Here is a 72,089-nt window from a genome sequence, read left to right as displayed (position 1 = left end):
TTACACAGTCAAGTTGTGCTGTGACATATGCATTTGTTATGCACTATCTCATATTTGTTACTCGTTACCTCAGGGCAGAGAAGTAAAATTATTTTTAATAATGAGAGATAAGCAAGTGACACCTAACAGCAAACTTCTTGAGAGTGTGACCTACCTTAAAAAACCAAAACCAAAATAGACTACAAAAAATACACATTTCAGGTTTAAATCAGTGGTTCAAAACCTCTTTCCTATGCCCTCAGGAAGTTTTTACATGCTCAGTTCTTACTAACCACAGAGTCATTTCTGTATCAGCTACATCCCAGGGACCAACACATTGGCTCCCCTTTACCACCACCACTCAGCCTATAGCTGTGTAAAGGGTTAACTGTGCTACAGGCTGGGCTATCCTGATAAACAAGTTCACAGTCAGCTTCTAGAAGATGCAACAAATATCCTACCTCCACATTACATCAAGATAACATATTGATTGGTATTTTGTTTTATGTTTTACTTATTTTCCCATCTTTGAGTTGACAAGCACCTCTGTCACTGCGACAGGACACAGCGGCTGAGAACCCCACAAACATTAGTGGATTTATTCTCGAGAAACAACTCTACAATGCAGGAATTTGCTACTGTTCCATGTGTCTCAAACAGCTCTCATTTGTGGTGATTTTTAGAGAGAAAAAGGAGAGGCAAATCTGTTATTTGATTGTTAACAGTCATGGTGAGTTGATGAATTGCAGGTAGATACTCCAGCTAAGCACTTACTTGCATCTCCTGGCACAAGTACCTTATAAGCCCAGCCCGAACTGACATGTTGAAGGACAGGAGATACTGGGAGGAAAGGTAGAGTGAAACTCTGACCTCTGGGCCAGTGACTTCGCCCTGAAGCATCCAACCTCCATGCATGTCTTGCACTAGCACCCTGGGCTGGCACACTGCCTGCCCAGCAATAGAACCTTGAAGCCCAAGGTAGCGCTGGGGTTGATGACTCTAAAGCATCAACCGCCTCCGTGGTCTGCAGCACTGGAAAGAAGTTAGGTGGTGGGATCTTCATGGAGATCTCCGTGCCTCCACCCTTCCGTCCTTTCAGAAGGGAGGAGAGCAGCAGTGCCTCCACTGCAGCTGCAGAGACTGGAGGTGCAGTAGAAATGTTAGCTCAGACTCTGAAGTCAGCCTCCCTAGAGTCAAGAGCGTGTTTGGTGCAAGTTCATTTATTTTCTGTTGCAGCCTGTAAAGGTGAGATGGCATTTGGCTGTGTTTCAGGAGAAAGCAGGTGATGAAAAGCATTGAAATATATGTGCAGCAAGAATGAACAGAGAATCAGGTGAATAAACATCGAGTGTGGAGTACAGGGAACAGAAACCCTTTCTCCTATCAGTTACATCACAGCCAAGGGGCCTGAACTAATTTTGTGTAGGAAACCCAGGATACTTGAGGTGCACAGGAAAAATCTGAAACTTTGCAGGAAATCTGTTCACAGTGAAGCTGTTGAATGAGTCGGTGAGAGAAATTACCTGAAGGCATGGAGCAGAGCCAGGGAAAACAGTCAACAATCAACTAGACATTACAGAAGTTTCTGGGGATAAATTGCTCTAGACAAGTGTACTGCTTCTTAAGATTTGATTCAAGAGTGCTTAAGTATTATTTCTTATGTAAAGCCTCCAGAGCCAGCTGCTTTTGATTTTTTTTTTTTAAAGTGACTTTATAAAGACAGAGAAATACCAATTAATCAAAGTAAATCTTACAGTTTAAAAAGTATCTGTTTTGAAAAATATCCATAGGAACATAAAAATGGCACTGAACTAGTGATTTTTTCTTTTTTTTTGCCAAGTTACCTATTGGGCTAGATGTCTAGGATCTTTTGTTCTGTAGCTGCTTAGCAAAAGGGGTGGTCCTGCAGCTGCCAAAATTTTCATACCTAAAAGCAGCCCTAATTTGTGAGCTGCCTCAAAGCGTATGATCCTACAGTTTCCAGGCTGCTTTGCGAAACCAGTAATATAGAAGCCCTAATGCAACTGCTGATTCTCAGAGAGCCGAATCATCATTTGGAAATTGGAGGCTTTGAGCAAAAGGGGGCTCAGAGATGCAGAACTCCCGGTAACATCTAGGATTCCTCTTTTCCTGTGAATGATGCTCACTATGCTGCATAAAGCAAACTCTCAATTTTAGTGTCAATCTTTATAGCATTTGCAAATATGGGCATGCTCTCTATTAATAGAGAGTTTAATGGCTTTGAAGTATTTTTTAATAAACATTATCTTCACATTTTTCAGTACTGAGATCAAAGCATAAATAATTCTTATAAACATTTTATTTGAACCAGCATTAGAAAGCAATTTGGCATTTGTTGTACCATTTGGCCCATTCTTATGTAAAAGCCTCCTATTTTGTTTGGTATATAATTTTATTTCGATTACTGTAATTTCAGTTGCAACTAAACACACACATTAAAAATCAGCTAGTCTTGAATGAGTCTTTACAAAAAGCTCAACAGTCTGTGCTGTTTATTCTTGATAATTGATACATTAATGCACACCTGATTTAAAATGCATGGTACAAATTCAAAGTGCAAATTACAGCAAACCAAACTGCAATCAAGGTTTTCATGCCTCTGCAGTGCGTGGTATTCACCAGCTGTAGCCCAGAGGCCAGTAGGCTACATTTAAGCCTTTGTTCTTTAATTTATTCCCAGCAACTGGCTTCCGTGGGAACAGGGCAGAAGGCTTAGTATGTTTACTAGGAGCAAACTGCATCACAAGATTATATGACCTCAGAAAGACCTGAATCCTGAGGTCTCGTTTCTCACCTATCTGATTCACAAACAGTCCCTCATCAAAAGTACATCTTCCCATCCAAAAGCTCATGAGGCCATTAGATATGAATATTCATATTAGGCTATTTTTTCCTAAAATTGCTGCAGTAACAGGTTTTCTTACAGTTACAATTAGATACAGTCCATATTTGCAGATTCAGGACCTTTTTATTTCTCTGAGATGCTCGATGACCAGTATACTAGGAAAGCACTCTGCAGGCTTTGAATCAAGCCTGCAATTCCCCACCACAGCCGGCACAGATCTATGAACCTACATTCAGATGCAATTGCTGGATCAGATCTTTAATTTGCACTTGAAAATGTTCAATTTATATGCTCAGTAGGTGAGGGAGGGAATTTGATGGCTTTCAGATTATGTAGGGAAAAGGAAAAAATAGACTTTGTTCTCTATTTGGTGTGAAAATGATTAAGCTCTTAAATTCTTTTAAGCTACAACATAGATACAGAAGGAGAGAGACTTAGACTTTAATCTTTTCACTGAAGTAAAATAATTAAAAGGGTTCCACAAACTCATTTATTTCCACCTGAAATATTCTATTTCAGGCCTTTTTGAAAAAGTATTTCAGAAGTTAGCATTTTAAAGCAAACAGCTGCATACTGATAACAAGGGAAATAGCTCACTACGGCTTTAGATCACAGGAATCCACTAAGCAAACAAACTATTTTTCTTTCCGATTTTGAAAAAAACCACTGTTGGTTAGAGTGCTAGCCTGAAATCAAAACCCACGTCTGCTGATTTTGCAAGAGAAACATGATAAAAATGGGTTGAAAGAGTTGCAGCTTTTTGAATATCTCACAGACAATAATTTACTGTGAAGAAGAAAGCTACTGAATTCTTCCTCCTCTAATTGCTACTCATTAGTTACGTATGGGCAGAAGATGTTCCAGTGTTCATATGGGTACTTAAATACTGACTAAATGCAAACTCTATGCTTGCTATCAAAGTTATCATCACAGAGGGGTGATTGCAGTGGGTTACGTGTGCTCCCAGCAGTGCATCCCGAGCAGTCCCAAGTGGTGTCTGTCTGCTGGGCTCAGTGTGCAGACTCTATCACTGCAAACATCTCACGCAATAAGTGCTTGTGATGGTTTGTTTCTCATGCAACAGCTTAAGGTACAGCTTTTTCCTGTACCTTAAACCTGACAGTTCAATTTAATCAAATGATAAAATGTTTTATCATGTGCATCAATACTTAGATGGAAAACGTGGCTTTGGTGAGCTGGTGATGACTTAGAGGTCAGTTTGCTCGATCTTTTTCTCTGTCCTTGGACTTGTCAAGCATGTAGACATTCAAATTCTGGTACCATTTACAATTGATGTCCATCTAGAATAACTGACTGAAGCAAGGGATTATTTCAGCCTGATACTTGGGGTCACCAAGGGATTATCTGGGACAAAGAGTACCAGTGGCTCTCTAGAGGGTCTCCTTGATGGATGCCCAGGATAAGACCAACTTCCCTCTGCAGTGAGAAGTTTTCACCCACAGATATCTCCTGTGACATGTGGGCCCATGATTTTGTTGGCAACTTTTCAAAACTGGGCTTTTTCAAAATTATTTCCATATTTACTCAATAGTTGGATGTTAGGACTTTGGCAGACTTGGAGAAAAAGGTCTGCAAGGAAATTCAGGGTTCAGAAAGTCACACTCGCATTATCAGTATTTTAATTTGCCGTAAACTCAGACTAAACCCCAGAAGGAATCATTAAATATTGTAATATTCTATAGATCATAGGCCATTGACTTTCATACAATTATCCTTTGTTGAGGCCCCAAAAATGTTGTTTGATTACTTCGTTTTTCTATGTGAGATTTGATTGTTGATTTGAAGACATGCAGACATGGAAAGCCTTCCACTTCTCTTCATAGTTCATTCCAATAGCTAATCACTCTCACTTGTTTCTCAATTAAATCTGTTTGATGCTGGCTTCCAGCCATCTATTCTTACAATGCCTTTCTCATGAAGTAAGACAGCTTTGGGTAAGTCAGGGTCAGGCACTGGTAAGCTACATCCGCTCCAGCAAAAATACTCCGCAAGAAAGGCGGTTAGTATTTTCAATTATAAACTCCTTATATATTTATTTAAATGAACTGAAATAAAGAAACCACAGTGATTTAGTGTTTTATACAGCATTTTAAAAAGCTTTGAGCACTATCTGAGCATATGGTTTCATTTTAATATTTCTCCAGGCAGGTAAGAATTAGCAAAATACAAAAACCTATATATTTGTTCTTCCCCTTTGTGTAATGGCCATCTGCATTCTTGTCGACCTCAAGTGTATGTTTATGAAGTCAGAGAAATCCACTGTCTAGGGAGTAGGTCAGAACAGCACTGGAAACTCAAAAGAAATACCAGCCACCAGTCTGCCTGACTAAAAAGAATGAAATAAAACTTAAAGCTTCATCTGTCACTAATGAAACTCTTAGGGAAAAAAATCTCGAACAGACAACTGTGGCATTCAATAGCTGCATTTTCATTAGAAAGCTGTTTCTTCTCTGCCAACTCTACCCTGAAATCAAGATGGGCAGAGAAATTGAGGCATTAGATGCCTGGAAGAAAAACGGATTATTCAAAAATGCAGAAAAGACAGCAAAGAGAAGAATAAAAGTATCTGGGTCTGCATCCATTGAAACCAATGGAAGCTTTGCTCTCAATGCCTATGTATGCTTTACTGATTTGACTGAAATATTTCTTCTACACAGACCCCTCATGTTCAAGAACTGTTAAGGTCACTCCTCACATTAATGTCTCTGTGCTGGGGCAGATGCATCTGCTGCGTGTTTATAGGTTGGGTTTGGAAGGGTGACACTGTAAGGACATACTGAAAATCTGAGACAAGCACAAGAATGTTTTGTACATACACCAACCTCAAAGCCCACAGAGATGTAAAATCAGGCAGCGAGCCCAGGGGCCAGGGCAGGTAAAGCTAAAATATATATATTAAAAGCATGGTATGACCTGCAAAGTACTACTCTAGAAAGTTACTGTCATCTTTCTAATATGAGTTTCAAAGTAGACCCCTACAAAATAAACCAGCTAAGATTTATTTTGATATTGAGATAACTGTCTAACTTCATGTCGTCGTTCTCCACCACAAAGAACAACTCTGCACTTAACTAATCATTGTGAATGATTCGATTACACAATTACCATTAGTGCAGTTATCTGATTATGCCCTTTCACACAGCTAAAGGAAATCAAAGACAGTCCGCATACATTAATGTGCTGCACCTTTTCTGTAGGATAGTTTGGCACCGCATTAAATGTTATTTCTAGCGACTGCCTGCAGCAGATTTAGATTTTGCTTGGATTGAATAAAGGAAAGATAATGTTACTTCTCCCTCTTTGAGTCATCTATGCTTTGTTTTTATCATATTTCAGGAATATTCACATGCTTCCCATACATACAGTAAAAGTATTTTTGTAACATACAGTTCTCCCTTCCAAGGTCATTTATTTTATTAATAGTTTCAACACAGCCGTGCTGATAAGTAGGAGATGGAGGGGCATGAGAACTTACTTCCTCATCTAATCACAAACTCTAAGCAATGAAATGTATCTCCAAGTACTAAAAAGAGCATTGGGCCAAATCTTACATAGGATTACAGAGGATACTTACACAGGATACTCTTGTGACTTTTAATTAGCAGAGCCAAGAACTAAAGGATTAATCTCTGAGGCCACTTATGTATCCCTTTATTAGCTTAATCCTGAGGGTAGCTGGGGCTGAAGCACTCTTATATCCATACGGCATCCCTTCAGGGCACCCTGGCAGACCCTGAGTATGGGGTCTACCCCCAAGCTCTCACAGCTCTCTCCCAGCTTGTTTACATTGCACGTACCCAAGTCTCTAACTATCTGGCCCCGCACAAATGATTCTGCTTGGCTTACATTACCGTTTATCCCTGCTACTTAACACAAAAAGGGAAGTGGGGTAACCCAGACCTGAGCTTCTAGCACCAGAAGATGGCACTGAATGGAGCAGTGTTTGCACCCTTAGGTTTCCTTGAGCACCTGCATGGATATAGACTTTATTCCACTGCAAACGTTGAAATCCATTGGTAGTGCTATCTCTGTATTTATAAAAAGGCAGAAGAAACCATGTTGAACCCAAGGAAATCCACTGGAGGTCATTGTGTAATAGGGAAGTGTCACAAAGCGTGAGTCTGAAGCATGGCCCCTTTAAGAAAGCAAGGAGGAAAGGAGTAAAATCCTGAAAACAGAGAAATTATCTGCTTGTAGAGCTGTGCAGGGCTAATTGATTAGTGTCAGTCATGGATCCACCTTCTCTGTGTTTTCTTAACCTTCGTGCTCACCATACACTTACTCGTTGTGTAGTTCTGGGAGTGCCTAATAGGAGCCATGCTGTGCAGTAGGCACAGCTACCACAAACTTTGCTGTTGGATGGCTTCTTTGTTAACACTAGCTCTAGTAGGGATGTGTGGTTTTGCTGGTATATCCATCACCCCATCTTGGGATGCTACAGAATCACATTCCAGATACCCTTATACACAACTGTAGGGATACACTTCTTGGCAGAGATGACTGACCATTGGGCATAAAAGGATGTAGCAGCTAAGAAAGATGATGGTGCAGTCAAGTGAAGAGCATCATCCACCTGAAATCAGCAGCACGTTCTCTCACACTCAGACCCTGGAAAGACACTGCTTTAGATGACAAGTCTCAAGGTTGTCCTCTCAAATGTCCTTTCAAAGCAAATATTGCAAGAGTAGACAACAGGGAAACATTTTAGTTTCCTCTGGATCATTGGTAAGGCTTATACAATTGTGAGAGCCAAGGCAAGGGTAAGAAAACATTGACCAGTGACAGAGATTTCTGGCTGGAAAACATTACACAGAATCACAGAATCACCAGGTTGGAAAGGACCCACTGGATCATCAAGTCCAACCATTCCTAACACTCCCTAAACCATGTCCCTCAGCACTTCATCCACCCGTTCCTTAAACACCTCCAGGGAAGGCGACTTGACCACCTCCCTGGGCAGCCTGTTCCAGTGCCCGATGACTCTTTCTGTGAAGAATTTTTTTCTGATATCCAATCTGAACCTCCCCTGGCGGAGCTTCAGGCCATTCCCTCTTGTCCTGTCCCCTGTCACTTGGGAGAAGAGGCCAGCTCCCTCCTCTCCACAACCTCCTTTTAGGTAGTTGTAGAGAGTAATAAGGTCTCCCCTCAGCCTCCTCTTCTCCAGGCTAAACAACCCCAGCTCTCTCAGCCGCTCCTCATAAGAGTAAACCAGAGTAAAACTATGAGAGAGAGAACAAGCCATGTGGGAGAGGCCAATGCCGTCTTACTTTCTGTGGCACACCAGGTTGCTCAGAAGTAGGTTTCTGCCATGCATTCATGGACAGAATTAGCTGGTTCTGGGCCCAGGAAAGAATCAGCTCCATGTGGCTCACACAAGACTGTAACCAACTGGGATAAACATTACAAGCCTGGGACAGGGAATGGAGTGGCAGGGCCATCAGGCAGCCAGGGCATGGGTACTGAGCAGGGTCGCCTTGCAGCAAATAAAACAAAATGGTCCAAACAAAGACCATTCCTGTCAAGGTTTTTTCTGACTTTGTGTAAAGTGGCCGTTGGAAGTTCGGCTTCCGCAAAAATCCCTTAGGGGTTGAGCCTGAGGATGGGAGTGTAGCAGGCACCTTCTGCAGCTGCAGGCATGGGGGCTCTGGGCACACACAAGCTGCATCACCCTGCCATCTGCTTCTCCTGCTGCTTGGCAGGGGAGAGCTGAGTTTTCTGGTCACCTGCAGGATGGTGCAGGAAAGGGGAAATCACATTCCAGTGCATGGGGGTAGGCTGAAGGATGGGAAAGAGGGTCTTGCTGTCCAGGCATGACACTAACCAGGGCTGCAGCCTTATCATCCTACGTGGAGGCCCTGTCACCATGGGAGTACTTGCCCATTGGCAAATCTACTCCTAGCACCACTCAGCTAGGCTGGAACTCCTGGCCAGGGAGATGCTGACAGGGACAGAGACAGCCTGGGGCAGGGACACCTTGGGGCAGGGACACCCCAAGTAACTTTAGCCATGGACTACCTAGTCAGGAACAGAGCAGGAGGAAAAGCAGTAAGTAGGAAAGAGCAGCAAAACATCACCACAAACATGAGTGTGTGGCTTTGCAAGATAACACACTATAAGCACAAGCAAGAAGCAATGGAAGCTGATGCAGAAAGGACAAGGATAAAATGACACGAACAAGTATATGACCAGAATACCTATGCTTACAGTTTTACTTTAAGTCAAAATATTTTTTTTCCCCAAGAACAAAAGTTAGAAAGAAAAAGTAAAACAAATTAATATGCATGACTGTGAATAAAATACTTCAATCTCAAAAGACCAAAATGGGAAAAAAATAAAGCTGCTTTCAATTCTCAGTATATTCTCTTTTCAAAAGACACCTGGCCCTGACATTATGAATACATTTAATCACATCTGTCCTATTAAGCAAGAGTGAATGACCAAAACTGTATGAAAATTGTTGCTGGCCCAAACATGACTCACCAGGAATGAAAGCTAGCCCCATTAATCACTTTCTGTAGAGCACTCCCCAAAGTGCATTATTCATACTGAAGTTCTAAGCACATTGTAGTTCATGAAGCAGAGGTGTGAAGACCCTCATTCAGATGCAGACAGAGAGCTAAGCCTTTGGACTGAGTGTGCATAAACTTGCTGGAGAGGGGAGTGACATAAAAGGCGCAGAATTCAATATGATTAATTAACTAGTTTTAATATAAGTGCCACCATAACCATAAAGGGAGACATGATGAAATGTACAAAGAACTCCATAGGAGTCAGGTAAGCTATAATAAGTTCTAAATTTTGATACTTAACAGCTTTCTGTTCCTATACATAGCTGGTGCCTCCAACCATCTCTCCTGTCTTGTCAAGTATAAGGTCATCAGAACATCAAATGTCATACCCAGTGATGCTATGCGACTTCCAAATTTTTACAGACCTTCTGAGCTTATGTGTTTATTGTATCTAAAAGTTAAAATAAAACATGTTATATCTTAATGCAATAGTGAGCTACTGCATAAATATTTTATCTTACGTTCACAAACATATTAAAAAAACCCACTTGGTGCATTCTATGCTTGACTTTTGTGAAAAACATGCTAAAAGGCTGCTGTAGGATTCATCCGAATTATTCTGAAAATACTCACCCTGATTACACAGTAGTAGGCATGTGAAGTTGATTTGAAGGAGCTAAACTTTGCATCAAATTTCCCCTAGGTATCGTGTGAAACTGCAGAATAAAATAGTATTGCTGTAACTTAAACAGATACTGACTCTTTGGAGACATGAAAATAAAAATGTTGTGGTGTTAAAATGTAGCCCTGACAGGTCTATTACGTTCTTCACAAAATCTGATAGTTTCTTCAAACAATAGCTGTGTTAAAAATTAATGATGCATAGTTTCAATGTTATCTTATTACTAATGCACAATTCAGTAGTTTCAGATGAGATTTTGTCTGGATGGGTGTGTTCTTGACATAAAGGGGAATGGGCTCAGCTCACCAAAAAGCTTTCCTTTTCTGCACCTTTATTTCTCTACTTAATCTGCAGAGATTTTCTGTGAGATCTTCCACTCTGTGTTCTCCTTCCCAGTTGTCAATAAGACAGTAAGGTCCTAAATTCCGTGTGATAGCAAAAAAATAAAGTTTTTTTTTAACTGAAGTTTGGGGAAGAAAAAAAGCATTTTAAGTGGCAAGGTAGAAAAACCCCTTCTTCTTTAGCAGCTTTTGAACTTTACAGTAATATTTGAAATGATCCAAGCAGATGAGAACTTTCCTCCACAGAGATGCAAAGGCATAGAGCATTCGCAGTATTGAAACTCCCAGCATAATTGTTATGATAAATTCCTGCTGGCTTATTATCACCAACTAACAATGCAGAAACTAAGTAGCCATTAGGCTTTTAATTTGAGATCGTTTAAAATTAATTCATCTCTGCAGTCATATGTCAAACATGCAAACTTGCTTTCTAAAGGAGTATCTCTGTGATTTAACGCAACTTCTCGCCCGCACTCCCACCTAGTCAGCTCCTTCCAGCCCAGAAAAAAGCCTGGGAAAGTCAGTAAAAGCCGTATTCTGGCCCAAAGGCCGGCACATTTGGCTCTGCTGGTGGAGTGCAGGACATGAGGGAGTATGGTTCAGCATCCCTTACCCAGCCAGGGCCGCAGATTTAGCAGACACCCACATGCCAGTAGTAGATAGATATACACATTTCCAGTGTTCCCAGCATGGGCAAAGTCCCAAAATTGATATTGTTTTTCCCTTTACATCTGAATGGTGGCTTATGCTATTTGAGCTTACACTGCTAACATCAATCGATTCATCTCTAAATGAGAATTAATGAAGATGTATTCTTAATACCAAGCTGGGCTGGCCAGGTGCCCAGGTATCGAGAGCTATACATTTTCCATTACTGCGATGCATTTACTCTCACTGATGTGCAGAATTTGGATTTTATTGTTACTTTCTAAATTAAGAAACCTGCTGAGGCAGAATAACAAATTAGCACTGTAAGACTGAAAAACAATAACCCAAGTTTGGCCAGTAGCACAAGGTACTCACTTTGTTTGGGTGGCATTTTAGTGACACCATTCCTAAAGGAGCTGTGAGATCTGATATAAAATCAAATGCTTTAGCCAGATTTCAAAGCATGTGATCTCCCAGAAAATAAAATCTGTAGAACTGAGTCTTACTTAAGTCTTTCTTTCAATAGGAAGAATGCTACAGAAACTTCCTGTTTAACAAATGCTTGAATTTATGGAAATTGCAGTTCTTAACAATGCTGGTCACAGATGTCAAAAGACGCATAGTAAGCTGCAGAATGATATGTGCTTTAGAGAGGTACTGTTTTTCTTTTTTTCCACATTATTTTCCATTATATGGATGGTAGAAAAAGAAATGAAGTTGATTTTCTGATAAATTTTTCTTTTAAAGACTGAAACACTACACATTATCATTTTTTAATGATATGACTTATTTCATTTTTTCCCTCTTCCATGGAGATTAAATTTTACTTCATTTAACCTCATCCACTTTGAAATATCCCAGAACCATGCAGATCTAGTTGCAACAAAAATATTTCTACTGCATAACATGGTTAAAAAATGCAACATAAAAAGTTAAACAGGTGTCTGCATCTATTTCAGACGTGTAGGCATAGGTATCTTTTGGTAGCACCTCCCAGTGGAATAACCCTTTTAATTTTTATTCTGGAAAGCACTTCAGCACTGAGCAGTCTTAGCTGATTTCCTTGGTACCATTCACTGGCTGAACTGAGACAGGTGGCTGGCTGCTGTGTAAGACAAATGTTTACCCTTGCTAAAATCTGTGCTGTGATATGGTGCATAATTAAGGGAATGCATTTTACTTGAAGCAAATTACTCCTACTGGGAAGCTGAAAATCACATAATCACATGCTTTATGTTTATTTATATTAAGATTCAACTTTGGATCACCTACACAGGTGACCTTCTTGACTCTCAGCTATGCCTGCAGTGTACCTGTTGGAACAGGTAGGTTCCGTCGCATAGAAAAGAGTGAAAATTTTACTTTCAGATGATCAGAGGGCCGGAGCACCTCCCATACAAGGACAGGCTGAGAGAGTTGGGGTTGTTCAGCCTGGAGAAGAGAAGGCTCAGAGGAGACCTTATAGCGACCTTCCGATATGTGAAGGGGCCTACAAGAAAGCTGGGGGGGGACTGTTCACAAAGGCTTGTAATGATAGGACTAGGGGGAATGGATATAAACTGGAGTGGGGCAAATTTAGGCTAGACATAAGGAAGAATTTCTTCATGATGAGAATGGTGAGGCACTGGCACAGGTTGCCCAGGGATGCTGTGGATGCGCCATCCCTGGAAGTGTTCAAGGCCAGGTTGGAGGGGGCCTTGGGCAGCCTGATCTAGTGAGAGGTGTCCCCCCCATGGCAGGGGTGTTGGAACTAGGTGATCTTTAACTAGGTGGTCCCCTCCAACCCAAACTATTCTGTGAGTCTATGATTCTATGATTTTACCTTCATTACTAGGTTGCTATCAGCCAAGATTTCATAGAGTCATAGAAGAGAGAGAGCACAGTAAAAACAAGATAAGATTTGTTAGCCTGTTCCCTTCAATGTAAATGGAGCTTTTGTCATGGGTTCTGATCAGGGAACTGGGGTGACAAAATGAAAATTATCCCTTGCACATCCTTCCATGGTACCTGGTAACAAGGAACTACCAAACACTGCTTTCCAATTTGAACTGTTTGTACTAGAACAACATTTTTCACATTACACACACTCTTCATATTTTTTAAACATCTGTAATGAAACATAGAACCACTAAGGCTGGAAAAGACTTCTAATCATCTGGTCCAACTGTCAGCCCCACACCACTGTGCCTACTAAACCATGTCCCAAAGTGCCATGTCTACTTATTTTTTGAACACCTCCAGGGAAGGAGACTCCACCACTTCTCTGGGCAGCCTGTGCCAATTCTTCACTACTTTTTCAATAATTTTTTTTTTTTAATATCCAATCTAAGCCTCTCCTGCTGCAACTTGAGGCCATTTCCTCTCAACCTATCACTTGTTACCTGGGAGAAGATACCAGCCTCACTACAGCCTCCTTTCAGGTAGCTGTAGAGAGCAACAATTTCTCTTCTCCAGGCTAAACAAACCCAGTTCCCTCAGCGGCTCCTGGTAAAACTTGTGCTCCAGACCCTTCACCAGCTTTGTTGCCCTCCTCTGGATACCCTCCAGCAACTCAATGTCTTTCTTGTAGTGAGGGGCCCAAAACTAAACACAATATTTGAGATGCAGCCTCACCAGTGCCAAGTACAGGGGGATGATCCCATCTGTACTACTGCTGGCTACACCATCCCTGATACAAGCCAGGATGCTACCAGCCTTCTTGGTCACCTGCGCACACTGCTGGCTCATGTTCATTTGGCAATTGACCAGCAACCCCAGGTCCTTTTCTGTCAGGCAGCTTTCCAGCTATGCTTCCCCAAGACTATAGCGTTGCATAGGGTTGCTGCGACCGAAGTGCAAACACTGGCACTGAAGTGCAAACACTGGCACTTGGCCTTGTTGAATCTCATACAATAGACCTTGGCCCATTGATGCACTCTGTCCAGGTCCCTCTCCAGAGATGTCCTGCCCTCAGGCAGATTAACACTTCCACCTAGTTTGGTGTCATCTGCAAACTCAGTGAGGGAGGACTTAATCCTCTCATTCAGATTGTTGATAAAGATATCAAACAAGACTCACCCCAACACAGAGCCCTAGGTAACAGCACTTGTGACCGGCTACCAAAAGAGCTCTCACACTGGAACAAAACTGTATCTGTTCCCAGAAGTGATTATTTGATCCCAGACAAGGAGCTTCATCCTGCAATAAGATAAGACTATACTATCTTCCAATACTTTTGAACTTTTTTTGCTAGCGCAAGCTTAAATCCCTTTTACATATTGGATTTAATAAGCAATTTGCTGTCACTGTTTTGAACAGTAAAAAATGTCCTTGAAAGAAGCTATGTGTGTTCCTGATGGAACAGTAAGCTCTTTGGGAACAATTTTCACATATTTTTCAGCAAAGTTAGACTGCTTTGTCCCAGATTCTAATGCTACCCTGGGGGGATTAGGCTATTCAGAGGTTGCATCAAGTTCTGCACAGATCCCAGGGAAAATGTACTTGCTCATCCTGGCTGCAAATTTTTAGGTGAGAGGTTGAGCCACTGCTCTGTGCTGCCCACAGCCGGCAGAACTACATAGTTTTGTGAAGAGACAGAACACTATAGCTGCTGGAGTGCAACCACTCGTTTTCCTGAAATATTACAAGAGATCATAGAATCACAGAATGACCTGAGTTGGAAGGGACCCACAGGGATCATCGAGTCCAGTTCCTGTCCCCGCACAAGACACCCCCAACATTCACACCATGTGTCTGAGGGCATCGTCCAAATGCTTCTTGAATATGGTCAGGCTTGGCACCATGACTACTTCCTTGAGCAGTTTGTTCCAGTGCTCCACCACCTTCTGAGTGAAGAACCCTTTCCCAATATCGAACCTAAACCCACCCTGGCACACCTTCCTGCCATTCCCTTGGTTCCTATCATTGGTCACCAGAAAGAAAAGATCAGTGCCTGCTCCTCCTCCTTCTGTTGTGAGGAAGAGCAAAGTGCAATGAGATGCCACGGTTCTTCAATTCACATTCTTCATGAAGGAGGACGACCTTGTTGATGCAAATAAGCACGCAGACCAAAGTATTAAATTGCTGTATTTACTAAATCACTTTGTGATATAGTGACACAGTAGTTTCAAAGGTCTTAATCTGGCTACTTTTAAACAAACTGTTAACCACAAACTGGTATGAAACTGGCACCAAAGGAACCGATCAGCAAGCTTCCCTGCTGTTATAACCACCTATAAAATAGTTTGTAAGCTTCTAAGTTCAGATGCAGCACATTGCTTGAATGTATGCCAATTTAAAGTATGTAAGAAGTCCCTTCGGCTTACATCTGCGAAGCCTAGGAATGAAAAGAACATTGTCAGCTTATGAAAACATTTGAGAAAAGATCACTCTCTGGAAGAGCACATTCACTAAACAATGTAAACTCATTACAAACACTTCAGCTGAAGCTTTTTGAATCCTCTACTACAGTGGCCAAAGAAAGCTTTCTCAAATGTAAATCTGAATTGCCTTAGACATAGATGCACCCTCAGTAAATCTGTGGATTACACCAAGCTGACTGGTGAGGCTGACACCCCTGAGGAACAGAATGCCCCTCAGAGGGACCTTGTCAAGCTGGAGAAGTGGGCTTGTGAAAACCTCATGAGGTTTAACAAGGTCATATGCAAGGTCCTACACTTGGGTAGGGGCAAGCCTCAGTATTGATACAGGCGAGGGGATGAAGAAATTGAGAGCAGCCCTACAGAGAAGGACCTGGTGGTGCTGGTAGATGAGAATCATAGAATCATAGAATCACCAGGTTGGAAAGGACCCACTGCATCATCGAGTCCAACCACTCCTAACAGTCCCTTAAAGCATGTCCCTAAGCACTTCATCCACCCCTTCCTTAAACATCTCCAGGGAAGGTGACTTGACCACCTCCCTGGGCAGCCTGTTCCAGTGCCTGATGACTCTTTCCACGAAGAATTTTTTTCTGATACCCAGCCTGAACCTCCCCTGGTGGAGCTTCAGGCCATTCCCCCTTGTCCTGTCCTCAGTCACTTGGGAGAAGAGGCCAGCTCCCTCCTCTCCATGACCTCCTTTCAGGTAGTTGTAGAGAGTAATAAGGTCTCCTCTCAGCCTCCTCTTCTCCAGGCTAAACAACCCCAGCTCTCTAAGCCACTCCTCGTAAGACTTGTTCTCCAGCCCCCTCACCATCTTTGTTGCTCTTCTCTGGACACGCTCCAGAGCCTCAACATCCTTCTTGTGGTGAGGGGCCCAGAACTGAACACAGTACTCAAGGTGCGGTCTCACCAGTGCCAAGTACAGAGGGAGAATAACCTCCCTGGACCTGCTGGTTACATCGTTTCTGATACAAGCCAAGATGCCATTGGCCTTCTTGGCCACCTGGGCACACTGCTGGCTCATGTTCAGTTGGCTGTCAACCATTACCCCCAGGTCCTTCTCCTCCGTGCAGCTCTCCAGCCACTCTTCCCCCAGTCTGTAGCACTGCACAGGGTTGTTGTGCCCCAATTATTTGAAAACAGATGAAAAAACTATACAACACTATAAAACCCAGCAGGCATCAAAGGGCAGGTGATATCTTCTGCCAGTTGTGCTCTTACAGTTTCTCACACCTTAGGGTTGTTTTAGCGTTTTAAAATTCCACTGATTCCTAGTGTACACTTATATATTAGGGGGCAGGCAGGTGGTTCTGTTCCTTTAATCTTGAGAGATCAAGCCTGCAGACATCATACCTGAAGGCTCCAAGTTATCCTAGATGTCAAGGGATCCTGTGCTTTGGCAGCTTTGTGCACATGCCAGAAGTGAGTGTATTATGCCCATTTAGTAAGAACTGATTAAAAGGAGAAACGGAGATGGGGGTCTTACAACCTCTCCATATAAACAGTCAAGGGTAAGGCAGCAGTGAAGGTCCCTTCAGCATCCCTAGATCTTCCAAAGGCAACCACAGCACTAATGCTTTCTCTGTTACTGGCATTTCCACCACCATTCCTGTACCCTGCATGTTTCCGCTCACTATTGACACTTTATTATGTATCTACAAGGAGTGGGGTAGAATAACAGGGTCCTCCCCTGCAGCATAGACTGTGAAGTATTTGGCAATTTAGCAGGAATGGGTAATTTAATAGTTTATTTTAAATGGAAGAAATCAGGTCTGCAATAAATACATTTTCTGCACTTTGAGTATCATAATAGATAACACAAAACAATGTAAACATTTTAAAATGCAAGAATAATGCAAAATTATTTCTGTTATAATACAAGGCAAGCGTTGTCAACCGGCAGCATTTAAAAAAGCAACAGTAGGAAATACATGTGGTGAAGTTCTAATTTATATAACATAGTTCAAATGCAACTGCTCTACAGGCGTTTTCATATTGTAAGACAAGAAGATAAATTACATATAGTCAAACCTACAAAAGGACAACTAATCCACAACATTTGAAAAGTAGTTTTGTGTATCCATTTCCAGACAAAATGTAACTATAATTTTATTTCTTGCTGACCATATTGTTTTAATTTTGCAATATTTGTGTAGTTCTGTATTTTTTGTATTACATATAAGAAAACTACATGTTAATGAAGCACCCACTTCATTTTAAACACTGACACCATTAAATTAGAGCTATGTTAACAGTCACTATTCAAGAAAAAAAACCACAAACAATACTTAAGCTGCCTTTGTAGTAGGGCAAAATCTTGCTTTGAAAAAAAGAGGTAAATTAAAACACACCTATGGAAATATCAACTTGAAAAGGTTTTCATAAAGCACGTAAAATTCAATTGTACCAACTCTTTCAGGAAAAAAGTTTTGCAAATGCATATCCAAAGCAAGTGTTAACTTCCAGTCACACTGGCTCAGGAGCTTGTGGGATATTTGATTCTTATTTTCCAAGTGACAAAATAATATTCGCTTAAACAGCTATTATGGCTCAACGATCATATATATGTATATATTTGCAACTACATTTTCAAGTAGGTCATTGAAAAGACATTTATGCTGATAAAATTATTCAAAGGGCAGCTGTACACATTCTGCATGAATTGCTGAAGAACGGAATTATCAATTAGACTTAAATCTTTTACGGAGCAGTTTCATTTCTGAAAATAGAAATTCATTAAAAATTATAACAAGAATTAAAGAAGCTCGACTCAAATCCAGTGTTCAGATTATTCCCCAAGAAAAAGTGTACCGTTTCTTTTCCAACCATTTGATTTGACAGGGAAAAATTATTTAGGAATGTTTTACTGACAAAACAAAGGCTTAGGCATTGTAGCAAAGAATTAAATATAATTATCTCATTAAAAGACAGATTCAAAACTTCAAAATAACTTGGGAGAATGACTAACCATGCAAGCAAGGAAAAGGCAGACATAATGTGATTCAAAACCTGAGCAATGAGCTAAATTTTCGAATTTTAAGAGTCTTAACATAAACTGTCTCAAAAAGTTGTTGATGCATGGATTTCCTTGACTGTATGTATTTAAACCTCAGTTTTTCATCCAGCAACAGATACCACTCACATGAAATAAACAGTAAAATTCACAAAACTCAGACATCCTCAAGTATGTTATGCCCTCTTGGGAACCTTAATGAAGAAGAACATGTAGAAAGCTTAGATGACAGAAGAAACGAAAAGACAACTCACAACTGTATGGTTAACATGCAGACAGAAGTTGCTGTATTTCCACATTAGTATTTGCATTCTGTTCACAAAGTTTGGATTTAGGGCATTAAACATTCACATTTTTACACAGAACAAGAAAGAATTCTCTCCTTGATAAATCAATGGTATCAGGTACAGCTTTATCCTTCCTTATAGGTCAGGTTTTAAATTGAAAGCCCTCAAAATATTACATACTACATATTACAGTTGTGGTGCTGGGAAAAGGAACTTTGATTGCGGAAATCTATTCACACTTTCTTAACCAGCTGAGATCAGGCAGCCAAACCACATTCTTAGCTCTACAAGAAAGTAAGAGACAGAATCTTAAGAAACTCTTTTTTGACATTTTAAAATGGTGAACCATGCATTCCACCCTAACCTGGAACAATCCTGCAGCAATGACAAACGGATAGGGTAATAACAATAATGTTATGATAGCATCCATTTTTTTGAGCATGTCTCAAGTATTTAGATACCAACAACCTGCTCATGTACACAGTCCAAAGGTTATTTCTGCTACTGTGTTTGATTAGGAAACTATTCTTCCCCCATTATAAAATAAATTGCATTTCCATTGAAAGGCTAAATGTTTTCAGAATATTCTTACAACATACAATTTCCATGCAAATATCTTCAAATTTAAGTGAAAACTATTTCTTCGTAAAACCAGCTCAAGCTATTATATTTATGCAATATATTAAAAGGTATAATTTTAGCCTAATATCTCACATCAAGAAAGTATTTGAAAAATAGCTTTGTTGAAATTTCTGTACCATGGCCTTCTAATTAGAAGAGAAATTCCTAAATGTTGGCTTGGGGCAATCCACCTTTTAGAAGAAACAGTCCAATAGATCTCTAGCCCTTATATGGGAAACTGTTGAGAATATTTGCTTAATTCCAGTACTGTGGAATCCTTGCCTTATTCTTGTGTTCATACAATATCCTTACAGTAATGGCAACAATTACTTTCATGTAAAATAATACCTTTATTACTGCATGTAATGAATTTGTAGTTTCTGATATGGTAAATGAAATCTGGCAACTAACATCAAAGGTCAGTATCCCATAAAAACACAGGAGCAGAGCAACAGGGAGAGTTATGCAAATCAGTGGAAAAGGCTTGGAAACTTCAGCACTGCTGTTTGGAATATGTCTGTTCCAAAACCAGTCTTCATATAATGCAAGTCCTTCTTTTAAATATTTTTTTTTTTTTTTTGGTATTAGCATATGATCTCCTTTGGAAGGTCTGCTCTTCTAATTGGTCTTAGAAGCCAAACTTCCCTTCCACAGTAGTTTTTGACCTTGAAAAACTATAGGATGACTTGCGTTAGTAAAAGGGCTAAGAGTGGAAACTTTGTTTTTAATTTGACTGTAAATATAAAATAGCTTAAAAAGAACCGATAATCCTCTTCTGAAAACTCTGTAACCACACAGGTCCTTATTTAAACTGAATAAGTATTCAAATCTGATGCTGGGATGGTTTTGAGCTCCAGTTGCAGACCACCTATATTTAGCTGTCTACGTGCATGTTAAATGTCAAAACTCCTAGTAAGTTCAATGAAAATTGAGCAGAAATACCCAATAGACCCTACAAACCTCACTCAGCTGCAGATATCCTGCCCGCATCCCATGGACTGGGCCCTCAGCAACCTGGCCCAATCTACATGGCCTTGAAAAAGAACAATGTACCCAGCATAGTCCAGACCCCTAAACACAGGGTCAGGAAGGTGGTATCTCAAACTCAAGCTTAATATCTAGCTACTCTTTTTATACTGAAGAAAAGCCTAAATGCTTCCCCAGAGAGCGAGGGGGGGAGGTTCTACATATGGGTAAAACCAGAATGAATGAGAATGATTTATTATTAGAATCAAATGTTCAACTTCTTAAAATGTTAAACACTTCCTTCACATTGCTTTATTAACATACCCACTATGCTGACCACCAAAACAAAGAAGAAAATTAGGACTATGCTGTGATTTCCTGGACAAGTTAAGAGGCTGTGTAACTTGGCCCATATTAGTCATAAAAACTGACCCTTTTTGAAAGACAGTGGTAAAAAATGTTTTTATAGTCATGAATTACAGATCCAGGTCCTTCCTGTTGACTACATCACTGAATTCCATTGTAAGACCTTCTCATCCATAAATCTTGCTGCAGAGTAAATTTGAAAACTTAAAAGTAATTCTCAAATGTTCAAATGAAAACATGCACCCTCGATGCAAGTCTAGTAATATATAATAAAGAAATCCAGAGAAAAGATTTTCGGTATGAAAATTGTAACCACCAATCCAATAGCAGGAGTTATTTTAGCTCCAGTTTTCTTTTTGTATTCACACCAATAAAGAACCCCCATCAATGAGATTCTCACAAATCATATTTTAAACACTTTATGAAAGATACTGTTTTCTCTCCAGGGTTTAAGCGTCACCTACCATGAACAACTTGATCCTGCGGCATTAAATTTATAAATAAGAAAGTAAAAATATTTTTTATTTAAGTTAAAAAAAAAATTAAATCTGACCATTCTCCTAGACACTATATCTGTTCATAAATCCTCAGTAAAAGTCACAGACTTCAGACCTACAAATATGTATGCCATATCGCTAGAACAGATCTGAAGAAGGACCATGCCTGAACCTGCCTGGCTTGAAGTGGAAGAGATTAAATGCTAGACCCAGGAACAGGATATGCTGAATACAGAAGTATGAAGGTCCTACACGGAAAGCTTCCATCCATACAATGGACATTTTTTAGGGAAAGCAGACAACTGATACATATGTTCATTGAAGGAAATTTATCCACACAAAGAAAGGAAGGATATAAAGTGTATCACTGACATAAAATGCACATTTGGCTCCTTGTTCTCTCTCACTTTGTTCTCTTATGTGGAAGCCAAAAGCCAGATTAAAAGATTGCTTCTTTATTGCTATGTTTTTCTATTTATTTTGCATAACATATGTTTCCGTGCTGTTGTGTCACTGCGATCATCTTGCTTACATCAATATTTTCTTTTGAGTAAATATACTTCCAATTATCTCTGAAACATTTACCTCTATAGGCTACGCCTTCCTGCATCTTTTACTACTGATAACTTGTGATACACATTAGGTCAATAAAACTGGTTGTTTTCATATCCTATATGTATCCTTAACATTCAAAGGAATATCAAAAGAAAAAGCTTGTTTTGTCCTGCAAGACTGTTAATGACAACCACTCATGATGTCGGCTGAACTACCTGGTAGCAAAAATAAATGTTTTCATTTTGTATGACATTTTCATTTCGTCCTTGGATTATATCTTAGCACCACAAAAACATTTAATCATCCCGTTTCATGTAATGATATTAAACAGTACACATAGCTTCACTTTAATAGTTTATGGTTTTAACTTCAGCTCAGATTCAAATGAAACTCAGCAGCACAAGAAACAGGTTTATCTTAGTCTGAAAGAAAATGAACCAATCAAAATACAAATTTAAGCCAAATCCTAAGTTCTATTAAGTACAAGATGCCTTTGTGTTTAAGACTGCTTGTTTCACAAAAATAAGCAAAACTTTATTTACTGGTGTCCAGTAAACCCAGGAATCTTAGCTTCTGCTACCTCATTATTTCGCTCTAGATGCCACTTGTTTTGTAAAGTGATTTCTTTGGAGACAGCTGATTTCATTACCATGATCATTATTTTAGTAAAGAAAAATGTTTAAAATCTGTAATAAGCATACCCAGAGTCTTCATCCAGCACCGCAGAACATCCTAAACTGAAAGCTTACTCCTTTTGGCTCTCTTTGACTTTGGATAACCTTCTTCTTTCTGTTAACAAAAAAACCACAGAGAAGCAAACAAAAAAGAGGCAAAAACCAGTAAAGCAACCAAAGCAGTAACACTAAGCTAACAGCTCAACTAAAAAGTGGTTTTTGAGTTAAATGTTTAGTTGAATGATATGAGAAGTAATAAAGTTTTTTATTTTCCAATGTAAATATAATTTAAAGCTTATTTATGTGTAAAGTGGATAAATAATTAAAACCAGAGCGATTTTGAAAATACCCTTTTACACACTGGCGGCCAAGACTTTAAAAACTAACTAATCATTTTTACTGTCCAAACTTGAGATAATGGCAAAGGCCTACTCTTCAGAGAAACATTCAGCATAGTCCTAAACCAGCACCATTGCATTTCAGTCTGGAGAGAATCAGACGAATGAGCACTAGAGCATCCATCCCTACTCTAGTTAATGGACAAGTCCCTCTCCTACCCCTGAACCTCCAGTGGAGGTTTCCCTGCAGCTGCACATCCACCTCACGTAACTCCAGCAGTGCCAATGCTGCACTGGCAGTGTGACAGGCAGACAGTGAGAACTTGCTGCAATTTACACAAGCAGCTTGCAGGGCTCAGGCTGATACCTTTGTTACTCGCAACCTGCCTGGAGGGAGAGAAACAGCACGGGGCACTTGTGATTCATGATTAGGGCAGGGCAGTACTTCCAGACCAGCTACAAGCTCTGCTCATCCAGCCTGCCCAAGCAGTAGAACTAGCTCCATGCGCACAAGCCCTGGCGTGGCTGAGTCATTCTCAGTGGTAGGCAAAGGACTCCAGCTCTCAATTCATGTCATGGTAGAAGTCTCTCTTCAGCACATGACACCTCAGGTTGCTATTCTTTCAGCCACAGCTATTTTTAGTTGCTGTTTCTCTTTTCTTCTACGTGAGGCTGACTCCTGAATCTACGGCGATAGCATTGCTGTGTTAGGCCTGTAACTAGTGATTTAGTTGTGGCCCCATGGAAGGGCCTTTCCCAGATGCAGTTGGATGGGGCCAGCTCAGAGCAGCTGGGCTGACGTTTCCCACACCAACTCCTCTCTTCCCTGCTGCAGCTTGAGCTCTAGGGTATAAGTGTGTTCCAGCAGCAGGCCCCTCAGGCTGCTCTGCTGGCCCCTTCTGAACTGCATGGATAGCACAGGCTGCTCTTTTAATTACCATTAAATATCATAAAGTTGTCTTGTATTTGGCTTTGAAAACATAACAAAACAAAAAGCTGATATATAAAATATGTTAAAAATGGAAATTAAGGGGAAGATCTACCCTTGAGTTCTTAATCAGCAGTTAATGAATACATTTGACATGACAAGTTCATGTATGGCATATTGTGACTAAGCAAGGGCATTTCAGATTGAGCGTGGGTAATGAGACCTCAAATGGTCACATGGTTGCGATGAAATATAAAAGGAAAAGGAACTTTGTTGAAATGGGAATTCAGTGCATGCGACTTTTTAGTCCTTCTAGTTTACTTGCAGAACTATTTCACAGTGTATTCAGTTGGCTATTACCACAAATAATACATATCTGTTTAAGAAAATAGATGTACTGAGCACTGGGAGACTTGGGATCTGTTCTTATTAATCCACCTAATCTCTAGGTAGTAAAAACATTAAGAATGTGGTTGTAAGGAGAAGGAGTCAGAAGGTACAGCTGAGTTTTAAAGAGCTGAGTTTTAAAGAACTGAGTTTTAAAGAAATGATATTTAGAAACAGCAGTGCAGTCCAGAGGCAGGTGAAGGCAATATTTAAGAATCGTGAAAAAATATTTTGAAGAGGATTTTAAAAGTACCCACTATTATCATTAGAGCAGAATCCAGAGGAAAAGGTATTAAAAAAACCTTGTAAGTAAGAATATACCTTTTAAAAACCCAGAATTAATTAGGAACAGCCTTTTGGAACTCATTTCTACAGAACACTGCTGAATTCAAGCACTTAAGATGAGGCAATGAGAATGCCCATAGTTACAGAAGACAGAATTAAAAAATCTGCTCCAGAAACATATTTACATTAAGTAACACCATTAAACATTTTCATTTTAGTAGTATCTTTTGCAGGAGATAAATATTTTAAATGCACGCTTGAAGTAACAGTAACATAACCAACACTTCAGGTTAATTTTATCCAGTGGTCTCAATAAGACTTCGTGGTTTCCCTGTTTTAACTGAAATATGCTAAAATGGAGAAAAAACTCATTTTTATCTCTCAATTTAGGTCCTTGTAAACTGGATTAATCTGTGTGTGTGTGTCGGGGGGCGGTGTGGAGGTGTGGGGTTACCTGTCTTCTTTTGGCACAGGCTTTCTTTACAGATGCTTCCATGTTGCTCTCCTTCATTGAGGAAGGCAATTTTGAGGTCAGGGTTTCACATGTCAGATGCTCATTCCCTGTAATCATCTGAAAGTATAGAAATTTATATCTTCATTAGTGAAAAACACCAAATATAAACTTGTTAAAATTACCTACTTTTTAAAAGGTACCTCATAACACAGACTTCAAATAACCTACCAAATTACATTTTATAGGTGAAAAAAGCACAACACATTTCATCCATGTGCCCAATCTGTGGGATATCATCCTCATAAAAATTGCACTGAAATCAATTCAGCTATTTATTTTATTGAAATGCAGACAGAATCAGAAAATGTAGGTTGTAAAGTGACCTCTAGAGGTCATTCAATCATAACTTTTACTCAAAACGGCTACCTTCACAGTTAAAGCACGTTGGGTTTGGCTTCATTCAATCAAGTTTTTGAGGATCTGGAAGGGCAGCAACTCTACAACCTCTCTGAGCAACTTGTTCCAATACTTAACCACTCTTACTCTGAGGACTTTTTTTCCTCATGCCCAGTTGGAATTTTTCCTCTTGCAATTTGTGCTTTTAGGGGAATTGTAATTAAACTTGTATTTGCCAAACTTGCATGTTTGTCCAACAGCACAATGACTTACACGCACTGTGGTCAGCACTGTGCAACTCATGAGATTTGAGATTCCTTCCAGGAGCTGTTCATTAATATGTTTCACATGAAGACAAGACTGAACACCAAAAAATTTCACCAAATTAACCTTGAACAAATCTTGATAAACTGATAAACTGTCTTAAAGAAAGGCAAAATAATTATCCCACCTTAAAAGTCCCAAATAAAAGAAGCGCATCTCTCAGACAACACAGTAGATCATCTTCCCTTTCAGAAAAAAAGCAGCAGTGGCTGACAACATTAACTTATATGGAAGCAATTTAAAACAAAACTATATTGAGAATGATGGTAGAACACAATGAAAGCGATGTTCATTATTGCTTAATGTTGTTTTAAAACATACTAAATTTGTGAGAACCAGTGAGAATGAGCCCTGTTATTTACCGTACCTGTTCAAAGTTAGATTTGGAATGCCTGGTTGTCTTAACAATACAGTCCTTAGAATAGCATGCTGCTCTATTTTCTTCATTTTTGGCGATGTGCTTTGTATCATCTAAGACAGATCCATGAATATTTAACCCTGCTCCTGCATTTGATCTTTTTTTTTGTTGCTGTGATAACCCAAAATTTGTCATTTCATTGTCTAATTTACAAAGCTGCAAAGATTTCTTTGACTGGTGTTGTTTCTCAAGATCTTGCATGGTATTTTGACTTGCAAACTTTTTCCCCTTTCTTGCACTGGAAGAAGGAGATGCATATGTATTCAGACTCAGACTGATGTTTGATTTTTGAAGCACTGACCCAACATTCTTAAGAAAGGAAGGAGAATTTGCCTTTTTGTGATGGACTTCACTTGAATTCCCACCTGAAGCTGAGCTATCAGAAAAATCAGAATTTGTCATCTGTGCACTACATGCTGTTTTCCATCGAAATACAGGTATACCACGTTTTGCGTATGTTTTCATGTGCGTTGCCTGAAAGAGGCTGCTATGAGTAGGACTTTTGACTGACGTATTTTGAACGGGTCTGCAAACCTGAGTTATGCTGGTTTTGCACACAGTCAGTACAGAAGAAGAAATACCCACAGGTTTTGTTGGTGAATGTCTTTCAATATTTTCTCTTTTCTTCCCATTCATTTGATTTGCGGTCTTTCCATTCATTTGCATCAACTTTCCTTTGAAAATTGGTATAATTTTGTTGACTTTTTGTGGGGTGAGTTTAAAAGTTGAATTTACAGCCACTCCTAAAGACTCCACAACTGGTAACGCTGGTACTCCTGGTGTTTGCCTATTATTCATTGATTTCTCAGTTGCTTCAATGCTAACCTTTTCTGTACCCTTAAGGCTACTCAAAAAATTGTGTGTTCCTGGCTCTTTGATCAAACGCTCCATCCAGCGGCTGTTTTCCATACTGCACGGTGAAGAAATTCCACTGCAAGTCTGTTTACTTGGAGGAGTCTGTGTTAGAGATACTATGGAAACAATCTCACCTGCCAGTTTCATATGCTTAGAGTGTATTTCCTGCAATACAACAAGAGTTGCTAAATTGAATGAAATTGAATTAAATGGATTTAGAAATTTGGCAGTGCCACCAAATACAGTGCTATATGATATCTACCTAATATACATCACAATATTCAATCTTCATTTTTCCTGTTTTGAATTAAAATGAACTACATTTCTAAACAATATTTCGTTGTCTCTATAAGTGAAGATTTTTTTACATCTCCCCTACAGTTCTTTGTTTGTAAACTATGCTGGAATACTGTATTTCTCAGAAGGAAAGACTCAAATTACAGTCATTATCTTAGTTTAGTTCTTTCCAGCTGGGTAATGCCTAACCCTTTTGAGGGAGTGTACAGAGAGTTTGACTGACAGGGCTCCTCATCTCTTAAGACATCTAAAAGCATCTGTATTCTGAGCAAAAAGACAGTTCGGATGTCTATAAAAACTGCAGATGATAAAGAGGAGCCATTCTTGCTTTGATCAGTGAAGAGACATAAACAGGAACTGCTTTCTGAAAGAGGATTACAGTATTTTAGAATCACTGCAATTTCTGTCACTGTGCTTTGTTCAGAACTGATTACTTTATTTCTTCTTTCACACACTACTACCAAAGAAATTTGAGTTTCAGTCTTTGTCACAACCTCAAATTAAAGGAGTTTTGATTGCTTGCATCCTTTCTATCACCGGCCATGGAGTAAATCTTATACAGTTTGAGTGTTTTTAGATGCATTAAGGCCACAGAATTTTATATTTCTCTTGGTTTGTTCTTTTAAAATAAATGGTAACAGTAATAGTAATAGCAATAATAGTTACTTTGTTAATGATGTTGTTGTTTATTAGCATTATTATTATGGAAGAGGTGTGAGAAAGTTCTCGATATCCAACTGTAAGATAATACAACTGTCTATGGAATTGCAAATATTGATAGCAACTAATTAACACTAAGTTAAATTTTTAATGCATTTGTGATGTGAACACCGCCACATGGCAAATAGCAAAGTAATATTTTTACACATTTAATTGAAACTGACACGATTAAATGTTGTTTGTTGCGAAAAGCATAATTTTATGCTGTTACTGTGTTCTGAATATGATAAAGATCACTTCATACCATGAGCAAGGTACATGCTAGTATTATATTTACAAAAACCCTTACACGCACCGGAGCCCTGGAGAGTTCCTGTGTAGCATAAAGTGCTTTACTCGTCACCTTTACAGGAAATCCACATAGATGTGAAAGAACGTGCTTCATGTCAGAAAGAAAAGAGTTTAACACGCTTTCTGAATCTGTTCTAGGGAAATACTGCACTGGCTGACTTCGAATGCAACTTAAAGGATACCTGAATAAGTGCTCAGGCATACATAACAAGTTTCTTTACATTTCTATAATTATGAGTCATCTTTATTGAAAAGAAACTAAGAACATGTCTAAAGCTTTCTCAAAAAAAGTCAAAAAAAAGCATCTGCACTCTTAAAGGTTTTAAGCTTACAAAGTTACATGATTATACCATACTAATCTGCCATATTAAAGATTACTTAATACACGTAATCCTTAGTCTAGTCTAGTCTGTTCCTAGCAAGAAAATTCTCTTTAAAGCAAATCTTTGTTGGCCATATTTTTACAGGAATTTAATTCCTCCTTTTACACCACCATTTAGAGCGGCATTATCATGTTTACAGTTTGCTGTGAAGCAAACTGATCTATTTGACCTAGGACAAAGAGATTTCACTAAGTATTTTGTTCCAATTTATCTAGTGAAACAGTTCTCCACTGACTTCTGTGAAAGCATGGAAGAAGAAAATGTGGCACATTCAAAAATGAAAGTTTAGATCTTCTCTAGAGGTGTAGTAGAGGAAATGCAACAAAAATATTCCAAAAGGATACGTAAAGAACCTTTCCCCTATGGGTCTGAAGTAAACACTGAAGTATATTTGCAACTCTTCAAGATCTTCTGGAAGAATATATCCATACTTAAAAAAAATCACAGATGTGTATTACAAACTCAATAGGTACAAAAAAAGGAGGGAAAAGCACAAGCAGCATATATTGTTTCTTACCAGATTCTTCCAGTGCATCTGAAGTTCTTTATATGAACGGAAAGGAGATTCTGGAGGAATTATGTGGCTGATGTTTATGATCTGACCCATTTTCATGCTGAGCATAGGTGAAGAAGGGATGTTTAGAAAGGGTGTCATAAAACTCAGCTAAAAATACACTGGACTTTCGAGGAAAAAGGTAAATCTTATTTTTCGGCATTGAATGTATTTATGGATTATCTTTATGTTTTGAGGAATAACACCTTTAGCTCATAAGTTTATGGCACAACAATAGCAATACTTCCTGAAGCATGGAAAAGAACTTGGCACCTACACGTTTAATGTCTCGCCCGTAATACTCACTACCAGTAAATGTAGAACAAAAGCAAATATATTGTTACTTCGCATACTTTTATAATGAAAATCACAGAGATTGTTTATGACAAAGGTTTGTCTTTAAATTTACACTTTCTGCTAAAATGAATGCTCTTGCACATCACAGAAGCAGTGGAGAGATTACTAAAATTGAAATAATAATTAAATATGCAATTCATGACTCACTGATTAATTTTTCCCATTTTCCATCACACCAAGACCATAGAAGTAAAAAAGAAAGATTCCTGAATGCAAACCATACTGTGAAACAGAAGTGTTCTTATCACTGGTATAACATTCAAAATTTGTATGGCAAACATTCCAGGAAATGTTTGTTTCTACTGAAATGTAAACAGACACTTACCTTGGCAAAACATAGCACCAGTTACTTAATATGGAATGCTGCTGAATAACTGCATTTTCATTGCTGTCAAATAGCTTTAAGGTGTTTGCTGAAATATCGAAGTCTGCCAGCTTAAAACAGAAAAAAAAATGTTATATGCAAATATTTCTACAGGAGTACAAAATTAACATTTTCAAAAATAACTGTGTATCACAATACACTGAAGCTTATCCGTTATTATTCTTCTGTCAGCCCTTACAGACTATTTCAGAAGATATTCCCATTATCAAATTACACACTTGTGCTAGAGTCTACACTACTTTCAGAAGTTATGCAAGTACAAGGTTTAAAGGTTCAAACTTCAAGTGTTTTAGTAAGAGCATAGAAAGAATTTCTCAAACTATGAAGTGTCCCACTTTCATGCAGATTTTTTAAAGTGCAAATCAGAAACCCAAGCATAGCAGCTTAGTAATGTTAGTAGTGGCTAGCAATGCTGCCTTGTGCATTAAGTGCAAAGATCCAAGCAACAAAATTAATAGGATATATAGTTTCACTGTGTGAGAAGTCAGAAAACACCACACATTTTCACAACATGAAAATATTTGACTGTGGGGAGTTTTTCCCTTGGCGCCGGTGCATGGAGCGTGGGGCTACCCAGCTCCTGCAGCCAAACGGCAGCCCCCTCCTGCTCTGGCCACTGCCACGCTGCTGCATGGGCAGCACACAAAGAATTGGCCGAGCAATGAAGAATGCCCTTGAGCAACCTTGAAGAAGCAAACAATACATATTTTAAAGAAACGAGAAATTTAGCATGACAAGTATATGCTAGAATTATTATTAGCGTGGTTGAAGAATAAGAATTTGCCCACAGAATGGCCGCATGTTTTTGATGTTGAGACTTGGAAAGAAGCTGGTAATCTGCCTTTTGAACATGCCTCCAAAGGTGATGAAAATGCTATGCGTGTTATGACTACGTGGCGTTTAGTCTTTGAGACTTTAAAAGAAATGCGTTCTGAGGAGGGAGTAGCGGAGGCAGTTCAAAGGTCTTGGTCCACAGATATGGACTCGTCAGGAGAGTCAGACAGGCAGGAAATGGCCAAACAAGTATGAGACTTGGCCCAAACAGATGAGACGGACAGATGACTGACAGATGGCCCAAACAGATGAGACTGACATTGAGCAGGAACGAGGAAGGAACGAGATTGATGGTTCTGATAGTGAAAAAACTGTTGCTTTAAAAACCTCCTTGTTGTCCTCAAGAAGGCGAATGAAGAAAAAGGAGAAAGATTGAAGGAAGATATGACTTGGGGAACAGGATAGCGACAGTGATGGAGAGCAAGCAGGGCGACTTAGTCGAAGTGTGATAAGGGAAGGATGGAGGAAGGTATAAATGGATGGACTGAAAGAAGGGAAAAATGTACAACTAGCCTTTCTGGTGATCGTACAGCCAGGTCAGCCGGGACAATATCAGGCATTTCATTGGGACTTGATAAAAGAAGTAAGAAAAGCAGTGATGCAAAATGGTTTACAGGCCCCTTACACACAAACGTTGTTAGCGAATGTGCTGTGTGGACAATTGGTGACTCAGTATGATTGCCATCAGTTGGCTTCTCTGATTTTACCACAGACCCAGAAGCCGTCATGGAGAGAAAAATGGTATGAACTTTGTGAGGTGGCAGTCATAGACAATGTAGGCAGACCGGTCGGTCACCTGCGTGCCGGAGTGGGAGTACAACACCTAATGGGAATGGGTTCATTTGCTACCCGTGAGCTGCAAGCTTGAATGGATCCAGAGATTTTAAGAGATTCTGCACGTTTAGCCTTAAGAGCCTTTTTGACACTGTGTGAGGGTCGGTCAAAGGATCGATTTCTGTCTCAACATTTCCCATCAGGTGCTAAACCACAGGTGCAGGCCTTGCAGTAACGGCCGAAGCTGGTATGCCTTGTACCTATCCAGATTGGTACAGGACAAATGCTTTGTACCTGTCCCTAAACCTCTACTATTGTAAAAGATCCATGAAGCAAAGCAAAACTACAGACCCAAACGCTCCCTGCTAACTACAATTGTGAAAGATCCACAAAGCGAAGCAGGAAGATTGACGATGAGATGACAGACCCATACCCCAACACAGCATGCGCAAGGACAAGTTCATCCGAAGTGCAAGGTGATGATGACTACTAGCCTTCATCAGGGACCCCAAAATTGACCACTGCTGCCAGGAGGAGCGCATGCACAAGGGGAGAATACCTGCCTCCAAAGCTGACCACACCTCAGGCACTCCTCTCTTGGCATGTGTGACCTGCCAGGTGGAGTTTGGCATGCCTCCACAGGACTGAGGTGGGACAAAGGTGGGTCGCAAGGAGGAATCAAGTGTATGAACTAACATAAAAGACAGCTCTGGAGCAGCTGAACTTTGAAGACCTTCCCCACCGTGAGATCACATCGATCGAAGACAGAAGCAGAGGAACCCCCTCTGGACCAGGACCCCAGAGACGCCGGATGTCGGTGGACCCGTGGTGGTAGCTATAACCCCCTTTTTCCTTCCCTTTTCTCCCCATCCTTTTTCATATTCTCTCTCTCTCTCTTTTTCTATCACAAGCCGCTTCACGGGCACAATTAATAAGGTTCCAAAGTTACTGTGATTTAACTCCCTTTACTCGTTGAATTATTACTTTGCTTTCTTTTTGCACTCCGAGATCATAGCTGAAAAGAATCATCACGCATCCACTTACGAGTGGACCATGACATAAATTGGAGTCACGGACAGGATCCTGATAGAGTCAGAGGGGTAAAAAGCCCCCCAAACTCATTTTTTAGAGGACTCTGTTAGGATTACAGCTATTAGAACTTAGAGTGCAAAAAAGGGGAGTTAATTTTTTTATTTTTTGTGACACTTGAGAAAGGGTAAGGGTGGCCGTTGGCAAATATCTAACTTTCTCAAGTAGATTTGAGTTGGTTTTGCTGTTGTCCCTGAGGTTGTTTTGGTTTTGAGTCAGGATAAGATAAATGATGACTGAGGAACAGGAGAATAGAGATTCTCAACTGATTAATGATAGAGATTTGTTTTTTGCATTTTTAGCCAAATATGGTGCTCGACCGTCTCCCATTGGGGAAGATTGGGCTCGAGAGAACTGGAAAAGTTTGCAGAGTATAATGGACTGAATTTCTTTATTGCAGAATGAGGCTAAGGTTAAGTTTTTACTACCAGCTAAAAACAGGGCGATAGTCTGCTCTGTTTTAGGTGCCAGCTTGGTTGCAGCCATTAGAGACCGTCTTAGGCAGTGTAGTGAGGAAGAACAAATCATAGAATCCTTAGAAGCCTTGGTACATTGTCACCAAATAACAATTTCCAATTTGGAAAGGGAATTAGAGCACCAGGAAAGAGAAAACCATTCATTAAGGGTTGCCTTTGAAGTAAATGGTGTTATCAGTGCCACTAATTTACAGAGCAGTAATTGAAAGGATACGGTTTCATCGGGATCTAAGGAAAAGGTTATCCATCAAATTAGCCCGATATACCCACAAAAGGAATTGGAAGAAATGGGAAAACTTGATTAAAATCCCCCTCACTTAAGACCCTTAATCAAAACGGAATGTTCTTATCTTTATGATGAAGATACAGACTCACACATAACCACCAAGGTTATTCTGCCACTGAAATGGCCAAGTTGAAAAAGGAATACAGGTGTCTTATCAAAGAATCTGATACAGAATATGTGTGGCATGTGTCTTTAACTGGGGGTGACCAAATTCAGTTGAGTGAAAAGGAGGCCAAGGGTTATTGGGGCCACGGAGTTTTCTTAACAACAGGCGATCACCGGGCCCCATGGTCCTTAACTCAGTGTGCTGCTTACTGGGCTGGAGGGTTAAACCCTCTGGATAGGGGAGACCCCTTGGCAATAATAGGCACAGCTGACCAACTACTGGAAAGTGTACACAAAGCTGCGTGCCTACAAATGATACATGAGAGAAAATTAATCCCCAGATGTGAATCACCAATGATGTTGCCTGTTAATCCTGAAATTATGACTCCATTGATAAGGGGACTTCCCGAGACACTTAAATCCACGGGGATAAGTCTCCAGAGGACCATAGCATCAATGGGTCCTGTGGAGAGGTCGGAGGGGTTTATGCACAGAGGTGATAATAGCAGAAATGCAGGCAGTACCATTACAGACTCTTACGCAAATTCCTCTGACTTTTCAACACCAGCATCAGGCCTGTTAGGGAACAGACCACACGCTAGACCTAAAGTCTGGACATGGGGGGAGGTAGCACAAGAATTAATTGTTTACAGTAGGAATACTGTCTTGTGAAGCCTTTGGAAGAAAGGCCGAAGGGCATCTGCAATGTAGGAGTTAAAAATGCATTCCCTCATCCCAGCAAAATTGCAGAAGTCGATCAGTCACAGTCTAAATCCATTTCAGCCCGACTTCATTGGTGGCGCTTGGGGCTTAAAAAGGGAATTCCCAAGGATTTGATGAACGGTTTACCGTTAGGTAAATTGAGCTCACTGGTAACCCAGTGGCGTGTGTCGAGACCACATTCCTTTTCTTCTGTGAAAGAAAATGCACCCATCACAGCTACAGTCCCCCCTTTTCCTGACAGCACAGATAAGGCATTAAAGCAAACTTTTTCCCCAGAGCAGGGAAACTAGAATCTCCATTTCCTAGTGGTGAGTGGGGAAATGGAGAATGGATTTATATTCGACAGCTCACTGAAACAGAAAAGGGATATATGTTAATAACAGCTATTGTGGGACTTAAGCGTGCACCAGTGACTTTTTTAATTGATACTGGTGCACAGATTTCTGCCCTGACTGAGGAGGATGCTAGAAGGTGTGGAATTTCTCCCTTAAAACGAAAACTATCCGTCCTAAATGCTTTGGGATCAACAGAGATCATGAAGTTCGCTCCGGTAAAATTAACTCTGCCGGGGGAAGAGAGTTCGATTACTATAATGGTGATCGGTGATATTCCTTTTAATTTGCTAGGGATAGATGTTCTTAAGGGAAAACAGTGGGAGGATACAGAAGGACTACTCTGGTCTTTCGAGATACCCCAACTGCACATCAGATTGTTGCAAGAAGCTCCACCACGACTGTTTAGCAAGATCACTAATGTCGAGCAGTACCCCTTTCCTTTGGGAACTAAGGAGGGTATCAAACCCATTATGCAGGAGATGAAAGAACAGGGAGTTGTGATAAATACTCATTCTCCTTTCAAATCCCCTGTACGGCCAGTGAAAAAGCCTAACGGAAAGCGGCACCTTACAGTTGATTTTTGAAGGCTAAATGCTAATACCGACACTCACACACTGCCAGAGTCAGGAAAGAAGCCGGTGTCGTTTACATTAATAAAACAAGGAAACTCAGAACCTTACATGACATTTATAGACTGATTATGTGAGGCAATAGAAAAACAAGTTGAACACCTTGAGGCACAAGAGTCATTGCTATTAAAAGTTGGCCACTGAAAATGCAAACACAGACTGTAAAAAGGTCTTAGTCGCATTGCCACAAAACACAACGCTGGTGGAAATGGTAGTAACAGCAAATCAAGTAGGCTCTCTCAAGCAGCAACAAGTGATGTTGACAGGAGCCTTTGCTGCAGCCATGAGACCTCTAGGAGCCTCAGTGAAATCTTATAGGATTATATTTTGGTGTATTTCACACCTATATATATATATATATATATAGGTGTGAAATCTTAGTTTTCAGTGTGCCATGGATCAAATGGGTTCTGCTGCAGGAAAGCAAGTGAGACCACCAAACACATATATACCAGGTGTATGTCCCAAATGCCAGAAAGGGTGTTATTATGCAAATCAATGTCAATCGCGTTATGACAAAGATGGCAAGCCCATCCTCCAAGCACAGGGAAACTGGAAGCGCAGCGCGGGTCAGGGCCATGTGAGGACACAAATGCCCCTGAATGTAATGAGTGGACCGCAATTAATAGAGGACAACAACCAGGATGTTTGGACAAATTCACAGCAAAAATTAGTGGAAGCGCTGGAATGGATGTCATAACGACTGAAGCAATAACTTTAGTAACTACTTCTGTCCACACGGTGTCAGTCAATGCACATGGACCTTTAGGTCGTGGGCTTAGCGCTCTGTTGTTGGAGCGCTCTAGTGTAACGTTACAAAGAATTTTTGTTTTACCAGCAATTATTGATGCTGATTATACGGGACAGATAAGGGCAATGGTATGGACACCTAGCCCCCCTGTTTCCATTCTAGCGCGAACTCATTTGGCACAGCTCGTTCCATTTTATAATGCAGTACCGCGAGCAGAGAATAAAGAGAGGCGAAATGGCAGCTTTGGATCTACAGGTCAAGAGAAAGCAATAACGTGGGCCTTAGAAATCCAAAAACCGAGACCTCATCTGATAGTACGGATGAGTTTGGGAAATCAAATGATATCCATAACTATGTTAGTGGATACCGGAGCGGATGTTACAGTAATCGCAGAAAAGCACTGGCCTCCAGACTGACCTACGATTAGCCCTCAAGGTACTTTGGTAGGTGTCGGAGTTGGAGGAAATACAACAACTAAACAAAGCAAGCATATGGTGACAATTCAAACAGTGGACGGACTTAACCGTCTTACTAGACCTTATGTGGCTCCAGTTCCTATGAATCTCTTAGGCAGAGATATTTTAGGATAAATGGGATGTACCCTGTCATCAAACTTTTTAGTAATGGCCACTGATGGGCAACCGATACTCAAACTGAAATGGAAAACGGACACACCAGTTTGGGTAGGTCACTGAAATGGAAAACGGACACACCAGTTTGGGTAGGTCAGTGGCCACTGATGACAGAACAGGTTGCCATCTTATAGCAGTTGGTACAGGAACAACTACAAGCTGGACACATACAACCTTCAACAAGTTCTTGGAACACTCAGGTGTTCGTGATTTCGAAAAATCAGGAAAATGGAGGTTGTTACATGATTTGTGATGGATTAATGAAGTTATGGAAGACATGGGACCTTTACAACCAGGATTACCATCACCTACAATTATTTATAGAGACTGGAACATTCTAGCTATTGACTTAAAGGATTGTTTTTTTACAATACCTATTGATCCAGAAGTACCAACTATAAATAGGCAAGGACCGGTACAGAGATATCAATGGGTAGTGTTACAAGGGGAAAATTTCCCCAACAATGTGTCAACTTTATGTCAACCAAGCCTTACAAGGTTTTTGGAAAAAATATCCACACCTATTAGTGTAGAATAGTTTAGAATTACAAGTGGCCTTGGTGAATTTTAGTGGATAAATTAAAATTCATCATCATCCAGGCCATCGGTTTATAACCTTTTTGCAACAAGAGTGCCTAGAGAAAAAAATCTAAGTGTAGTGCCACAGCAGTAAGCGGGCTGACAATTTTTACAGATGGAAGCTGAAAATCAGGAAAAGCAGCTATGACATGGCAGGAAAATAACAAGTTGAAATCACATGTAGTGGTTACCACTGGATCACCACAACTTGTTGAATTACAAGCAGTTACTGAAGTATTTAAGCGGTGGGATAAAGTTCCAATTAACACCATTACCTACGGAAAGTACCATCAACAGAAGAGCAAAAGAGACAACTGTAGCCTTCTGATGCCCAAAGGAGGAATTGGGACTGCGCGTGAATAGCGAATGATCAGTTTACCTGTTGACCACTTATTTTGAAGTTTGAGCGTGGGGATAGTTGTTTGTAACCAATCAGATAACACCATGTTTTTTGAAATTTAGAAGAGTTGTATAAAAGCAGCCTGTTTTTGCAATAAAGGGTATTCTGTTAATACAAGTTCAGGACTCTGTGCCTCAATCCCCTCATTTGACTGCAGGGTTAATCAAACACAGACCTTTGAGAAACATTTTCTCTACATATGGCCTACTAGGGTTCACATTTACTCACTGACAAGAAAATCTGGCCATTTCTGTTGTAGAAAAGCATTAAAATGATCAAACTGATAATGAAGCCACATTATGATTGCTTCCATCATTGCTTTGTGTCATTTTGGAATTGGGTTCCTATAGATAGCTTTAATGTTTATGCTGTTCAACTAGGTCACAGAAGAAGTCTTATTCTTTTATTCTAAAAAAGAAGAGCTTGGATCAGAAATACTTATTTTGGAAGAAACCAGCTAGCCCGACAAATATATCCCTGTATTTATGGACATACTCAACAAAGATGGCATGGCTGTCACAAAGGATGGTAATTTTTCAACCTCAACCGCGATTTCTTAAACAATTTATAAATATGCTTACAAGCATAGTCCAGGCTGGACCAGTGTTTTGGATGGTGCATAGAAAATTAAGCAGATTTCAGAACAATTATATACAGGGACTTTAAACATAGTGCTGATAACTTACCTGTAGCTTCAATTTTAAGATTATATTCAAGACCATCCCTGCATTACAGTGAGAGAGTAAATGCCTTCTAGAAAACACTGCTAGAAGGAAATGTAGGATCATGAAGACACTTCACTACTATATTCTGTTAGCATTTTTGAAAGGCCTTTTAATTACTCTAGAATCTTAGTTTAACAATGCCTGCTAGAATGCGTCAATATAGATATAATGTGGATGTTATGCACTTATAACAGATGCAGACACTCAAAGAATATGACTACTGTCTTAATATAATCAGAAATAAGCACTTCTGTCCCCATCATGGTAATTGCAAGTCATCTAACAGAGAAGAAGATAAAGATTAATGACAAATGCTAGCATTGAAAATATAGCTATTTATACCTCAGGGGGTGGCAACCGAATTGAGCAAGCCTCCATGCTGATGCAGAGCTGTCTTTCTGATACATTGAGGTCTACAACTAAAACAAAAACAAAGCAGAAATCCTTGTTTCAAACTATGACTCATTTGTTAGAAAGCTAAACCAAATGTTTATTTAGTGTAATTGTTAAGTCAAAAAGCTGCATCTGAAAATAAAAAGGCTAGACTTCCTTAGCATGAAAATTAATTGCATTTTTACACGGCTGTCCATGCAGCTGGTGCTTGTTACTCATATTCTTGATACACAAACACCCATTTTCACGGCAAATACAATTCTTATAACTATTGGCTGCACTAAGTCACCTAGCCTAGTATCATGCATCCAGAAGTGGTCAATAGGAATGACTATATGAGCAAAGCAAGCATTTATTGACACATTCCCAGAACATCCACCCAGCTCTCAGCTAGCACAGGGACTGAATGTATTATGCTCCTCAACAAATGCCCATGTTATAATTTTAGGCTTCAATATGTAGAATCATAGAATGGTTTAAATTGGAAGATTTAACCATTTAATTGGAAGATTCAAGATCATCCAGTTCCAACCCCCTGCCATGGGCAGGAACACCTCCCACGAGATCAGGTTGCTCAAAGCCACATCCAAACTGGCCTTGAATGCCTCCAGGGACAAGGCATCCACAACTTCTCTGGGCAAGCTGTTCCAGTGCCTCACCACTCTCACAGGAAAACATCTATTCCTAACATCTAACCTAAATCTCTCCTCTTTCAACTTAAAACCACTATCCCTCATCCTGTCAATACACTCCCTGATAAAGAACCCCTGCCCACCTTTCCTGTAGGCCCCCTTTAAGTACTGGAAGGCTTCTATAAGGTCTTGGAGCCTTCTCTTCTCTAGGCTGAACAAGCCGAGCCGTCTCAGCCTGTCTTCCTATGGGAGAAGGCTCCAGCCCTCTGATCATGTTTGTGGCCCTCCTCTGGACTCACACTAACAAATACGTGTCCTTCCTTTGCTGAGGACTCCAGAACTGAATGTAATACTCCAGGGAAGATCTTATGAGAGCAGTGTAGAACCACACCCTTCAGCCTGATGTTCACGCTTCTTCTGATGTAACCCTGCGTACTACTGGCTTTCTCAGCTACAACCGCACATTGCTGGCTCATGTTGAGCTTCTTATCCACAAGCACCCCCAAGTCCTTCTCTGCAGGACTGCTCTCAATCTATTCTTCGTTCAGCCCATAATTGTGCTTGGAACTGCCCCAATCCAGCTGTAGGATCCTGCACTTGGCCTTGTTGAACTTCATGAGGTTTGCACAGGCCCTCCTCTCAAGCCTGTCAAGGTCCCTCTGGATGGCAAGTGGCACCCCCAAATGCTATCTTTAGCTTTTATATTGGAATAAAACTATTACTTTGTAATCTTTGCAATAGCTAAGCAGCATGCTTTGTGACTTAACTTCTGCGAACAGCAAACCTAGTAGACACAGGACAGTCAATTTAGCCCATTTACCTATTTATTATTACAGAACTTCACATCACTTGCAAGACTCATAATTTGAGGCAAGTGCATTTAATTGTTATAATTGTAAGTTTTAGACGGTAAATTTCAATCTATGGCTGTAGATTAATAGTAGGAAAAATAGCTTTTCTGTGGGTAATTTTTCAAAGATGCAGTTGAGCTGACAACCACTGTATACAAAGCATCATCTGCCATCAACTGAATTTGCAAAGAGGTTACTTCAAAACGAAAAATAAGAATACATTGTTTTGGTAATACAAAGATTAGGATAATATGAAAGCATTTAACTATTCTCACAACTTTACCATGAACAGAATATTGTACTTACCAACAGCATTTTGTCTTCCTGAACAAGACAAAAAATCTTTTCCTTAATAAATGAAACAGAGATTATTTTCTAAACCATACATCTAATGTCTATAAGCACAAAAAAAAGGAGAAATCCCACAGTATTGTCTGAGTTTGTTCCTTTTGAGGACAGAAAAAACCCTCTACCAATTAACATTTTACCAATTCATTAACAACTTATCTAAAAAAGGAAAGATATATGAAGGTATACTAGTGTAGACAGCAATTTATACATCACTGATTTCCTTCTGATAAGGAATTTATACACAGAACTATTTTGAATTGACTAGGAATTAACACATTTCTTAGTTTCAAAACCAAATCTGTATAGTATTAGAACATACTTGCACCATCTATGATCAGTTTTGCCCAGCTTTAGCAACATACATGATTAGACAAGCTGTATGGACCAGGATTACATTGCTGTTAGTCGATGTCTTTCACTGATAGCAGTTTCATATCAGACACCATCTAGCCTTCTACTTTCAGCTGCTCTTCCTGAATATATTGATTTAATTCAGAGAGCTATATATTTTGAAGATACCGAACACAAGTTACTGTTAGTATTGCGGCTGGAAATATGATAATAATATACATGCTCTTCCCAGTGTATATTTGGAAACGTCTGTACAATTGCTCTACCCAATAAGAGCACATCACAGTATTTGAAACACATCTAGTTTTCCATACTTTGGTAATTCACATTTGTCCTACGCAGAAATTAGTAGAGAGACATCAGGCAAGAAACTACCATCTAAAAAGACAAAGCTTGGTAGAGGGAAATGGTCTGAGATTAGAACACTTTTGTAATAGAAAAGCATGCAAGCCATGTGCAGAAGTGCCACTGACGAAAACATGAATCTGAAAAACAAGCCAAATTTTTATAAAACATTTATTGTCCAACAGTACTCGGTTTGGAAATTATTAATTTGGTATGTTGCATTCAGTTGAAATAATTATTTGATCTATTACAAAGATTAGGAGGAAGATGAAAAAGTGAATGATATGCCCACTCAGTTGTTAACTTCAATCATTAAACTTAGATAAAGCAACAATAAAAATGCCATCAAAGAAAAAAAACATAGGATAAATGAATGAAATAATTGAATATAATGAATGAAATAACAATGGATGGGAAATAAATTATGGAAAATAAAGCATGAAAGAAGGGAAAACTAAATGCTTGATCCCTGGCCCATGTGAGTCAAATACCTTGCACCAAGAGATGACCAGCCTTGTTCCATCTAGGTGCAAGCCTGGCTGTAAGTGTGTAGGAGATACAAGTTTGGAGAATGGCTGGACTGACTGCTTGTGGTGCTTCCAGCTAATGACATTAGTGAGAAACGAAAAATACATTACTAATAATTTAACAGATTCTTTTTAAAAAGTTTTCAGTCAAAAGTTAATCAAAGATACTGCTATTGCATCTTGGAGCCAAACCCTACTCTATGTTACACATCTTTACTTTTCATTTACTTAGGTACAAGAGGAAGTCAGCACGATATTTCATGTAGGCAGTTAGATTTCATGCATCATCAAAGTAAGGTGCATTACAATTCATTTAATGTCTTCACAGGGCTTATAACAGACTTGAGGAAAAATTAATTTGACTACATGGAGTAATTCACATGATATGCATCTCTTTCCAGACAATAGGCACAACATCCAAAATTTACATGTATTAACTTTGCTGTCAGGCTTAGGACCAGGGACATCTTATTGCAGTCACACATACAATTGATAAATGTAGCTTTCTTCACCCAGCAGTACTACTTGCCTGACTGCTTGACTATCCTGCACAGCCTTCTATTAACAGTCAGTATTAGTCAAGAAAAAGAAACTAATTACAATGGGTCAGAAAGTTAACTAACATGCCTCCAAGGGCAATTTTCTAACAGGATCCTACAAGGAAATGCTTGCAGATCATGGTTAGTAAATGTAATTTGTACTACTAATCAACTGGTGTTGGAAAATCTAACAACAATGGTTCGGTTACACATATCAACATAAAGCAGTTTTGTGAGGTAAACATATTTGAACAGTATATGCCTTACTAGCCCAGATACACATTTACACTTCTTGGAATGAAGAAAAAGACACTTAACTGGCTGTACAAATGAATCATGAGAGCTACTGCCTTTGATTACCATCAGCCTTTTGATGCAGCAGTTTTAGTGAATCCACACACACATTCATAAACCTCACAAACATCACATACTAGAAGACAGTAAAGCATATGCATAACGGTCTAAAAATGTACCAGCTGTTAAGCTAATGGGTTCCATGTCTTCTCTATATTTTTGTGTTGCTGTTGGAACACCCACACCTACGGAATGTATAGGGCACCCACAGAGGGGGTGGCACCAGCACAGGAGCTGCAGTTCTTTGCCTAAAGGGCAGATCTGTCAATGCCTCGAGGTCAAAACCCAAAACCCCTGAACAGGATCAGGAACTCACTGCAGCCATGAAACTTGGCTTTTGTACTGCAAATTACATGCCTCATGAAAATACTCATCTCTGGCAATGGCAATTGCAGAAAAGTGTAACAATCTTAATTGAACTGTGACATCTTTCAGCACTTACGGTGGCACCTTGTTTCTCTGCATAGGCTTGACATATTCCTGATTTGTAAAATGGTATCTAAAATTAATAAAAAAAAAATTAAAGTGTGTGAAATTAAGGGTTGTTTTAGCAAGTCATAAATTAAATTCTGGTCCAACAGTGACTTTGCCTAAGACAAACATGCTAAGGAACAGTTAAAGCAAACACCATATCCTGTATTTTAGAGAAGAATGATAACTAAAATTAGTTCAGGCCTTTGTCATAGTGTAATCTCATTTACAGCTAAAGATATATTAACAAGGAAGCAAAACACTGCCCAAAATGAAATTGCAGAACTCTGTTCTCATTGTGAATTGAGTGGCGTCTTACCAATTGAGTCCCTTCTGTTCCACAAAAGGTTCACTACTGAAAAGGCAATTTCATGAAAAGAGTAGAAGACATAAGCTGCCATCCACATTATTAATGCACAAAAGTAAAAGTTTGCTGTAAATTATATACTTTACTTATCCTTGATCCTCAGATAAAACACTTCCTAGAGAAACATGCATGTATGTGTTGACTGCTAGCCGTACTTTGGTTCAGGCTGACCAAGAAGCAACACGCCTTACGTCCCTGGGGTGAGCTTGAAAGCCTCTCGCTCATGTGAAGGTGTCATGAAAAATATTTTGAATGGTGGTTCCTAAACCCCAAAATAGAAGATTATAAAAGTAACAGAACAAGATAGCAGAGCTAAAACGAAGATGTCTGTCTTGTCTACACTATTGACTAGCAGTCAGCTACTTGAACCTATAAATACTACAATCAGGATGGGTCCAACTTGAGCTTTCCCTGAATGGCAGCTGGCTTGCACTCCAGGTGTCTCTCCCCCTGAGCAGGGATGCCTCTCAACTTTAGCAATTCCTTGCCTGAGAGTAAGAGACCTTTCCTTACCCGTGGCAGTGAGATCCCTTACCTGCAGCAGATCCTCGGTAAGTGACTGATAGCATACTGAATTAATATTATGAAACGATACTAATTCATGTAGCTACTCAGATACTAAAACCACTGTATAGATAATTCCATTAGGCATGAACTGTTGACCAAGTCTGAGACTAAGATTGGATCCAGCTGCACTAAGGCTCCAAAAAGGAGTTTAGAAAGCAAAGCGCTCCACTCTGAACCTTGTGACTCAAAGGGAGGGTCCTCTTTACTCTTTGTGTCTCCGGTCTCTTTATGAGTCGTTCTAACTCAATTTTTCTTTCTATGTTTCTCCCACACAGTAATTAGTAGGAGGAACCTTGCCTTTAGACTTACTGAACTCAGTCGAATTATTATTTTACCTCAATAAAATACATTGCTGCTTCTCTCTTTCAAGTGAGATGCATTCTGCTCATCCATGACAGTACATAACTACATATACTTATTTACACAGTGATACTGACCGCCATTACAACTGAAATTTGACTTAGGGTTCCAATAACAGGTGCAGAGAGGATGTCTTGATGCAGGAATAATAACTGCCTATAAAAGATGTTAGAGAAAAAAGTAAAACCAAAATTTATCGACTTGATTTTCTCAGTTTATTTTCCTCACCTTCTGCAAACACATTACATTCCATTCTTAATCCCTTTCCAGTGGTTCAGTATAATATACTGGACTAGTCCAAGTTACTTGTTCTTAACCCACCCACAGTGGTGTAAGACAAAGGCTACACGCCTTTGGCACATGAACAGAAGGCTTCTCTTGCTCTAATTTCTCATTTCTTCCCTTTCCTATTAAAGGGAACGACATAACCCTTGGTGAACACTAAGGAACATACATATGCTTTCTGAGTATTCTTTTCACTCAGTCTCAACCTATATAAAGCAATCTGATAGATACACCTGAAGCATTCCCACTTTGCAAGCGAATCGATTAATTTTAACTATTTATTAGTTTTAGCTGATGACATTTAAAACATAATAGAAATGTGAGGGGTTTCTGCAACAGTCAGTCAGTTCTCCATCAAAAAAACCCCTTATTTTGAACAATTTCATACTGTTTACTACTGATAAGAACTTTGCTGGTTTTATTACAGTTAATTCTAGTACTGCTAATAAAATCTTTTAATAACAGCCACCAACAGCTTCTGAAAATAGCAATGCTCAGAATTCTTTACCTGCAAATCTTTATCTGTGTGCTCCTTATCTCAGTTTCTGGTATCTGAGAATTCAGTGTAATTGTAGTGGCACAGAGTTTTTGTAGCTCTGGCAGACTGACAAAGAACAGAGACTGCTGCCTGGTGCCGTTCATGTTCTGTTGTTGATTGCCTCAACGTAGCACTTGGGTCTTAAAAGAAAAATAATTCATTTTTGTAAGGCAGATATTTGTTTACAGAACTTTAGAAGTGTTTGATATCAGGTAAATGCATATAAATATCTTCTGATTAAGATTAGGTGGGCAATATAATTTGGTCAACTAAAACAGACAGCTTGATATACTTTTGCTATAAATAATGTACTATACCTGAAAAAATAATTATTTATTCAAAACACTCAGAGTAAGGACAAGGTCAAAAGCATCCTTTCCCTGTTGTACTCAGCCTACATTGAGGCTGGAATCCATCTTGGAACCAGGAGCTGAGGAATGCCTCTGCTATGTTGATCCCCTCCAGTCTGGCAAGGAAGTTTAATTCCCAGGAGCTCAACAGCAACCTCCTCACTAAGTCATACAAAGAATGTTGCTGGCCTATTGGAGAGAATAAAAACCACAGAAACACAGAGGCACGCTGGAAATCTTTTCCTTTTTTTCCCACATCAGGCTCCCTTCCTAGTGGTACAGAGAAATTGTGTGCTTCCTCCTTAAATCCATCTCTCTTCTCCAGTGACAGGTAAACACCATATTACAACCTATGCAGAACTGAGTGCAGTCTTACACTGGACTAAAATCTGTGCTAATCCAGAACAGCATTCAGTTACAAGAGCAATAACAAACACGAACAATTTGCTCATCCATTCTTGCTCTCAAAGGAGAAACGTATGAAGAACAGCATTTTGTCTTGGTGAGAATTTTTAACAGGTACACTCCTACATACTTATCAAAAGATGAAGAAAGCATAGCTGGTATTTGGAGTGGAATGTGGTTAGACATACAGTTCTAACAAAGCTGTCTCTCACATCATAGCCTTGCCTTATAATAGCAATTATTGACTATATTTTGTGTTCAAGAGTAAGGAGCAGTTTGGGGCTAAGGCCACAATCATTATCATGAGGTGCATATAACCTAGTATTTCATGTGAAATTATAGAGCAGAGTACATGTACATCCATTGCCACAGCACTGAGCAGATGTGCTGCAACTCCGTAATTTTTGGAACGTCCTGAAAAACATCAAAAAGAAGAAATGAAAGAACGAGAATTTCAGATTGAGAATGTGATCCTTTGATGCAATACTAACAAATTTCACATGAGCTGGAGTAATATAAAGTTATGGGTGCTGTCTGGCCTGTAGGATGCCTGTCCTATGCTCCTGTGTATTGCAGCACAGGCCAGGCTCTGTGTAAAGGAAATAGAAAACTTAAGACAAAAAAGAACATCTGACATTTCATTATTTAAAGAAAATACATCTTTTAACTTTAGCACCTTTCTCAATCAGAGCTTTTCAGAGGAAAACAGGCAGGTAGAAAGTTTGCTTGTTATGAAAATCCAGGAACAAACACCGCACACCAGAAAAAGCTGTTTTAATAGTTCTTCCCCCCTCTAAGTCCTAAAACCCTTTTGGGAAATGGTCTTACCAGTGCAGTGAAGATAGCAATAAATATTTTGTGTCCAAATTTTATGAAGTCACTAGACATTCACCTGAAAAGCAATTTTGAAAATAGTGATCAAAAAAGGGTGAAGTGGAAACATTTTCTGAGGAACATTGTCAAAGAGAACTTTGCTGTTCTGATTTTGTTCTGCCGTGCTTACAGTGAAACACATTAAAAATATTAACCTTGGTCATGTCCCAGAAAAGTCACAAGATCAATGTTTTGTAACAGTAATTTTAAAGAAAATAACATTCCCTCTTTTTTACCTTAAAGAAAAACAGATTTCCATTTTTTTTCTAGCAATCTAGCAATGAAAAGTAGATTTTTTTTAAATGCCAGCCAAGATCATCACTTCATCAGAGAATTCCAAAAGCTACAGCTTAAGGGAAAGGTCCATTTTAAACAAATGAGAAAAAAATCTTGTCCATTTGGAAACACTGAAAAGAAAGGCTGGGTCCTCAGCTTTTGTAATGTTTAAAAGAATTCTAAATTGCCAGCTGGGGATTTTTGTGGCAAAGATGATGTAAAACACATGCTGCAACGCTCCAGTGATCTGCTTGCTGTTAGAGGCTAACTCCCCTGTGGGAACCGCTCACTGTATTCAGCATAAGCTAAATCTTCGCAGTCATCTTAAAAGCTAATGGGACAGAGTACTTGCAAAAGGCTTCTCCCTTCAGGGGAGAGGATAAGGAGAGAACTACCAGTTAATATAGAATTACCAGTCACAAAGCATAAGAAATAAATCCAACAGCCTTCTGTACAAGAACCTAATGCATACGGGAAATTACACTTTTAGATGCTGATAATCACAACACACGAACTTTAAACCACCACAGAGCTCCAGCTAAGCTAAGCAGGACATCAGTCGGAGGATGGCTATCACTGGCTTTCATCACAACAGACAAGTAAATCACAGAGCTCGGCAGCAATATTTGTTATTTTCCATAATGAGCTTATTAAAGCTGAGAATGACACCAAGCTGTGCAGGACAGTAGCTGCTCTTCCAGTAATGAACTGAAAGAGATATGTAATGAACCGGAGATGGGATCTGAAGATCGCAGTGGCATTCAGGCATGAAGTTGTCCCACACACTGATAACCAACAGCACACGTACAGGGTACGAAACAACTATTAAACATCCGCTTTGAGCAAAGGGGTTGTGTTGGCATTCAGAGAGGAAGCATAAAGCTGTCCTGCATGCTGATAACCTACAACATACACAAAACAAAACAACCATCTTAGCACCAGCTTTGAGGAAAGAGGTGTTGACAGGTCATGTTGGGTAAATTTTATGTCACCGAAATTGTGCTGTAAACAAACCCCACAGAAACACCCCCAAATCCTCAGCCTGCTATCACACTGGAGTGTGTACAGGGGGATATTGCTGTCGAGCCACCTGAGTAGCATACAGGCATAGAAGCATAGAAGCATAGGATAGTCTGTGTTGGAAAGAACCTTGAAGATCATCCAGATCCAACCCCCCTGCCATGGGCAGGGGTACCTCCCACTGGATCAGGCTGCCCAAGGCCCCATCCAACCCGGCCTTGAACACCTCCAGGGATGGGGCAGCCACAGCTTCCCTGGGCAACCTGTGCCAGTGCCTCACCACTCTCACAGTGAAGAATTCCTTCATAATATCTAGTCTAAATCTTCTTCTCTCCAGTTTATAGCCGTTCCTCGTAGTCCTATCACTACAAGCCTTTGTAAACAGCCCCTCACAGCTTTTCTGTAGCCCCTTTAGATACTGGAATCTCGCTATAAGATCTCCCTTGGGCCTTCTCTTCTCCAGGCTGAACAAGCCTAACTCTCTCAGCCTGTCAAGGCATGCTTCAGTTCTGTCAGTGCAGCACAGGGTACAGCCCTGAATGGGACAAAGGGAACCCATTCTGTCCCAACAAACACACCTGAAGCCAGAGCGTAGGAATGAGGTGTTAGCTCAAACAAAACTGAAACAAACCAGGGTGGCGGGTGGGTTGAAAGGGAGTCACCAAGAGGAGAGGAAGGCGCTGTGCCCTCAGGTCACCCAGCAGCAAGCAGGGACACCCAGGCAGAGCTATTCCAGGGCAGTGAGAGGGGCTGCTGCCACAGCCGCCAGGTTTTGAGGAGCTGTAGGGAAGCACGTGTGCCAGGGATTCCCTGGCAGCGCTCCAGGACCCCACAGGGTCCCAGCAGCTAGTGCTCTGGGTTACTGGGGGGGGTGAAGCCACGGGAGAGGGCTAGCTGCAGCTCCGCCTTCAGTACTGTGTGTATTTTAGGGCGCCACGGTATTAAAAGGCTATCGAGCCACTGGAAAGCATCCAGATGAGGGACATGAAGTTGGTGAAGGATCCAGAGTGGCAGCCGTATGAAGAGAGGCTGAAATCACTCGGTCTGTCCAGTGTGGAGAAAAGGAGACTAAGGGGGGAACCTGATTGCACTTCACTGCTTCCTCACAAGGAAAGGAGGAGGAGCAGGCGCTGAGCTCTCCTCTCTGGTGAACAGTGATAGGACCAGAGGGAATGGCACGAAGATGTGCCAGGGGAGGTTTAAGCTGGATAGATAGTAGGAAAAGGTTCTTCATTCGGAGCGTGGTGGAGCCCTGGAACAGCTCCCCAGAGAAGAAGGCATGGTGTCACGCACGACAATACAATCATAGAGTGGTTTGGTTTGGAAGGGACTTTAAAGATTATCCAGTTCCACCCCCCTGCCATGGGCAGGGACATCTCACCCTAGACCAGGCTGCCCAAGGCCCCATCCAACCTGGCCTTGAACACCTCCAGGGATGGGGCAGCCACAGCTTCCTTGGACAACCTGTGCCAGGGTCTCACTACCCTCACTGTGAAGAATTACCTCCTTATGCCTATCTAAATCTGCCCCTCTCCAGTTTATACCCATTGCTCCTAGGCCTATCACTACGTGCCTTTATAAAAAGTCCCTCCTCAGCTTTCTTTTACCCCCCTTCAGGTACTGGAAGCATTTGGACAATGTCCTCGGACACATGGTGTGAATGCTCTCGTTTTCCTATGCAGGGACAGGAGCTAGACTTGATGATCCCTCTGGGTCCCTTCCAACTCAGGGCATTCTATAATTCTATGAAAACGGTTGGAAGCTGGAGATGGGCAGTAGGTGAAAGCAAATAACCAGCCCCGTATTGATATTGAAATTGCCAGCAAATAAACTTATGAACACTCATTCTGGAACTTTAGAAAGCAATCACCCTTTATCAAGCCTGGACAACATGAGGGAACGATCTCCATCAGTCATGTGCAGCAAGACCACAGCTGGGCACAGAATGTATTTCCCACTTATGTGCACATGTATACATTTTCCCAGAAATCCTGTGCATATTGTATTACTTCCCAAAGACTAATTTTAACGTTATTATGAACTTCAAACAGTCAAATCTCTTGGGCTGCATCAAAAGAAGCATGGCCAGCAGGTCAAGGGAGGTGATTCTGCTCCTCTATTCCTCTCTTGTGAGACCTCATCTGGAATACTGTGTCCAGTTCTGGAATTTTCAACATAAGAAGGATATGGAGCTGTTGGAACGGGTCCAGAGGAGGGCTTCAAGGATGATCAGAGGGCTGGAGCACCTCCTATATGAGGACAAGCTGAGAGAGTTGGGGTTGTTCAGCCTGGAGAAGGATCTGGGGAGACTTTACAGGAACTGTCCAGTACCTGAAGGGGCTACAGAAAAGCTGTGAGGGGCTGTTTACAAAGGCTTGTAGTGATAGGACATGGGGCAATGGATATAAACTGGAGAGGGGCAGATTTAGACTAGACATAAGCAAGAATTTCTTCACGATGAAGGTGGTGAGGCACTGGCACAGGTTGCTGTGGCTCCCCCATCCCTGAGGTGTTCAAGGCCAGGTTGGATGGGGCCTTGGGCAGCCTGGTCTAGGGTGAGATGTCCCTGCCCATGGCAGGGGAATTGGATGATCTTTAGGGTCCCTTCCAATCCAAACTGTTCGATGATTCCATTATCCCAATTTGGAGCTGTGGAGCCAGCTCTGCCTGACCTTGCGTTTGAGATAGGGGAAAGACTCCGAACAGAGGTGATTACAACAGAAGTGACATTTGTTCAGCACAGATCATGCTTAACACAAAACGTTATCCCCAAAGGATGAACAGTGGCTGGAAAAAACATTGTCCGAAAGAAAACATGCCACCAGCAGGACATTCTGTCTAGCTTTCAAATCTCACAAGGACTTAGATGAAACTTAACCCTACTTAAGCTTAAATAAAAGCTATTCCACTTCTTGTAACAGTAACTACTCCTTATGTCAGTATCCCTCTGGCAGCCAAAGGCGACGAGCGCTGCGCTCACCCCTCCTTGGAGGCACCCGAGAGTTCGCCGGGCGGCAGTCGCCGCTCGCCCTTAACTCGCCAGCCCCATGCGGGAACCACATGACCCACCGGTCACGTGACGGGAGAGGGCGGGCCGGGCCCGCCGAGTCCCTCCCCACCTCGCTTCCGGTGAGAGGCATCTCGATCCACCAATGGAAAGCCGGCAAGCGGGGGGCGGCAGGCGCTGATTGGTCGGAGGCGGGGCTGCCCTCGTCGGGCGCTGATTGATTGGCCGGCGGCGGGGCTGCTCTCGGCGGAGCGGGGCTATAGCCGGGCGCGGGGCGGCGGGTCCTGGGGAGCGTGGAAGGATGGTGGGATCCAGCGAAAAGGAGTCGTGGCGGGGGCGCTACTACCGGCTGGAGGAGGTGCAGAAGCACAACAACAGCCAGAGCACCTGGATCATCCTGCACCACCGCATCTACGATATCACCAAGTTTCTAGACGAGGTGGGTGGGGAAGAAGCGAGGAGACCGGGGCGCAAGAGGTGGTTAATGCTGCGAGAAGTGGGGTGGTTTGGTTTAAGCTTAAGTAGGGCTAAAGTTCATCTAAGTAATAGTGTTTTTTTTTTTTAAGTAAGAATGTTTCATCTAAGTAACGATATTTTTTTAAAGTTAGAACGCTTCGCTTAAGTAACGCTAGTTTTTTAAAGTTACTGTTTCATCTAAATTCTGATGTTTCTTAGAAAGTTTGAATGTTTCATCTGAATAATGATTTTTTTTTTTTTAAAGTTAGACAATGTTTCATCTAAGAAATGATAGTTTTAAAGTTAAGTAGAATGTCCCTCTGATAGCGTGGCTGGTTGGTTGATTTTTGTTCAAACATTCTTTTTTTTATTCCCAGCCACTGCTCATTCTTCGGAGATGATAATGTCTTGTGTGAAGCATGATCTGTGCTGAACAGCTGTTTATTTTTCTATCGTAGTCTCTGCTTGGAGTCTTTCCCCATCTCAAACGCGAGGTCAGACAGAGCTGGTTCCAAAGCTCCGAGTTAGCGAGAGATTTGACTGTTGTGAAGTTCACGATAACATTAAAATCAGTCCTTGGTAAATAATAGAATATGTGTAAGATTTCTGGGAAAACTTATACGTGCGCATGTAAGTGGGAAATACAGTCTTTCTCAGCTCTGGTCTCACTGCACACGGTTGATGGAGATCACTCCCAGTGTTGCCCAGCCCTGGTCTTGGAGTTGGGGTGCGCTCAGCGAGTGTGGGGCTGTGGGATTTGGACTCTGCTGAGGCGCCTGGTGGAGGTGCCTCCCGCCTCTAGTTAGCGATTGGTGTTCCTGATGGTGTGTTGGTGATGAGTGATTGGTGTAATCATTGATAGTCATGGTTAATAAAGGAGCAGTTTAGTGACTGGGTTAAATCATAGCATGGTTTGGGCTAGAAGGGACTGTAAAGGTCATCCAGTTCCAACTCCCCTGCCCTGGAGAGGGCCACGTCCCACCAGACCAGGCTGCTCAAGGTCCCATCCAACCTGGCCTTGGACGCTTCCAGGGAGGGAGCATCCGCAGCTTCCCTGGGCAGCCTGTTCCAGTGTCTCACTGCCCTCATCATGAAGAATTTCCTCCTGACATCTAATCTAAATCTTTTCCCCTCCAATTTAAAGCTATTCTCCCTCACCTTGTCACTACATGCCCGTGTAAAAAGTCTTCCCTCCTTGTATGCTCCTTTCAGCTGCTGGAGGGCTACTATAAGTTCTCCTCGGAGTCTTCTCGTCTAAGATGCTGCTCTGTCAAGATGTAGAAAGGCAAGTGTTGAGTAATATTTTTCAGTATTAGAAGTAACTGGCATTTATTTGTGGTATTTTGAGTTTTCCCCTTCGCTCCCAGTCTTCTCAGTCTGCGCAGACCTAGCATTCAATTAAAAATCGTTATTACAGATTTAATTTCTTTTGAGAATACAGTTCAGATTGGTAGTGATATGGCAGAATTTGGGAGGGTCTCTTTATCAGGGAGTGCAGCGAGAGGATGGAGGCTAATGGTTTCAAGCTGAAAGAGGGTACACCAATAGTTGCAGCTTCCAGTATGCTTGTGGTATGAAATATGTAACAGCCTTCAGTACCCAAAAGGGGCCTGCAGGAAAGATGTGGAGTTGGTCTTTATCAAGGAGCGCAGCGATAGAACAAGAGGTAATGGTTTTAAGCTGTAAGAGAGGAGATTTAGATTAGGCATTAGGAAGAAATCTTTTTCATGAGAAGGTGGTGAGGCACTGGAACAGGTTGCCCAGAGAGGTGGTAGATGCCCCATCCTTGGAGGTTTTCAAGGCCAGTTTGGATGAAACTTTGAGCAACCTGATCTAGTGGAAGGTGTCTCTGGCCATAGCAAGGGCTTTGGAACTGGATGATCTTGAAGGTCGCTTCCAACCCAAACCATTGTATGAATTTAAAGCCTCCATAGTGCTGTAACCGCATCTTGATTTTTGTGGTTGTAAATGCCTAAAATTCAAAGTATAACTTGAGCATTTTGCAAATAAGAGGTCGAAATGCAATTTTTTCCAAAAGCAGTGTTGACACAGATATTTCATTCGTAAGCTGTGTGCCCACAGAAATTGTTTGGCTTTTCAGCAAGGCAGATTGTGAAACCAATCTACGGACTCTTCCTTGATTATTTTTCTTCAAACTTTGACTCTGATTTGCTTCATCCTTTAGCTATGGAAATGTTTGTTTGGTTATGCAGACAAGGCCGATTTTAATTACAGAAGCCCTGAAGGAGAATGCGGCTTTTCATGCAGCCAGAGAAATTGAAGTAGCTGTTCTTGGAAACTTGATCAGTTTTGGCTGATACATAATTGTATAAGTGCTTCCAGATTGTGGAGAGGAATCCACACCACAACAGAAGAGAAAAACGCACTTGACAAAAAATCCAGGATGTAATGAGCTTTTCGAATTAAGTAGTTGCACAAACAAGCTGACAGCCTCTTTCTTCAGGAGGCATGATGAAATTGGTGAATGCTGTGAGGCACTACCTTGTGCAGATTTCTCCTAGGAAGTCTTCATTTCAGCCTTCTGGACTGTGTAGCTAATTTAGCATCATATCAAAAGAATTCAGTTTGGAAGCAGTTAAATGGCTGTTTCTTGGACAGTTGTGGGATGTCTGCAGTTGGTACATGTGGGTTAAAATTTAGCCTCACACTAAACAGCTTTCTAATATAATATGGCTTGTTTTGGAGCTGAAATTTTGGTTTCTATTCTGAGATAATAAATTAATATGATTGGATAACTATTTTCGGTAAGGTATCTAAATAAAACTACAATACATGGAAAGCTGTTCGATATTGTCATGTTAATTTTGTTTGTGATTTCTTAGATTAAAATGTTTCATAGGACGCTTATTTTACCTTTCTTTGAGTGCTTTTGATACCTGGTTGCTTTATACAGTGATATGCTAATTCTTATGACACTGCCAGATACCCTGAGGCATTTACATGTGACAGATGAGGAGAAATTGGAGCCAGCCTCTTGCTGGTGCATTCCAGAGTATGGTAAATGCTTTCTCAGTGAAGTGGTGGTTACATTGACCGTTTCAATAACGTTATGGTTAAACTCTGTTTTATTTCTTGCAGATACTTGCAGAAATAGAAAAACTTAAAATAGTTTAGTAATGGAATGTAGGCTACTAAAATAGTCTAGTAGTACTACAGAGGATGCACTGCTAGAGCATCACCTCTATCCTGCTTTTCCCAAGTAGTAAATAAGTAAAACCATCAGTTTAGTAGGGAGTGAAGAACCAGGAACAGGAGCTGACTTTACTAGTCCCATTTCTTAATTCAACAAGCAGTCTTTCCAACCACTGCATTAGTGTATGAAAATGTTTTCTTATTGATTATGAAGCTGAAAGCTTTACAGTGCGTCTGTGTTAAAGACACCCTGAATGTTCTCATGCCTAATAAGTGAAAATATGCAGTTGCTTTTCACTCCCTTTCAGTACTTAAAGGGTATAGTTCCTCTGTCCAGCTGTTATATCTTCATAGGGCTTGCAGATGTTTAGTGTGTGTTGGGAATGGTGAGGCTGAAGAGGAGTGGAGGCATCGCATGCTGTGACCACATCAGCTTGATTTCTTAAGGAGAAACCTTAAAGATGTTTTGAAAGACAATTTAAGTGCTGTAAGAGGAGGGGCTTGTACATTTTTATCCTAGGGGTTACTGAAGATGAAAATTCCAGCAACTGCTTTTTTTAATATATATACATATATTTAAGTGGCAGATCTCAGGAAGACATAAATTGAATACGTACCTCTGAATTTTCTTTGATTATCTAAGTATATTCTCTAGGAGAGAAAATCCAGAGACCTCAGCTTTTGAAGTGCAGTATCTGAAAGCTGTTGATATGAAAAGCTGTTCTTGAGACCAGAAACTTGTATATCATCTCTTTCATTTAAAGGCTGTTGGACATATATTACAAAAAAAATTGGGAAACCTTCTAATAGTTTCAGGTCCTGCATCTTTTAAGGGAAAATGGCTACTAGAAATGCACGTGTACTTACAGCAGGTTCTTATGGCTATAGGTAATTATCTGTAAGATATTTGAATAATATTAAATGCCATTCAATGAATTAAGTGTGTTGGTAATGCTTGATAAACTATGGAGAAATACTAATAAAGCAGTCCCACTAGTGAGGCTTTAACATCAATCTAATGAATTTAACAAGAGTAGCTGGGCCTGTAAATATAAGAATGAAATGCTAAGTGGCCTGACCCTCTTCCCATTGTGGCGAGAGTCCTCTCTATGTCTTTTGTGGGAACCTTCTTGGATTCCTTCAGTTAGGCAGAGAAGCTAACAAGAATAGAATATCTCTACCTGAGAGAAGTTCCTTACTCTGGAAAATAACTATCATATGTATTTAATATTCTTCTAATACAAACTTTGTTTAGGTTACTTCACTTTGTGGTGTTCTCATAATTCTGTGGAAACGTTAGTGGCCAATGGAAATGTTTTTCTTTTTTTTCCTGAGGTGTGAACTTGTACTTTCATGCACTGAATGGACATTTCCCACAAAACGTGTTTTGCACTGCAGGTCAAATAAAGTGCAGAAGAACAAATATTGTTTTACTGTGTCAGAATGAAAAATGTTCTCTGCACTGTGTGGTGATAAGTGACATTCATCCAGTATGATACTGAGGAGGAGCAGCCGGTATTTAAGGTGATGAATAGCTTACATTGAAATGTGCCAGCGCTCTCACGTTTTGAAGTCTGTCAGTGTACTGTGTGAATTTTTATTTCAGAGACTTGCAGTCTAAGGATCATTACCAGTGTTATTGGTTCCTGCAAGCTTCTGTCTGAGCTTAAGGAAGATTTGGAAAAGCTTGGAAAATAGCCCTTCTTACAAGTCAGTTGCAGTTTGCAACGTTTTGCATAAAAAAAGATCACTAAGACGGGAAGCGGTCACCCACCTTCTGAGCATTTCTTTTGCAGTTCATCGAAAACCCTGATGATGCTTTTCAAAAATACATTTCTGTAAATAGATCTGCTCTCTTAGGCTCCTAAAACTTTTTACATGAATACAGAATTTCTGTCATGTAACTTCAGTAATGGAAATAATGTGGAGGATTCTTCAGACTATGTGGAAGTACCCTTAAAACAAAAATGTATTGGCCTGTGTGTCTAAAGCTGAGGTTCTCAGGGTCTTTTTGGCTCTGTTGCTGCTCCTTTCTGCTGCTCGTTCCCTGTAGTGCAGAAAGCAAAACTTGAATTTCTAAGGCTGCCACTAGAGGAGATCTTTGCTATTCTCCCCAGAAGTTAAATGGCACTCCAGATTTGATTCCCCCATTGTGGGAAGGGGGAGGGGGCAGTATCTGTGAATTAGTTATACTTTAATAGAGTCTTGAACTATGATACCAAGAAACTTGCATGACTGTGGTGAGGGGGAGAAGAGGTTATAGGCATTCAGGATGAAATAATCGCAGACCTCTGACCCACATGAAAGCAGTGAATTTAACTATCTGCTTTATCTCAAACTTTCTAATGTGCTCCTGTTAGGTATTCGTCCACGCTGTGTACTGCTTCTGGCTTTATATAGGCTTCTATTAGGCTTGTTACTTAGATATCTATGTTGTTATATTGGGAGTGTCCTAGGAATGAGCTAAACTAGCTTGATTTATCAGCAAAAGCTTTTCATTTTCCTTAAGTCACAATTTTATTTTTTACATGAAAAGCTCTTTAGGTATTTGTAGCATCAGGATTTCATTTTAGGAGTTATCTGTATAATCTTCTAGGCTTTCCAGTTCCAGAGTCTATCCATAGGCTCTTGATTGAAGGAGAAATTCCGGTAGCAAGCGTTGTTTACTATGCCGAAGTATGAACAAAGGGCCTGTATAAACAAACCTTGAGGAAACTCATCAAACCATGGAAAATGCTCAGCCACTGACAGAAAAGTCACTTCTTGCCCTTTGTAAGACATTAGTCACTCCCTTTCATTAGGGATTGCAGGTTTGCATCTTTAAGCAGAGGAGCCATCTAAAAGAAAAGTGTTCAGTTTCAAAGTACTTTTCAGTATGACTAGTATGTTACTAGTAACGCCATCTTATGATGGGGCCTCCATGTGTGATCCTCTCTCCCTTAGTCTTGCTGATACGAGGAAAAAACAGTACCAGTCTTTCTGATACGGTGGCGGAGATCAGGGCAAGTTTTCCCCCTTCAACTGGTGTGTGATTGCCACCGAGAGGGTTGGTCACAGTCACTGCATAAACACTAATATTGTGTGTTTGCAGACAGAAGGACTAGTTACTAATTAAACCAAAACCTAACATGACAGAGAAAAGTTGGAGTGCCTCTTAGAAGATGTTCATATAGCTACATGATTACTCCGTAGTGAAACGATGTGGAGGGATTTGGGAACAAATATGTTGTTCTATAGGCACAAAGAATTGCTCTATAGGCAGCATCCTGCTGACTGTAGTTTAAGTACTCTCTGAAATGGTTTTAATGTAGATGCAGATCTGCTCGTAGGTATCCACTTGTTTAATCAATGGATTTTTGGGGAGGCACGAGTGTAAACTGTATGAACTTCACAAGCTGCTGGAGTAACTACTGTGTTATTTACTTGTGAGTAGGATTTGGGTTCATTGCAGTGCATGGCTGAGTGTACGTGTTACTCACGCTATCAGTGTTTTATGAGTAGTTGAGCTTTGGTGCCTTTTGCTGTTTGTTGATGTCAACTTTGTTAAGCATTTTTTCCAAGGGATTTTGCCTTCTTTTCTGCTGAAGAAGCTACATATGTTTTTCTACTTTGAGAGTGCAGTTCTTCAGCATGGCATAAAAAAAGCTCCAAAAAAAAAATCCCCAAACCAACAAATCAAACTCCACCCCCTGCCCCCCCCGGAAAAAAAAAAAACACCAAACAATTGAAACTAGAGAACCAAAGCCCATGTTGCTGAGGGAATTCTTTCAAGACTTAGTTGTGGCAAAATCTGATAAACTCAAATTTAGCTTCTTAAATGACTACATTTCAAGGCACTGAACTTGAGTGATCCCTCAACTCTTTTCCAGTCTGTTCCCTAAATGCTTATCAGAATGGGTTCAAGGGCAGGATTTTGGTGAGCTTGCCATATTTACAAGTCTGTCTGCGTAATCTTTACTCTGCATGCACTCTTTTAACCTTTTTTTTTTTTTTTTTTTTCCCCTGGCTCAGCTGCTGTCCCTAATCTCTCCATCAATTGCTTAATCCTTGCTTTTGCTTAGTCATGGTAGGGATCCCTTACCCTTCTAGCTGTAGTATCTTGGATCTTCAGAAAAGTGTGGGGTTTTTTTGTGTGTTGGTTTTTTTTGGGTTTTTTTTTTTTTTTTTTTTTAAGCAATATACTTAAATCTGTTAAATGTCTCCCTTTATTGTGAAGGTTCAAGTTTTGCAGTACTACTACTGCTGGAAACTGGTAGTAATGGTATCTTCCTGACCTCTATGAATGAGTCTGGTTTTATTATTTTCTTTTTTGAAGAAAGGGATGAATAGGACGTTAATATGTTGGATTTGAAGTAATGCTAACCTGAATTATGTAGACAAGCAGAAAAGTTCATGCCGTTTCTTTTATCTATTGTCTAAGCGTAGCCTTTCTGTTCAGCTATATTCCAGGCATGATAACCCTAACTAGTAGAAAGTTTGCCTCTTTTCATCATCTTTATATTCTGTAGTCAGAGGCATTAAAAAGAGAATTATATTTCCGATGTCTTATTTCCTTTGTCACTGGTAAAGTGATTGAAATTATTTTATGGTTGCCTTAATCCAAGGCGTTACTACCAAAATGTTTTCAACTTGCTGGCCTAATAATTTCCAATATTTGTGTAGTAATTTTATACTTAGAAGTTGAATGGTGAATTTTTGTGGCATGTTACATACCTGTTGTATAAATGAATAACTTTATGCTGAGAAAACTGACAGAAGATAGCAGGGATTTAGGTGAAGGGAATGGTGATGGGTTGAGGTATTACATACTTGCAGATGGGTTTCCATACTCTGCTAAAAAAAACCAAACTGCTATTCTGTTGTCTTGTATAAGCTTTCAGTGGTGCTTAAGAAGTTCTGAATTAACTGGCTTACTAATAATCATACAATAAATTTCTTTTTTTTAAAGGACCCATGAAGGTTATCTGGTCTAGCCCCCCAGGTCAAACTAGCATTCTAGCATTAACTTGGAGTTCATTGAGTAGGCAGTCTCAAAGGATGGAGGTCCTGCGTGCTCCCTTGTCAGCTTGTTTCAGTACTTTATTGCTCTTACTGTGAATAGCTTTTTTTGTTATATCTACCTGGAATGTTCCTGCTGCAGCTTGCATGTCTTGTCAAAATTCTTTTGTTGTTTAAATCATTGTTTGCAAAAATATATTCATTTCCTCCAGAAGCAAGAGCACAGAATGGAACTTGAGATAATAGTTGGACTATAAGGATTGACTGGCTGAGTCTACTAATGTTCCAAATGTTTTAGTTTCTATGGGTGTTGCCTCTTGCTGCTCTGTCACTGATGGAGTAGAGACTTGGCTTCCTTGGTATTGGCTTCAGAGAATATACAAAGCTTTCTGGTTATTTGGAGAGACTTATGTTTGCTCTAAAGTCTAGCAGCTGGTTTTGCAAGGACAGGGGTTTTATTTTTAGAAGTGCAGAGATGAAGAATTTCCATTTTTAGAATGTGTAATAACAAATTCAAATTCCTTAAAATTGCAGCACCCAGGTGGTGAAGAGGTCCTCAGGGAGCAAGCTGGGGGGGATGCTACTGAAAACTTTGAGGATGTTGGCCATTCCTCAGATGCAAGGGGACTGTCAGAAACCTTTATTATTGGAGAACTTCATCCGGTGAGTATGTGAGAGTACCAGTACTTGCTGTTCACTCTGATGTTTTTGTCTGGTTATTTCTCTGGTAATTCTCCTCAAAGTAAAGGAGAGCTACTAGTCTGGGTGGATGCCAGCCCTGCAGCTGTTTGTGGATGGACCTGGAGTGGAGATAGGTTCTTCTGTTGTGAAGGGAGTTGATTAGTGTATCATAAGGATAGTTAGATCTAAAAATCTGCTGCATTGAAATTTTTTTGTAGCTTATTTCTTGAATTAACTGAATATGGAATCATGCCATTTTTGGTGTACCTTGTAAGCTTTATAACATGACTCCATAAAACCCCTGAAGGTAATATGTCACAATGCCTAGACCTTTCTTCTGTCAATTTGTAGAGAGATTACTAACAGCTGCTTTAATTCTTTCATCATTGTAAATATGTCCATCTGGATCTAGAAGTACAGTCCTGGCTCTTCATGTATGTGTTTAGGAAATGGCTAATCTAAGTGTCTTACTTCTAGTTTAGTGCTCTGTCATCCCCCTTCTCTGGCTCCCTCTGTTTTATGCTGAATCAGTGTTCCCTACTTGTAGTTCCCAGGGTTGTTTATGATCAGTTACCACTGGATCATCTGTCACTTCCTCTTTTCTACACTGTCTTTAACACTTCCTGTACTTTTAACAAGCACTGTTCTGCTGCCTCTAGCTTTGAAGGATTTATTTTATCTACTGAACTGCTGCCTTGGCTTCCTTCAGATAGGCCTTATTTAAGCTCTCCTGTATATGAATAGTTGAAAACCACTTGGTAGAGACTTAGGCTGTTGATGTGCCCATCTACTGCCCATCCCTGTCTCTTCTCTTTTCCTCTTTTGTGTTTTGTGTATTTTTTATTGTCTTGCATTTGGGGTAAATATCACTGTCTTTCCTAGCACATTTTACAGGAAGATTCTTGATCTTCTGTCTTACATCCTTTCTTGATAAATATGTATTTAATGTATTAATAGTGTATTAATGCTTCTCCTAATACAAAATTTAACTGTGATGCACATGTGTAACTTTGTAGGCTTGTCATCTATTTCAGATGGCAATTGATGACAGTCGGGTTGTTCTTAACCTGACTACCAGTCCAGTTTGACAAGTGGCTGTTTGCCTTTGCTATGAAACAGCTCGATATTTTAATATACAAATATGGCAGTGCCACGATTAGATACTGTTGGGCTTTTTTTTTTTTTTTTTGAAATGAATGTGACTATTTCAAATAAAACTTCTTGAGTTTATGAAAGATCTATGTTGTTTTGGATCTTTGTACTGGACCTTGGACCAAAACACGTTAGTTGATTTTGCTGATAGTAAAAGTAGACTAGGTAGTAGTATACTAATGTGATTGTAATTGGAGTATAAGCTAAGGTTACGTGTGCTGTTTAGAGACAAAGAAAATACAAAAACATGAGCACAAGAAGGGTAAAATATGTTAGGGTCAATTTTCATTTCTTTATTGTATACAGGGAAGTAGTATTTATGGAAATGATCTTGTTTATGTTAGCTTAAAAGCATACGCTGACATCTGCTCTTTTGCAAGTGTGTTTCCTAGGTAAAAATAGGTACACATTAACAGAATAGAGTTGCGAACTGAATTTAGTCATAAATGTTATTTGAATGTTTTGGTTTTTTTTCTAAATATTTCTTATCCTTGTTTTCTTGCAGGATGATAGAGCGAAGCTTCAGAAACCAACAGTAAGTGTGTTTCTTGAAATGCTACATGGTTTCTTTTAGGCTTTAGAGATAGTGTCTCTCTAAATGGTATACCCCCAAAGGCAAAAATAATTCAGCTTGTTTTAAGTGTAGTGTATCAAATCATAAATCTCTCAAACTTGTTAATCTGTTTGAATCTATTCTTCCTGGTAAGCTATTCTTGTCTTTAATTTGGTGGGTTTGAACCAAGAGGTTACTAAGCATTACACTGTAGCAAAAAGGTGAGTCTAGAATCAGCCAATGGTTTTCTAGTGTTCAGTTTAAGGAAAAAAAATCAGTTTATAGACAGAATGAATTCAACTAGAAAATGTTTGTGGGGAAAAATGTGGTGCTTAACAATAGATCAGTGACACTAGCAGAGAATGTAGAGTATCACAGTATTATATGGTATATAGTATTATAGATGGTTAATTTGCAATTGTGAACACTTGTCAAGGTTTACTTACTGTTTACTTCCTATCTGTTTCAGTAAATTTTGCCAAGTGTCCTGCCATTGCAGTATTGCACTTATTTTCTAATTTTTTCCTTGTTTTGAAAAAAATAAGGTTGAGTTGGCACTCAAATATCAAACTTGTAAAATTTAGGTGTCCCTTAAAGGAACAAGTGCATAGGGAATTATGTATAGTTACTACTGCTGAGTGCATAGAGGTTGTTTGCTAAGGGCTGGCTTAACAGTACAGCAGTGTGCTTAGAAAATAGTTGAAGATTATTTTTAAATGAAGTGTTGTAGGAGTAAGTATGTTACTCCCATTTGAGAGATTACTTTTAAGAAACAATCACTTGTAAGATCTTCCAATAATATAAATAAGTTAAAGGAAGGAACATTAAAAAACCTGTGTAGATACACTGAAATGTTTGCTATTGCAGTTGCTCTTACTATTAGTCAAAGGCTAGAACTGATAAAAGTAAAAAATGGAGTGGTAACTAGAGTTCAGAGCTTCTTCACACCAAGAATAACATCTGCTATTCAGATTTCTTTTGACATTCAGGGCAATTTCCACTTAAGCTGTAAGAACAGAGCGTAAATGCAGCTGAGAAACAGGCTGCCCAGTGCAATTTGTAGTAATACAATCCCTTCGTTAAGCTCACAGGAATTTGCTAAACGGAAGTCCTTAGTTGGATCAAGGTGTGGTCAGTTTGGATTTGAGATGTATCCAAATGACTGTTTTGCTGCAGTCCTGTTTCTTTATACCTTTTGTTTTAGTGCTGGTCATGGTATCCGTGCTACCTGCACATATCTGTTCTGCCATTCCAGAAGGAAGCTGGGGCGCTTCCCTGCAGCAGGATGTGTGGGTGTAGCTGATAAGGGAGTTTCACTTTGCTTTGTGCTCTGGCTGTGTAGCAGACCAGGCCCTCAGCGGTGGCTTTGTAGGAGGTGTCAGATGTCCTTCTTGTCCTTGCACTGTATTTAAAGTACCCTTGGTGTACGTCTGATATCATACTGTTTAAAAACAGGTTTTTGATGAGCTGGGCCGTGTTCCTCTTATTGTCTTGGGGGAACCACCCCTGGCCCTGGAAGTGTAAGTCTATTGTAGAAGGCATTAGCCGTGGTAGCGTAGTGTGGGCAGAAGCTGTTCCATGCTGTTTAGCTTTGGGATTCAATTTTCATGGAGGTGTTCACAAAACCATTATAGATGTAATGACTGGGTCTTATTCTTTTAAATGTATTTGTCACATGTAGACCTGTGATGATTTGGGTGCTTTGCCTGCTTGAATCTGTGGGAAGATGTTGGGAATCTTTTGCCCTTTAAGTGAATAGCAAGCATTTTAATTCTGAAGAAATATAATTTTTCTGTGATGGATCTTGTACCCCTAAATTGAAGTACAGTTTTGATGATGGAACTTTTGAATGCACTTAGGGCCATGTGCAATTAGTAGTATTCAAATTAATTAGTCTTCATATAAATTGGGCACATGCACCCATTTGGGGCTTGGTCTTATAGTGTTACTTTTTCAATGGAAACTGAATAGAAGTCCAAATCAATATCAAAAACAGCTATAATAATTTTATGCAGTCTGAAACCCCACACTAAAAATGAGTTTAATGAGGCTTTTGGATATCAATTGGAAGCTTTCTTCATGTGACTCCCATATAAGAAGTATTTGTTTATTAATTCAGTGTATTTCAAATTAGATTTTAGACCGGTTAGAGATCTTTGTCTTTTAGGAGACTAAAACTTTTCAAATGTAACTGGAATTTGAAGTTAGCTTCATGGAAACTTTGCAGAAAAATTCATAAAATTATATATATTTTTAATAAATTCTGATGCAATGTTGACTACAGAAACTGCTGCTAGCAAGCTTGTAATATAAGAATGTTATAGGAAATATGAGAGTGCTTCCCAAATGCAATGCATTAAGTTGTTTTTAAATTAGTCCCACTTTGTGAATTTTGAGATATTGTGGGGTTGGTTAAGATAAAGAGTGTCTGCCTGATGTAAGTATCTTTTTATGCTTTACTTTCCAGGAAACTCTCATTACCACTACTCAGTCCAATTCCAGGTACAGTATGACATGTGATGTCAGACTTGAAGTTCCTCATGATTGTGTTTCTGAAGCTTAGAAAACTGGATAGCTTCTGCTTGATAGAAGCTTAGATGTCAGTGAAATGGTGTGTGAAAAATTTTGTTCTACGCAAAGTCCAAGTTGGCATCTGTGTACCATTTTACAAGCATGTTAGCTTACTGCCTAGATTTTTTCTTTTTCTCGCATTGATGTATGTCAGTCTCTAACAAATGGCTTATGTTGCACAGGCCTCCATTTCTGGAGGCGATCAAGTGAATAGAAGACATTTGGTGCCATTGGTGACTTTTTTAGGGACATGAACAGCTCATCTAAGGCAAATAAGGGCTTTGAGCAACCTGATCTGGTGGAAGGTGTCCTTGACAGTGGCAGAGGGGTTGGAAGGAGGTGATCTTTAAGGTCCCTTCCAACCCAAAGCATTCTATAATTCTATGGAGAGGATTGTATCCATAAGAAGGAAAAACCTATTGGAATTGGGGGGTGGGAGGGTAGGGACACAGAGGCAGATGACACTTAGGAACACTATTGAATCAAACTTTATAAAAGTTATATCCTGCTGACAGTTGCCTATTGCTAAAGCCTCACAGGACTGTTCCGTGAGGAGCTTGGGTGCTTGAAAGTGTCATACAATGTTGCTACTTAAATGCCTTCTGAATGAATGATATTCTGGGCAGCACACCATGACTTTAAATGTGTCTAGCATTTTACTCTTCTTTAATAAGCATATTTCTTGTAAGCTCTCATAGAAGGCCTTAACAGTACAAGGTTTTTTACTTGGCTAGGGTATTGCTTGCCAGTCCAGGTGTTCTGTTGCCTTAATTTTGATGTATTTGTTGGAGCAAGGAGGAAAGGCTTTTTTAAGCAGTAACTTTTTAAAAAAAGTTTGCTGGTTATCACTTGCTAAACTGCTGTTTCAAAAACTTTCTTCTAGTTCATGGTCCAACTGGGTGATCCCGGCCATAGCAGCAGTCATCGTGGCCCTGATGTATCGTTCCTACATGTCAGAGTAAGCGCCTTACTGAGAACTAGTGCAAGAGACTCGTCCTGAGAGAATATAAGCAATCGTAAAAAAATATTTCAGGGTGTTTGATGCCTGATGTCTGAAGAAAAATAAAACTTTTTCAGAAAACTCAACAGTTCTTTTCTGCTGTGCACTTTTCTTAATGTTGCCTTCTTATTTGCTATTCTGAAGTGATAAAAAGGCAGCATTTCTGTTTTCATGTAACAATTTTATTCTCTAATGAATAACTGTATTGGTTTCTGTGTTAGAATATTATTGTTTATGTAACTCTTGATTCTGATTTTCTCTTTAATCTGTTATGGGGTCCATAGGACTCTCTTTACATATAAATTTTACAGCTTTAAATGACTACCAAAACTGTGTACATGTGTTTGTCCATGTATGCGACTTAAGAAAACAATATTATTACTTTTAAGCTAAATGTAGTATGTTTCAGTGAAAGGCTAATTAAATGTAATGGGGGGAAAAAGCTGAGCGAACTAGTGAGTATAGGTGCCTGTAAGCAGTTGGACCATACCAATAAGGCTATAATGAGCTGATTTTTTTTTTTCCCTTTCCTCTTAACACCTGCTCTTATAGTTGTGGATACTCCTACTATCAAGTTGTTCTGTTTGGCTCCACTTGAAAAAATCAGGCACAGTGTGAAACCCACCATTTGGCCCAGTTAGTTACATCTCAGTTTTGTGAAAAGTAGCCCTTTTTTGCAAAAAATGTAGAAGAAAATACTATGTGAATTCCACTACAAGTAATTTAACTGCTACTAAATAATACTGTTGCTGCCAAGCACTCAGGTGACTGTAGAATTTTTTCTGGAAATTTTAGACTTCTATGAAATCTTTGACTTTTTCATGAACATTGTGAGGGGAAAATCCAATACGTAAAACTTTTCTCACTGCTCTGTGATGTGTTCCTTGGTGCTTTACTACAAAGAGATGACTTATTTTCACTGATAAATACCAGACAACTGAAAGTTTGCATTTTGTGTTGAACATTTTTAGTCATATGTAAATGATCATGAATAAAAGTTTAGTTGTTTACTCTTGCTGGTTTAAATACATTCATTTCAAACTTTTCTGAAGCTCTTGTAAGGGATGCTCTTGCATATCTGTTTACTGGTGCATTGTGAAATGCAGCGTGTATGTTCCTTATACAGAGAAACCATGTGTGAAAAGTTGGGAAGGGTATTATGGAGCAGTTGGCATAGATAAACCTTTTCATCAGCATGACCTCAACATCAGCCAGTAACTTAGCAGTGGTTTGGCCATACAAGCTCTGGCACTCTTAACATTCATTGGGACTGGACACACTATTCCAAGGGCTGCCCCTTGGCAGCACCAAGGAAGATGCATGCAGTTTAGGCCCTGTGTCAACTCAAATCAAATTGAAAGATGGTAAACTGTAAACATGAGCCTTTTTTAAAAGGCAAAAAAGGGAGGAGGGTAAGTACTGTGACTCCAGAAGATCCATGTGCATATGTAGAAATATGTCAATTCGGGAATCCTTCTAAGAATTCCTTATTGTGGAATTCCTTTTGTGGTAATGACTGTACTATTACAGCAAGTATAGATATCTCATACAGCTTCAGTGGTGAGAGTGTTGCTCTTACATTTGTGTTCATGTGTCTGTCAGACTTGGTTTACAGATAAAGACAAGTGCACTTAGACCCCATGAACTAACTTATTTTAGAAATCCTGCTCTGCAGTATAAATGGCAGAGCCCAGAGTGTTTGGGGTGTGTCTAGCACTAACTTTTTTGTCTCTTTTTTGCCCTAGCTTTTCCTCTGAATGTGGTGAAGCAGAGTTTAAAAATGCAGGCTTTATTGACTTTTACAGATAACCTTTAGAAAGTATCTATTAACTCTGGGTTGGTATTTAGAATCATAAATCAAGTTTCAAGTACTGAATTTTCTAATTTTAATTTTTAAAATAACATTTAAGTTCAGTTGCCTAGGTGAGGCCAAAAAAAAAAAAAACCAAACCAAAAAAACCCAAACCCACAGCAACTTTTGAAAGCTTTTTCAGATTTTCAGATTGGGATAATTATGTTCACACCAGCTATTTGTGAACATAATTAATTATGTACATAATTAATTATGTACCACACCAGGGTTGTGCAATCAAAGTGGATTCAGAAGGCAAAACACTTGCTGCAATAGATCTTTTTTTTTTTTTCCATTCTTTGTATGTTTTGGGAGTTTCAGTATGGTATAGGTCTGGGTCCTGTATTCAGGATGTTTAGGCAATCCTCTGGATTACCTGGGCAAACTCAGTCCCATCTAATGGCAGCCAACCTGGCACATCCAGGGAATTCCCACAATGTCAACCAGAAGCACAGTGAGTAGAGGCAAGTAGGAAGTGCTTCAAAACCTGATATTAAAATGCTAATACAGACCTACACAGCTTACCCTGGTTTGTTTTATATTCCTTTCTACCAGAGCTGATGTAAGTTGTTCCTCAGAGATAGATGTGACTGTTTCAGGGTTTTAAGTGTTAAACTGATTAAACTAAGAAAAACATCAGGGTTATAATTTCCCTTTTTAAAGCCCTAAAGATAGAGCTGCTTTCCACAGGGGGTCATGCACAGGACCTTTTGTGTCTTTAGCTTTTAACTAAGAATATGAGATGATGGAAAAAAAAAAAGGTATATGGGTGTGGTGGGGAATGAATGACTGCTACTGAAAAATTAGTTGAATTAAGGGAGTCAAGTCTGACAGCAAAAAGAAAAGAACGGACAGAGTCTGCTTTCTTCTCAGAATAAAATCCTTTGTCCCCTGGAAGTCTTTACTCTTAATTGTCTGGCGATTTAGCTTCAATACTAATTTTGTTTGGAGAAGCTGGTTTTGGTGGTTGGTACTTGAAATTGATGTCCTCTTCTGTTGCTTACTTGCAAGACTTCACAATGTTTATACTGCCTCCATATCCTGGAATAAATTCTTTGGGCACTGTGTTTTGCCTTCATTTGCCTCTCCTCTGTTGCTCACAAGAATGCATAGTGGCAGAGAGCTTCCTTAAATGGAGATGGCCTTGGCTTCCTCTTGGTGTCTGTGGAGTAAAGCCAGCACATCTTGTTCACTTGCTCCCTCCTCACTTGCTATGGTGAGAAAAATAGTACACTGTCCCTTTCTCTGGCTCCCTTGCTTGGGCGTAGTGGCCCAATGCCTGTCTCTAGTGCTGAATGCTAGAGAGAAACTGGCAAGGGGGTAAAAGCTAGGCAGAAGATCACAAGTTTTCTTCAGAGACAAAAAAACCCCAAAAAAACCCGTGAAGGTGCTATTGTTTCTATTTAATGAATATTTGACTACTGAGGTTAAGTGAATGCTTGTAACTTCTTGGCTGTTCTGAGCAAAACTTGCTGTATTTTCTGCAGGGCTGGCAATGAAGATTAACTGAAACTCAGAATGAGTGAGCTGTATCCGAGTATCATACAGACCGTGTAGAACATTAATAATATCACAGTGTTTTCTTCTGAATATAGAACAGGATTTAAGAAATGGTATAGAGGAACAACAAGGGGAAGGAAGCTCATGCTCCTGCGTGCTTAGCTGTAGCATGTGGCCAGATCTGAGGTAAAACTAGAAGATGGCAGATTATATATTTGAATTTTACTGTCCCCACTTTGCTTTCATACTACATTACATTTCTTCTCGTGATTAATTCTTTATGTTGAAACATATCGAATATTGAATGACCTGGCTTATAAGTAGGTAGGCGGATAAGCACATGAATTCATGAGAAGTGTTGGGAACATTGTATCTCAGTAGGTGATAAATGCTTTATTTTCTGTTCTTTCTAAAAACTATCTAGACCTATTCTTAGTATTCTTACTTAGTAAGATTGTGCATAAAACAAAACTTGATATTTTCTTTGCCAGCTCTCTAAAACTGAGGACATAGAATGCATCTACCCCACTTAAAGGGTGCTATAAGTGCTCAGAATGGACTAAGTTATACTACAGAGTCTCATGAGTAAGGAATAGATTTTGCCTTTTCTCCTGTGTGGTATAATTTCCGTGACTGTGTCTTAGAATTTATTACACTCAGGCAGACGGCCTAATGCCGAAAGCTGTTCAGTGGGAGAAGGGTAACACTGTCAGGCAGAAAGAGTTATGCGCAGGAAAACCTTAGGGAAGGTTTTTTGTCGTCTACGTACAAAACGTCACAGAACTCACATGGCCCCCCAGAGTCCAGGAACAGTGCTCAGTAGTATAGTTACCACAGAAACCTCTCTTTTTCCATAGACCCTGCTGTACGGATAAAGCTGATTGACTGACTGATCCTCTTGCAGGATGAGAGCACTTCACAGTATCTTTGGAGTTCTACCTACTTAGGTCCTGGTGAAATGTAGCCTTGTATTGCTTGGAATTACAAAGTTTTTACCCATCAGCTGCAGGAAAATCTCTCTTAGAACAGAATGTATTCTAGCAACTGGTTCAAGGTTTAGAAGGGGGTGGTTAGAGAGAAAAACTTAAGCAGGGAGAGTGCTTTCCTAAATTACATCTTGAAAATAAGGAGAGCTCATTCTCCTGTCACATCTAATAGTCACAGATTTCTGAATCCAGTGATGCTGTTAGTGTCACTTATCTTAACATGGCTTACAGGGATGTCTATAAGAGCACGATAGCAGTGTTGAAGATGGACATGAAAGAAAAGTTTAGGCTGCTGCTTGGAAGCCTGCAGGGTAGTGGGCTGGTAAGTGGAAATAAAAAAAGTGTCCTTTCATTTGTAAACAATGGATTCTCAACGTGTATTTATTTGGGTCCATTTTCAGAGTAGTGTTGCCTCGAGTAACATTCTCTGCATTAGCCTAAGGAGAACAAGCAATTTATTAGCAATGAAGGCAAGTTGGTATTTGAGGTTGGTATTCACAGCTTCAGGAATTACAATGAGAAAACCTTGTTTTATCTTTAGGTGATTCTGTAGAATTACCTTTTAAACCTATCACGGTAACAAAGCCACTTAAGCAGTACAGGTTATTATATACTTTGTTGTCATGATGAAATCTTCTGACCTGAGGGTATGAGTGTACAAGTTACTAGTATATAAGCTAGGGTGTGTAGAAGTACACCCTGGCAGCTCCTGGTAGTGGGCTGCTCGTAGTCTTAATTGCTTGCAAGATAATTTATTCTCCCTTTGCTGAAGGATACATGATCCCATGCTTGAGGAGCTCTGAAGTCTGGCCAAACATAACTTTCCTGCCTCAAACTCCCATGAGAGTCTTGCGTGTCTCAGATCACATTGTCAGGATCAGCCTCTTCACAGCTTACGCTTCTTCATACAGTAAGTTGGTGCCTACAAGTATCAGCGGGTGAGAAAGATCAGGAACAGTCGCTGGAGAAAACAGATATAGTCTGTGAAGCAAAGGCTATCATCTAGGATGTTTTTCCTGTACTTTGTACTTTTAACTGCTAAGCAGCAGAGAATTTACTCTCTCCTCTCCACTATGAATCTGGCATTGTTTTTTTCCTACTGGAACAGATGAACTGCTTGAATATTTACCCTGGGTTTTGGACAAAGTGTTACAGCTTGGGTGAACTCTGGCCTAGTTTAGAGCAAACTTGGATGTGTCTGCATCATTCCTGTAGGCGTAACCTTGCTGGTTTCTAGTGGGCCTCGTTTCTGGTTTGCAGGAGGCACAAGAATACGGGTCCAGACTTGTTGCACACTTCCATGTAGGAACCTTTGGGTTTGTTCTTGAAGTCAGTGTGAACTCATTATGAAGCCTTTAAAAATAGTTGGCCTTCTTACTTCCAACTGCCGGTATGAATTATAGGGTGGTTTTATTTTTTTTTCAAAAAAGGCATGGGATTAACATTAATAACAAATCACTAAATTACATTCTTTTTGTACTTTAAAAATCCACCTATTTTAAACCCATCAATCCAGGGATTTCAGTCTTGTGTACAAAAAATCCTGGTGCAGCTTCTGATCTTCTTTGGAGCGCTCAGTAGTTCTAATAACACTGCTTAAAAGGGTATCAGTGATGGGGCCTACAGAAAAGTGCATGAGTATAAATCCCTTTATAAATACAAATTTGTACATGTCAGTGTTCATTTTGATGAGATACTGTGCGTGAATATTGTGGTAAACTGTGTCTGTGTGTCCTGCTGTGAAGTGTCATTTAAAGGTAAGCAAGAGGAGTACCTATGTCACTCAGTATACTCTTTCTTCTGGCATACTGCACTCCGGTCATTCTGTCTTTCGCTTAAACTTCCCTTTAATAATCTCATTTTGAATCCACTGATACAAAGCTATTATAGAATCATAGAATAGTTTGGGTTGGAAGGGACCTTAAAGATGATCTAGTTCCAACCCCCCCTGCCATGGGCAGGGACACCTCCCACCAGACCAGGCTGCCCAAGGCCCCACCCAACCTGGCCTTGAACACCTCCAGGGATGGGGCAGCCACAGCTTCCCTGGGCAACCTGTGCCAGTGTCTCACCACCCTCACTTGTGAAGAAATTCCCCTTATGTCTAGTCTAAATCTTCCCTTCTCCAGTTTATACCCATTGCCCCATGTCCTATCACTACAAGCGTTTGTAATTAGAAGGCGGCTAACTTTTCTTTGATACTTTTTTTATTAACACAATTAAAAAGAGC

At 40.0% G+C, this 72,089-nt stretch overlaps 2 protein-coding genes across 2 annotated transcripts; one reads left to right on the top strand and one right to left on the bottom strand.

Annotated features, from left to right (window-relative positions):
• Nucleotides 1–17,246: 17,246 nt before the first annotated feature.
• C2H18orf63 (chromosome 2 C18orf63 homolog) lies at nt 17,247–45,130 on the bottom strand. Its single transcript, XM_054059414.1, has 14 exons — nt 44,997–45,130; nt 44,281–44,359; nt 42,881–42,937; nt 41,510–41,621; nt 40,278–40,319; nt 38,438–38,514; nt 29,698–29,807; nt 28,980–29,076; nt 28,807–28,892; nt 28,084–28,261; nt 25,866–26,936; nt 24,779–24,895; nt 22,414–22,501; nt 17,247–18,991 (listed from the first exon to the last, which is right to left on the bottom strand). The coding sequence occupies exons 1-13, from the start codon at nt 45,128–45,130 to the stop codon at nt 22,445–22,447; spliced, it is 2,217 nt and encodes a 738-aa protein (XP_053915389.1). The 3' UTR covers nt 17,247–18,991; nt 22,414–22,444.
• A 6,064-nt stretch (nt 45,131–51,194) lies between these two features.
• On the top strand, nt 51,195–66,536 carry LOC104062195 (cytochrome b5). The gene is made up of 5 exons (XM_009564235.2): nt 51,195–51,396; nt 60,099–60,227; nt 61,903–61,932; nt 64,418–64,452; nt 65,405–66,536. The coding sequence occupies exons 1-5, from the start codon at nt 51,259–51,261 to the stop codon at nt 65,481–65,483; spliced, it is 411 nt and encodes a 136-aa protein (XP_009562530.2). The 5' UTR covers nt 51,195–51,258; the 3' UTR covers nt 65,484–66,536.
• The last annotated feature ends 5,553 nt before the right edge of the window (nt 66,537–72,089 follow it).

Source organism: Cuculus canorus, chromosome 2 (genome assembly GCF_017976375.1).
Source record: "Cuculus canorus isolate bCucCan1 chromosome 2, bCucCan1.pri, whole genome shotgun sequence".
Classification (NCBI taxonomy): Eukaryota; Metazoa; Chordata; class Aves; order Cuculiformes; family Cuculidae; genus Cuculus; species Cuculus canorus.
This window is presented reverse-complemented; position numbering and strand designations above follow the sequence as displayed.

Coding starts and splice junctions, on each gene's coding strand:
- LOC104062195 (XM_009564235.2), top strand. CDS start 51,259: ATGGTGGGATCCAGCGAAAAGGAGTCGTGGCGGGGGCGCTACTACCGG. Junction 51,397..60,098: donor TCACCAAGTTTCTAGACGAG/GTGGGTGGGGAA, acceptor TTAAAATTGCAG/CACCCAGGTGGTGAAGAGGT. Junction 60,228..61,902: donor TTATTGGAGAACTTCATCCG/GTGAGTATGTGA, acceptor GTTTTCTTGCAG/GATGATAGAGCGAAGCTTCA.
- C2H18orf63 (XM_054059414.1), bottom strand. CDS start 45,130: ATGAACGGCACCAGGCAGCAGTCTCTGTTCTTTGTCAGTCTGCCAGAG. Junction 38,515..40,277: donor AGGAAGACAAAATGCTGTTG/GTAAGTACAATA, acceptor TTTTTGTTTTAG/TTGTAGACCTCAATGTATCA. Junction 24,896..25,865: donor CCAAATCTAACTTTGAACAG/GTACGGTAAATA, acceptor CTATACTTTCAG/ATGATTACAGGGAATGAGCA.